This window comes from Daucus carota, chromosome 8 (assembly GCF_001625215.2).
Source record: "Daucus carota subsp. sativus chromosome 8, DH1 v3.0, whole genome shotgun sequence".
NCBI classification, from domain to species: Eukaryota; Viridiplantae; Streptophyta; class Magnoliopsida; order Apiales; family Apiaceae; genus Daucus; species Daucus carota.
In genome coordinates, this window is record NC_030388.2 from 21170793 (window position 1) to 21242881 (window position 72089).

General features: G+C 33.5%; 6 protein-coding genes across 18 annotated transcripts; 3 read left to right on the forward strand and 3 right to left on the reverse strand.

Moving 5' to 3' along the window:
• Positions 1-1532: 1532 nt before the first annotated feature.
• On the reverse strand, positions 1533-2796 carry LOC108198764 (ethylene-responsive transcription factor ERF039). Its single transcript, XM_017366534.2, has one exon. The coding sequence runs from the start codon at positions 2758-2760 to the stop codon at positions 1957-1959; it is 804 nt and encodes a 267-aa protein (XP_017222023.1). The 5' UTR covers positions 2761-2796; the 3' UTR covers positions 1533-1956.
• Positions 2797-9130: 6334 nt separating this feature from the next.
• On the forward strand, positions 9131-10986 carry LOC108198963 (berberine bridge enzyme-like D-2). The gene has a single exon (XM_017366734.2). It carries the CDS (start codon positions 9261-9263, stop codon positions 10902-10904), a length of 1644 nt encoding a protein of 547 aa, XP_017222223.1. The 5' UTR covers positions 9131-9260; the 3' UTR covers positions 10905-10986.
• Positions 10987-14525: 3539 nt separating this feature from the next.
• LOC108199991 (peroxisomal acyl-coenzyme A oxidase 1) lies at positions 14526-25012 on the reverse strand. The gene is made up of 14 exons (XM_017368027.2): positions 24624-25012; positions 23033-23141; positions 22862-22923; positions 22423-22632; positions 22071-22158; positions 21603-21765; positions 20352-20550; positions 19949-20146; positions 18517-18648; positions 18055-18175; positions 17669-17779; positions 17348-17417; positions 15106-15289; positions 14526-15014 (listed from the first exon to the last, which is right to left on the reverse strand). Exons 1-14 carry the CDS (start codon positions 24759-24761, stop codon positions 14805-14807), a joined length of 1995 nt encoding a protein of 664 aa, XP_017223516.1. The 5' UTR covers positions 24762-25012; the 3' UTR covers positions 14526-14804.
• Positions 25013-29343: 4331 nt separating this feature from the next.
• On the reverse strand, positions 29344-48069 carry LOC108197154 (SKP1-like protein 21). 13 transcript variants are annotated; one of them, XR_010286284.1, is made up of 11 exons: positions 47748-48069; positions 47401-47488; positions 46644-46835; positions 46470-46544; positions 46015-46102; positions 44695-44852; positions 44418-44584; positions 42264-42391; positions 38448-38646; positions 31029-34900; positions 29344-30939 (listed from the first exon to the last, which is right to left on the reverse strand). XR_010286284.1 is itself a non-coding variant. In XM_017364672.2 (10 exons), exons 4-9 carry the CDS (start codon positions 46719-46721, stop codon positions 42301-42303), a joined length of 657 nt encoding a protein of 218 aa, XP_017220161.1. In that variant the 5' UTR covers positions 46722-46835; positions 47157-47225; positions 47401-47488; positions 47748-48069; the 3' UTR covers positions 38274-38646; positions 42264-42300. The 13 variants fall into 13 exon arrangements, 2 of the variants coding, with proteins under 2 accessions (XP_017220161.1, XP_017220160.1); XR_001801939.2 differs by having other exon boundaries at positions 29357-30939; positions 34759-34838; XR_010286287.1 differs by having other exon boundaries at positions 29357-30939; positions 34759-34900.
• Positions 33905-36656, forward strand: LOC108198336 (homeobox-leucine zipper protein MERISTEM L1-like). Its single transcript, XM_017366093.2, has 8 exons — positions 33905-33997; positions 34108-34392; positions 34515-34616; positions 34774-34974; positions 35067-35241; positions 35391-35662; positions 36110-36205; positions 36294-36656. The coding sequence occupies exons 1-8, from the start codon at positions 33905-33907 to the stop codon at positions 36654-36656; spliced, it is 1587 nt and encodes a 528-aa protein (XP_017221582.2).
• A 17054-nt stretch (positions 48070-65123) lies between the features above and the next one.
• LOC108198338 (homeobox-leucine zipper protein MERISTEM L1) lies at positions 65124-67876 on the forward strand. Its single transcript, XM_017366095.1, has 8 exons — positions 65124-65216; positions 65328-65612; positions 65743-65844; positions 65999-66199; positions 66294-66468; positions 66618-66889; positions 67330-67425; positions 67514-67876. Exons 1-8 carry the CDS (start codon positions 65124-65126, stop codon positions 67874-67876), a joined length of 1587 nt encoding a protein of 528 aa, XP_017221584.1.
• Positions 67877-72089: the final 4213 nt, after the last annotated feature.

Here is a 72089-nt window from a genome sequence, read left to right on the forward strand (position 1 = left end):
GACCAGATCATATTGATAAATTTTTGTAAAATCTCCCATATGTTTCAATATTTTACCATACATAAAATATTGCAAATATAAATCCTTTCTCGTACAGTTAGTACGAATCATAATTAAAGCGTACCTCGTACAAATGGACAGCTATGGATCCTTACTACGTACTCCTACAAGGCTACAACCAATCATATACTCCCTCCGTTTCTTTTTTCTTTTCCTATTTGTAATGTCGGTACTGTTCATAACATGAGACAAATTACTAATTTACATCTAATCTATAAAACTAAATATAGTCATGAGTGATCTTGTTAGATTCGTATTCACGAGTACTTTAATACGGTGAAGTTTTTATATTTAATGCTACTACGAAATAAAAGATATTAACGATCAAAAATGTGTGTTGGCAAACGTGAAAAGTACAAACAGGAAAAGTATTTAGGGACGGAGGGAGTAGCAAAAAGCTGTTCCTATGAGCATTAATACGAAGCAATAAGTAGCTAGCCATTGCCCTACTGGCTCTGTTGATCCGTAAATAATTACTCTCGGATCGCCAACTTCCAATAATTGACTCGGACACCGGGACAGGAGCGTTAAGCTCATCATCTACATATCTATACGTAGTGGAAAAGACAGCCATTTTTGTGATGGAGAAAAATACACAACCATGCATGTGTCATCACTCAATTTGTTGGTGGATCTTGTATGGGGGACAAACTTTTCTTAGTATCTTTATCGTATCATATGTTGTACTAGTGTTCTTGTTTTTGTATGGCTTCCAAAAGTTAAAATTGTACTGAATTCATACTTAATATCCGCAGATTTAGTCCATGGACCGTTCTTGAATAATGAAGGTCGGAATTAGGTGAACGAGAAAACATCACACTCTTTTTGTATCATCAATTTTAATGTGTCGAGGGTAGATTATTCTATCTTTTATCAAAACCATGTCAATTTTAAAAATTTAGAGTTGGCTGTGACATTATAAAAGGTTATAATGATACCATCTCCGATGAGTAACTACATTTGATGTAGTGGTTAGCGTTAGGATCCTAAAAATTGATATCAGAGTGTTTTGTTCGAGTAATATATGATGTTTCATGTTAATATTATCTTATATTGCTTAGTGTCTTTCTTTAATTTTTATGGAACGCTGAGAGTTAAATTATTATTTGTATTATTAGCAAAAAATAAAGAGAGTTGAGCTTACTATTAGTATGCTGTCTAAACAGAGCTATAGTTTTTTTTTTTTTTGGGGACGGAAAATGGAGCTATAGTTAAAAGATACTCCCTATGTCCCCGGTAATTTACTTTAGAGCACGAGAGTTTGATACACATTTTAATACTCCTTAAAAACATAGTTTCGTAACTTATTTTCTATTCTTTTTTCTTTTGAATAAAAATTTGATGTTTCATTTTTATACACAAAAGAAAATTTCAAAAATAAGTTACTGAACTATGTTTTATAAGAGTCCTAAAATGCATATGTGAAAAAATCTGTAAAGAAATGAGAGGGACGGAGGGACTAAGAAATAGTTAAAAAAGAAGCCATGCATTGAAATATTCTAAGCACATGCCTTGTGAGCAGCATGGCAATAGTAATAGAAACATCTAATCAAGTACGCAATCGAAATGCAGTTTTTTAGTGTAAAGCAGCTGCACATGGTGCATGTTCTTTGAGTCTCGGCCAACGGATTCCAAACTTGAAGGCCACAACATCTTATATAAACTCACACAGACAGAGCTCATCAAACATCTAATTAGGTTGTCTCATGAGACGAAGAATAGTCCAATGCAACTAATCAACCATGAAAAACTAACATAATGTCTTTGCAATTTACAAACGTTTTAAAAAGGAGTTGTAACCATACGTAAGCAAGAATACCAAATCTCCACACACATTTGTTATTTCCCAACTTGTTGCTTTTCTATTTGGACTTGTCATGGTGACTCTCTAGCTAACTACCACAAAAATGGCTCGTCAAGCCAGAGCTCACTGTCGACGGTCTCGGCTCGAGCCAGGCTCCATGGGAATTCGTGGATTGAGTGACCAATTTTGTGACCCAAGTTGAGATAGAGATCTGGTAAGTCAAGAAAAGGGTCCTCAATGTGGCTTATAGGTGAAGTACTAGAGGACTCTCCAGAGGAGTCACTAGTTATTGTTGTTGTTGTCGCCTCGGCTCCGCTCAGCTCGGCTTCAGCTTCGGCTTCATGGCTAGGAACATTGTTCATGGCTGCAGCCTGGGCTGCAGCGGCTTGAATATCTTTAGGAGACTTTGAAGCTGGCTGTGGCAATTGGTGAGCCAATTCAGGGAAATTGAGAAAAGCAGAGTGACCTTTAATAGCTATTGCCGCTACATCATGGGCTCTAGCTGCCATTTCTGGCGTTGCAAATGTCCCTAGCCAGATTCTTGATTTTTTCCTCGGCTCTCGAATTTCGGACACCCATTTCCCCCAGCTCCTGATCCGGACACCCCGGTACACGGGGTGCTTCCCATCACTTGCACTACTGCACTTCTCCGATTTCTTGATCATTTCATCACTCGCATTCTGAAACGATCTTTTTCCTGACCTCCGTGTCACCAAATCTTTTTCGGAATGTTGTGAGGAGGGAATGGAGATTTTTTCCTTCATGACACAATGAGGAGGAGGCATATAAGTGAAGGAATATGATATAGGTAGCTTAAGGAAGGCAAGGTAGATATAAATTTCACATGAAGATGGAATAAAGTCAAAATAAAAGAATGAGGGATGGGACCAAAGCATAAAGGAGTACAGTTTGGAAGGCAATTTTTGTTACCCCATTATGTACTCCATGTTGAATTTTGATATATAGCCCATTAAGTGCAGGAGTATCTTCAACAGTCACAAATCATTTGGCTTCTTGCTTGGTTGCTTCTGGATTATTTTGTACACATTTCTAACTTTTTATCATTATTATTATATTTTAATGTCACACTATCCTTAGTGCTTTATGCTTTCTTTCTTTTTTTCCTTTTAGGTGTCAAATTTATAAATTTTATATAAAAATAGTTGCTCAAAATTGTGTAATTTGTACGTGATCACTACCTTTACAAATGCGATAATAATATTTATATTTTGTCATGTGAATCATATATTAGATTTTTTATTGACATCCTGGCCCACGACTCACTGAATACCATTATACCCCTGGAAAATATAGATGGGTTTTATTTTATGTGGCGTCTTTTAGAGCATCTCCAATCCAGAAACCTTTAGCTAAAATTGTATACGTGGCATCTAGGTGTCACTTATAGAGATTATCTAAAAATTGTACCACTCCAACCCTCCACCCCTTAGCAAAAAAATATAACCAACCATGTTTGGTTGGCTATATTTGTCGAACCAAGTGAGCCCTTAGGTATAATTTTACACAAGCAAAATTATATACATGTCCCCTTAGCAAAAAATTTACATAATCCATATAGCCAATTAATATAGTCAACCATTGTACATATTGCCTTTGGAGATGCTCTTATTCGGGTACAGTTTTCAATTAACTAGCACGTTAAAAGAATTTAATAATTAGATAAATAACAAACTAAAGGTTGTCTCACCTGTGTTAACTAACGCTGTTTCACTTGTATTAGGCTAGGCACAATTAGCATGCAATAATTATTATGTCTTAAAAGTAACCTAATACTCCTCGAAGCCGCCATGCATTTGTACCTAAAAATGTTTTATATTTTGAATTTAATTGATACTATTCTTATTAAATTAACAATGTGACAATATATATCTGAATGTAATGAATTACTCCCTGTCCATTTTTAGTTGTCATTTTGACCTTTTGCATCTAATTTAAAGTGATTAAAAAACATATTTTCACTTATTATTTTGAATATTTTTTTCTGAATTAAAATTTATAATTTCAATTATTATTCGTACTTTTTTTTCAAAGATACTCCCTCCGTCCCTTTTTATCTGTCCATTTTGGAAAAAAAACGCATACCAAGGAATAATCGATTGTATAAACTTTTTCATTAAATACCTCTAATTAATATCTTGAAGATGGTGGAATACCCCTACTTTATGTCTTGAAAACATGAATTCAACCAAGTTTTAAATAAGTCAAGCCTTGAAAATTGAAATTATGAAGATATATTTGAAAAACTATCATTAAGTTAGTTTTGAAAGTATAAATGGACAGATAAATAGGGACAAATTTTTACTTCCAAAGTGGACAGATAAATAGGGACGGAGGGAGTAATATCAGAAAATATATTTTTTAACTATTTTAAATTACGTGTAAAAATCAAAATAATATCTAAAAGAGACCGAGGGAGTATAATAACTCAGTGATAAGTGTTGCGTAAAATACTAATGTGCAAGTGTACACAATCGCAAACAAGTAATATAGTAATAAATACCAGATATCGTTCCTCAAAGACTATGTAAACGTATCAATCACGAATAATATCTAACAGTCTAGTTATCGAACACAATAAATTATTGATGGTTTTTATTTTAAAACTAAATTTAACCAACTAAAATTATACTAAAGAGCTTAACGAGTTTCAAATATGAGAAGATAAGTCAGGATAATTACTTCCCCCTAACACAAGAATATCGGCAAAAGAGTCACGAAATATTGTAGCAAATCACAATTTACTAGCCAGAATTCAATGGTCATAGGCTTCTCTCGAAATCGCTATGATATAATTCCTACAAATAAACTAACATATGTCTATGCCAATTTAATATTCGGAATCCAATTAAGCATCAATTCACATAGCTATGCATGGTCACAATATATGTCTATACCGCAACTATATTATAATCAAAAGATATAATCATGCACCATTCAAGTTTTGTGTCAATTAATCATAACCCTCTCAGTATTATGATTAACTCGATAACCCACTAGAGTTGATCAGACAATAGCAAGTATTAACATGAAAAACACTTGAATGAGTAAACCACAAATTTTCATACAATATTCTTAACAAAACACCGAAATACTCATGCTAGGGTTCCATAAAAATCCCAACTTTATACAATTAGTTCATACTGAAAGTATCAAAATCAACCAAAGATGAAGAGAACATGTTCATAAGAATAAGAGTTAGGGAGAGAATTCTAAACAAAGAGATGAAGAAACAAATCCACTGAATGTCTTCAATGGCTGAAATCTCTTCCTTCTCGCTTCTTCTGTCTCTCTATGCTTGTGCCTCCTCTCTCTATCTCGTACCGTGTCTCCCTCTAATTAGGTCTTAATACTAATCCCTAATATCTCTATTAACAGTATTTTTTATGAATTAATGAAAATACAAGGAGATTTCCGAATCAGAATAGAATTCCAAAAGTGGAAATTCGCAGTTGACTTTTTGACTCTGATTCTGGGCTGATTAGACTGGGATAAAAATGCAAGTCCACCTCTGAATTAAAGGCCTTGTTCTAAGCTTCGCGTGGGCTCTTGAATCGCCTGATTTAGACTTCCAGAACTCCAGATATGGCTCAAACAGTGAATGCTGCGCAGCTAGCTTCAAAATCCGAATTTTATTCGAATTAATCACCAATCCTTGCCATTTTGACTCCAATCCATATTTGATTAGAATTCCTTGCATCCTACAATAAAACATTAATATTTATTAAATAAAAATCCAATTAAGTACAAAATAATTAAAATACAGGGACAATATTAAGATAAAATGCATGCTTATCAATAAGCTTTCATTCTCCTGAGCTCAATTATGATTATTACTCCATTAAAATTGATCTACCCACTCTCTTTGTTACTTCTACTCAAATTGTATATCTGACATCACAGACTTATCTTTGCTGATGTGTCAGTCTGGCAGCAAGCGGTATTAATAACTGAGAACTAAACTAAATGTTTTTGAATAAAATATGATTTTAGACATAAAATTTTAGGATATGGTGATTGAGCTAGAAAAATTATATATATAAATATTATAATTAGTTACAATAAAAAAAATGAAAATAATATTTCAGTTAGTTATTATTATATCTAAATACGTTTATCCTTTTCTAATAGGAAAAAACGGAAAATCTTAATCTCTTTACTATTATTATCGGGAAAATGTTCTCGATTCAATGGACACTCAATCTTAGTTATGTCTTTCTTATACTGCAGACCTCAACGAAGAATAAAACAAATAAGAATGCAAAGGGAGTGGTTCAATTCGGAAGCCAGGCCGTCAGCGATTATGATTTATTCAAATCTACAAATATAAAATATGAAAGTTGTGCGGAGTGTGCGGATTGTGGAGTATAAAATGTTGTATAATTGTTACGAAAAACAAGACTGTTGTATATAATTGTTAGACCCTCTAAACGTATATATCAAATAATATAATATTTAATATTAACTAATATTATATCAATTTTACTCTCAAAAATTATTATATCAATTAATATATTTGTTTTGCTAACATAACATGTTTCCCCAATTTTTTGATGAAAATAAAAATTTATTTTGGAATCCTCTTACATTTATATTATGCTTTTTAGGTACATTTTTTACTTGTATAATACTAATTTCGAGAGGAGTATTATATATGTATTATTTGTCACACACATGTATATATTTTTATTCAAATATAAATAACTTATTTCTCAAAAATAATATAAGTCAAAATTATATTCAAAATATGGTGAGGATCGGATGCGATTCAATCATCCAAGTTGCCGGCATAACCAAACCTTAATCATGCCCAGGTGAAAATATGTATATCAGAGCCTCTTCAAACAACCTACATCATTATGCACATAGTGGATAGCCTTGAACCCTTGGCCTTGTGCTAGTGATTTCCTAGATGAGTTAGTGGCATAACGTCCCCAAGTCCCGGACAGATCTAAGAATAATTTCTTTTAAGACATCAAATAAATTTAGAAAAATACTTATAGTGAGTAGTTTTAAAATTTTGTAAGATTCAAAATGATAAAAAAAATATAAAAAACATTTAAGATGGATACCCGTTTCTCATGTCCTTTACTAGATCCGCCCCCTACAGGGTATGTAACATAATTTTGAAGTATTAGTAGAAGATAATTCTCATCCAGCTCTTTGTGCACACTCAAAAACTCCAACTATTTCCACTGCTGCTTATCTTGCGCAACAGAGTCACAGCAGTTCATCCTAAATTTGTTCTACAAAAAGTTGTATGCACCTAAATGGTGCTCATATTTTGATTCAAACAACACTGGTCTATGTAATATTATTTTACATAGCAGCAATTTGTAAATGATTCTAGTAGAATCTTATAATATAAATTATATTTTTGCCCAGCCTCCTAGCAGAGGTTGCACAGCATGTCCTGATTCCATTTCAGTAGCTTAGTACCCCGTCCCATTTATACGAACCATTTTTCTTTTTTAGATGTCAAAAAAAATGAACCTTTCATTTATAGTATATATTTGTAGTATATGAATGCGTGATTACAATCACGCATTCATATCCTACACCTTTTTAGCACCCACTCTGGTCCAAATTGAAGTCAAACATTCAACTTTTAAAACGAGTTAGTTAAACTGGCTCGTATAAAATGGGACGGTGGGAGTACTAATAGTCAGCGAAATAAACCTTCATGTTTTATTGTTCATTTCATCAAAATCAGTTACACCTTGTTGGTGGGCTGGCATGCATTGATATACCACTTGCTCCTAGATGCAAGAAACAAGCTTCCCCATCACTCAACTTCACTTGTGCTGGAGCTAAAAATTTATGTCAACACCACTATAAAGCTAGATTCTTGATGCTGCATTACATATATCAGACACCAATTTTATGCATAACAGTTGCTTCAGTCTAGAGCAACAGTAGAACTTGGTTGAATGCGCGAGTCCTTATTGGAATATTTAGTCTGAATCAATTTGTTCATGTTTATACCCCCTGCATTACCTGAGGGAACATCGAAAAAAGCCAGACAACTAGAACAATGGTGTCCTGATTCAGCAGCATGCTTTATTCGCAGCACTATACCATCTGGCATGTTCTTTTTACCAGGAAACTCCCTTACTTTACAGGAAACACGTTGAACAACATCACTACCAAGTCCGCCCTGTAAATTTTATACTGAAGGGGTATATAAGACGGGGTTTTTTTTTGAGTTTATTGCTTTAGAGATAATTTCCTACCATCTTCTTTATTTTAGGTATCTTTGTCTCTTTTTTTCGAAAACAATGTGAAAGAAAATAAAATAAAATAAAGATTCTTACAACAAAATTTAGGAATTACGTGCAAATAAAGCCTCTCTAACTCCTCACAGCAGATCAAGGCGTGTGTACTTGTACACTAACCCTCCTCGCACCCTTTGAGCATTGGACATTCAGGGATGAGCGATTTAGGGGCCATTTGAGTGAGTTTATAATAAGTGTTTCTTTCTTAAAGTAAAGAAATGAAGTAGAAGTTAGAAGCAAGTTAAGACATATAAGTGATTAAAGTGTTTGGGAAAGAAGTAGAAGCCATGAAACAAAAGCTAGAATTCTCCACTTTTTATAAGTACTTGACTTTTTACACAAATGGTACAAATAAGTGCTTCTAACTTATAAACCCAGAAGCCGGGCTTTTAAGCCCAGCCAAACACCTTATCAAATGATTTCATCTAATTGTGTTTCAGTTTTGGTATTTAGAAATGTAACTTGTCAATACATGCACGAAAGAAGTAAGGTCTTATATGGTTCCATTTAAGACAGAACTTGATAATTTATTATCCATACTAAAAGAACATCAGGTCAACACATTGGATATTATGATGTTCCTCATCATTGTTTATTATGCAGATGAGTTCTGCACAAGCATACAAGCAGGCTTATGATTTATGAATATTCTATCCAAGCTGCTTCACCTCTTGTTGTTGAGCATTAAACATTTGCACAGACCACAGTATCTATGAAATGGCACACTGGTTTTCACTCACTAGTAGATACTCATCAAAAAGAAGTATCAGCGGGCGGAGATTGTGTAAAATTTATAGTCCTGAAGTGCAAGTCCTGTCAGCTAGTTGTACATTTTATTTCTTTAGTTGGTCTCATGCATAATTTTTTTTGTTATAATTCTATGAATGCCTGTTGCTAGATATATATCTACGAAGGCCGGCTAAATTTATCTGTCTGTATATTGATCTTCCCATCTGTTTGTCCTGAACTCAAAATTTTATTCCAAACATTTGTTTGTCCACAACATACACCTTTATACCAAAATTTGTCATATATATACACACTTCTTGAATATCCTATCTTCGACATGAACTCACTAGACTCTGACAGAAATAGACTTAAAGATGTCTTCAGTTTCCAAGTTCTTGATTTTCATCTTCTTTGTATTCTTTTTTGTTCCTTGTTTATGTGATGATGGCACAAACCTCAACATTGCTTCCTGCCTAATTCAACAAAGAATTAGCAACTTCACAATATATTCGAACCCGAATAATGGTAGTTCCAATATCTACTTTGATCTCCTGAATTTCTCCATACAAAATCTTCGGTTTTCAGCTACTTCAGTGCCTAAGCCAGTGGCCATAATATTGCCAGAGACCAAAGAAGAGCTTGCCAGCAGTGTTTTCTGCTGCAGATTAAGCAATCTTGAAATCAGAATAAGGTGTGGGGGTCACAGCTACGAAGGCACTTCGTCTGTGGCCACTGATGGAAGTGCTTTTGTTATCATCGACATGATGAATTTAGACAGAGTCACAGTTGATTCTAGACCAGACTTTGCATGGGTGGAAGGTGGTGCAACACTTGGCCAGACTTACTATGCTATTGCTGAGTCGAGTGATGTTCGTGGATTTCCAGCAGGATCATGCCCAACTGTGGGGAGCGGTGGCCACATTGCTGGTGGTGGATTTGGTTTATTATCAAGAAAATATGGGCTTGCAGCTGACAATGTGGTGGATGTGCTTTTGGTAGATGCAGAAGGCCGTTTGTTGGACAGGGAGGCGCTGGGGGAAGATGTATTTTGGGCTATTAGAGGCGGAGGAGGAGGAATTTGGGGTATCGTCTATGCCTGGAAGATCAAGTTATCAAGAGTGCCTAAAACTGTTACAGCTTTCACAGTGTCTAGGCCTGGTACAGACCTTCAAGTGACCAACCTTGTGGACAAATGGCAACACGTAGCACCAAAGCTAGATGATGAATTTTATCTATCGTGTTTTGTTGGTGCTGGACTGCCACAAATGAAAGGCAAAATAGGAATATCAGCAACATTCAAAGGGTTTTATTTAGGTCCTAAGACCCGAGCTTTGTCAATCATTAGCAAGCAATTTCCAGAACTGGGAATTACAGAAGCCGATTGCAAAGAAATGAGTTGGATTGAATCAGTTGTCTATTTCTCTGGTTTGGATGATGGAAGCTCTGTTTCGGACCTAAAGAACAGGTATCTGGAAAGCAAGGGATACTTTAAGGCCAAATCAGATTACGTCCGAACTCCAATACCAACTTCTGGAATCAAAGAAGCTCTACGCATACTGGAAAAACAACCAAAAGGGTATGTCATACTAGACCCTTATGGTGGAATCATGAACAGAATAAACAGTCAATCAATTGCTTTTCCTCACAGAAAAGGTAACCTTTTTACAATTCAGTATCTTGTCGAATGGAAAGAAGCTGACAACAGTAAAAGCACAGAGTATATAGAATGGATACAAGGATTCTACGACTCCATGGAACCATACGTTTCATCAGGGCCAAGGGCTGCATATGTTAACTACATAGACCTTGATCTTGGAGCGTTTGAACTGATCAGTACTAATACTGCTACCCTCTCTGACGCTGTGGAAAGAGCTCGAGTGTGGGGAGAAAAATACTTCTTAAAGAATTACAATAGATTGGTTCAAGCCAAGACAACCATTGATCCCAACAATGTGTTCAGAAATCAACAAGGCATTCCTCCAATGTCTACTGTGGTTAAGTTTAAAGATGATGTATGAGCAAAGAACTCTGAGTTATTATTCTATGCCAATACCCTCAAAAAATCATACAAGATTTGAAAGTGATCATGCTATTGCTTTACGGGGGTGTATTCGATTGGGATTTTAATGCATTGTTTTTAGTCTATGGATTTTAATGGATTGTATGAGATTTTGATTTTGTGCGGATTCTTGATGAAATGTCGCAGAGTTGATAGGATTTATATACAATGCTTCAAAATCCCATTGAATTTGGTGGGATTTCAAAAAACTTAAAATACACTGAAGAATGCCACAAAATCCATCATTTTATGAAATGAAAAAAAATCCATCAGCATTTGAATACCATCAGATTTTAATGGATTTTAAACAATCCCAATTGAATACCATCGGATTTTAAAGCATAATTTAAAATCCCAATTGAATACCATCAGATTTTGTAGCATAATTTAAAATCCCAATTGAATACCTCAAGATTTTAATGGATTTCAAATAATCCCAATCGAATACCCTCGGATTTCATGAATGCAAAAAAATGCTTTAAAATCCAAATCCAATACACCCCTCTTAATTTATGGTTCTTGTTGATTTCATTCGGAACAATTTTATGAGAAGTTTGCAGACCTTTTATCCCTGGCTCCCTTGCAAAACTAACCAGTTTGAACGTAAAATTTTCAAAACTAACCAGCCTACGTTCAACTTTTTAAAACTAACCATCCTAATTCCAAAGAACTCGGGCGACCTCAACTGATTGGGGGAGAGAAGAGTATGTCGCCCCTAGCACAGGCGACCGGTGCTGTTTATGGCTGAGGGGCTAGGATCGCCCCTAGCATTCGCGACCCGTGTAATGATCAAACATTCTGGATAAAATTATAAAACACCACATCTTATAGATCAGCGAAGGCATAAAATCAAGTTTTATATAAATTCTTGAGCTCTTTTATTACTTTTTTCTTATTTTAAAAATATTTTCATTTCTATTTTTCATTAAATTCGACTATTTTTAGAAAATTCTGATTATTACTTATATTATTTTACAAATATTTGTAAATATTATAACAATAATATTTGTAAATTCCGATTATAACAATAATATTTGTAAATTCCGATTATAACAATATTATTTTACAAATATTTTATTCTTTTTTTTCCGATTTCGTTTATTATGTTTACCCTATTTGTAAATATAATTCGATTATTTAATATTTGTAAATATAATTCAATTATTTAATATTTGTAAAAAAGAATCCGAATATTTGTAAATTCCGATTACAACAATAATTTTTATAAATTCGGATTATAACAATAATATTTGTAAATTTCGATTATAACAATATTATTTTACAAATATTTTCTCTTTTTTTTTCCGATTTCGTTTATTATGTTAACCCTATTTGTAAATATAATTCGATTATTTAATATTTGTAAAAAAGAATTCGAATATTTGTAAATTCCGATTACAACAATAATTTTTGTAAATTCTGATTATAACAATAATATTTGTAAATTTCGATTATAATAATATTATTTTACAAATATTTTCTCTTTTTTTTTCCGATTTCGTTTATTATGTTTACCCTATTTGTAAATATAATTCGATTATTTAATATTTGTAAATATAATTCGATTATTTAATATTTGTAAAAAAAAATTCGAATATTTGTAAATTCCGATTACAACAATAATTTTTGTAAATTCTGATTATAACAATAATATTTGTAAATTCCGATTATAACAATATTATTTTACAAATATTTTCTCCTTTTTATCGATTTCGTTTATTATTATATTTACCCTATATGTAAATATAATTCGAATATTTAATATTTGTAAATATTAAATAATAATATTTGTAAAAAAAATTCGAATATTTGTAAATTCCGATTATAGCAATAATATTTGTAAATTCCGATTATAACAATAGTATTTGTATATTTTGATTATAACAATATTATTTTTCAAATATTTTCTTTTTTTACAAATATTATTTTTTCAATTTTGTTTATTATGTTTACCCTATTTGTAAATATAATTTGAATATTTAATATTTGTAAAATTCGTAAAACAAGTATATATATAAGCCAAAATGAGGAGCGTGAAACACACCCGCTGTTATAATAAAGTCAGATTGCTGCGCGGCGGTGAAAGTAGAATCAATTTTATGTGATTTAGTTGCTTGAATCGATTGTACCGGCTCCCCCCCTCCCCCACCCTGCAGCACAGGTCGCTCGGGGCCCGACTTATATTGAATTAGACTGGTTAGTTCTGAAAAGTTGAACGTAGGTTGGTTAGTTTTGAAAATTTTACGTTCAAACTGGTTAGTTTTGCAAGGGAGCCTCTAGCAAAAAAATTTATCAGATTCGAGAAATTTGTCCTTCGGCCAATAAATTTCACGTGTTGGCCTTTTTAGATAAGAGAACATTATTTTATCTAATCTTGGAAGTCTAAATTTATATAAAAAAAACACTACATCATACTTAATGCCACACGATTTAGTATTTTAATGTGGTATCAGGGTCATATTTTTCGGGACGTAATATTTAGGGCATTTCAACTCTAAATTGTAATATTTAGACCTTTTTATCTAAAAAATTTCAGATTCGAAAAAACGTCTCTAAAAATTATCTAAGAGATTATTCTCACCTAGTCTCACACACAAATAACAATCAAGTATCAATACATCAGCATGTCACAAGCCACATACTAAAGCACAACTGCCCTCAAATCATTGAATGATCAAGTAAATAGAAGCAGAACGAATGCTACTCAGTAGCATCAATGTGAAACAGTTATTAGTTGACAAAACCATTACCATCTAAATTGCGAATATTTCGCAACTTAAATTTTGATAATGACTTGCATGAAGTTAAAAAAAAAAAAGACAGTTACTTGCACCATGGGAAAAGTAATGTGCAGAAGAATTTGTAAATGACTATTATCTATTCAAATTATCCACAACAACAAAATAATATGGAATGCTAACCACATAAGCTTTTTCAATTATCCATGACTTGTAAACACATATTTTATATTTGCCTAACAAAGACATTAAGAACAATCATTTTCTTACCAAATGATGTTAATTTTTGAAGTCCAGGATTTAAGATTCCACTAATTTCCAAACTGACTAGATTAAGTTTTGAAACTCTAAGAAGTGGTTTGATTCACGGAGTGACATGGAGTTGAAATAAGAAATCAGGTAAGGTGAGATGAGTTTATAGTATCATATCTCATGTCATGTATTTGACAGAATGCTGGAATCAATATATTCATTTTTTTTTAAAAAAGGTTATTAATTTATATCAATTGAACATATTAATAAAATTATTATTATTGTATATTTTTTATCATTTATTATTCCTGTATTAAACATTAAAAATTAATTACTTAAATAGAGACAAAAATCAAAAATAAAATTGATTCTCATACCTCCATTTCATATCCATCTCTGCTATTAGGTTTCAGGAATCCATATTTTGGAAGTTTAAGGTATGTGTTTGAAATTTTATTTTTTAAAACCAAATGCCAGGTATGAGTTTGAAGTGGACTATAATTGTTATACTCCATTATATTTACCAAAAACAGAACTTATAATTAAATTACAAGAATTCAAATTTTAGTATTATATTTTGCCCTTCGAAATGAATAAAAGAGTAAAGTTATAAAACTCATAGACAAGCAACAAAAGAGTAAATTAAGCCTAGTTGACAATATGGATAATACCGAACAATCTATTCCTGAATCTCAGATGAAGAATTGGCCACTACAGTACTCACTCGTTCTTTGCCTTATTCCTTGAAGAACAAAATGCGAGGAATTCTAAATTTTTATGGAGAAGAATAGTGTTCTCTATTGCATTAGGACAAGGGAATAACTTAATGGACTAACCAAATTTGAAAAGTTTGCTTTTTGGGTCTTCTTTCAGAGCCTAGACAAGTGTAACTTCCCCTTGAGCAAAGGCTTAATGTATTCAACATAACCATCGGTCACAACAGATTCATTCAGCGGATCCTTCCATGCTGCCTCGTAAAGCTTTGGATAGACATTTCCATCATAACGGCCAAGGATTGAACCAAGGTAGTGGTCTGTGTAGTTGAATGAGTCTACTAGTGCAACAGCATTTGGCCGGACCTAATGAAAAAACATGGATACTAAGAATTCTGAACCCGAAAAAGATTGTAGAAACAAAATACAACAATATGTCTCATTATAAAATAGCAACCTGGGAATATAAATTTCTAAGTTGAGTATTTGCAAGTGAAGCCTGCTCGGCTGTGATACTGCTGGTAGCGAGAAATTCACCCTGGTGCTTGTGAAGAAGAGACAGTGCGTAGATATTACAGAGATTTTTAAGTTGCTGTTTGACCCCCTTTCCAGGAATTTCTTGTTTCAATTTATCAATGAATCTGCATAATGACAATGAAAATAGTAAAAAATATGACAATATTATACAATCAACAAAAATACAGGCGCATTAAAATAACACCTTCCACTACATCCAATTTACATCTCAGGTGAAAGTCCAAAGAGCTGATAATATTCTAATTATTAGGTAATAAATGTTTAAGCTTCTTCAGGTTGGACCTCGGGTAAATTTAAAAGTGACGTACCCCTTTTTTATTTTATACTGGCCATTGTTTACTTGTGCAGCTCCCCTTTCTGTATAACTTGCTATTGAAAATAAAAGGTTGCTATGCAAAGTTATACATACTATGAATTTATCTATGTTCATGGCATGACAATTATAATATTACTCCCTCTGTTTTTTCAAATGACGCTTTCAATTTTGGCACACATGTTTAGGTTGGTTGATCGGATAGTAAAATAAATATTCTTTTTATTTGATTTTTTTTATGAATTAAAACTTTGATTACATAATTTTATTCAGAAAAAAGAAAATTTTACAAATAAAATTTTATAATTACCCGGTCAAAGCACTTAAAGAGTGCCAAAAGTCAAAGTGTCATATAAAAAAAAAGAAGGAGTAGTATATAACTGAAGACAGTTTGCCATCTTTACCAATACCAATTATAACAAACTCCTTTTGCAACTGAGTCTCTTTTTCTGGAACACAGTAACACACGGTGAGTAATCTACACCAGGCGCACACCATTTTTTTTGTCTCGAGATGAGAATCCTACATGACTCACTTTTTATTACAATTAATTCTTTTATGTTTACAAGTATTTTGCTACACATCGGTCCACATAAGTTCCCAACATCCTATCTGATAATATCTAAAATTTGTATGTGCCTCCTGTGAACTATTTGATGTCCTTATTCATTTCACTGTGAAAACCATAGTAATTGTATGAACATTATACCAAGGCCACGCTTATTTGCAAGGATTGTTATTCCTGACATGGTTGTATTGGGACTGTCATCCCACAAACATATATAAGTAGCAAAGATAAAAATTAGAGGATAATAAAAAGTTATATTGATTGTTTAGCTTAGAAAAATACTAATGAATTTTAATAGTACTGTAATTAGTAAAACAGTACGCACTTCAATCCATTAGTTATATTTTGTTGGAGTTCTCCACATTCCCAACTATAATAGACAGGAGGCGGGTGATGCCTATGGTCAAAGCCAAACGACTTACACAAATTATTAGCTGATTACTTTAGGAAACATTTAACATTAAAGAGCAAAGTTATTGAGGAGAGTGGTTAATGGGGGACGGGAGAAAAAAATAAAGGATTTTTTTTATTTTTTATTCGCAAATAGTTTTATAGTGCTTGGAAATTAGAGTATTTATTTATTTATTTAATTATACATGTAGGGCTAGTAGATTATTATATAAATAGTTATTATTAATAAGCCTAATTGTGTATGTGCCATACTCTATCAGGTCATGATTGAGGTCTCTATTCTCTATATAAACAATTTAAAACCCCACAATATTTAGACTTGACTAATATAAGTGATTTTGATATCAATATTGGTTTGAGTCTTTTCATGGGCTCCTATCAGTGACTTTTCTGATTTCTCCCTTCTGCGGTTAAGAAACCCTTGGGCAGCGGGTGTTCTGCGGTTCATCCACCCAAGTTCTATCCTTTTCTATTCATATATAACAAATTCTGCGATCTCTCCTGCATCACTGCTTGAGAATTTTATGACTGTTTTCCATAAAACTAGTTGGGCTTATTTTCAAGGAGAGGTCTTATACATGTACTGACTACAACTCATCAGATGCAAAGACCATTCTGTGTGTTTTATATTGCATATCTTCTACTCAATAAGGTATCAGATTTTAGAAGTCAGTTGGAGAGTCAAATTGTAATTAACATTATGTTTCCATAACTGATACGTTCAAGCATATCTGGCATTTATTTTGAAAAAAGTTAAAAATAAATATTGCATTTATCTGTCAAGTAGAATATCAGAACATTTTAAATTTAAGGCAGTGTAGTTTTATTGACAATAAATCGCTTTGAAAAAAAGGGAGCAGATATGCTTACTTGGAAACTACAATCAACTGGCAGTGAGCAATTGCCACCTCGGCTAAATCTGCTGACAGCTCCGCAAATCCTAAATTTAATGGAACAAATGTATAAGCAAGCATGTTTGTAGCAATATCTTCAATACTCAGACTCTTAAAATTGGACCATAAATGCAGGCCAGATACTTCAGCAAATCAATCTAGAAGACTATGAAAGTTGCCAACTGTATCCCCACTATTCACAATTCATAAGAACTTTTCATGACCTTGCATACTGCTGTTCTATCATAAACAGAGACTAGAAACATTTAAAGCCCTAACTTCATAAACATTACGTCACCTTCTTCGGGGCTTGGGAAATTGCGCAAACTCTGAGCACAGGAAACAACCATTCTGAACGCCCTAGCCTCAAATGCCTCTAGAATTGCACTGGGATTTAGCCAATCTTCAGCTGCATATAATGCAAACTTAGACGATTGGTGTATACTATTATAAACTGCAGACTGACATTATTGGGTTGATTACCATGCTAGTATCATAACACTTGAAATCACAAAAAAGTCTGACATACATTCTCCTCGTTCAAAAGCATGGACAGTAGATTACTAACATTCGTATATATAAACATTATCATTTCATTTAAACAATATTTAACAAGCTTCCAGTTTGCAATGCACGGCAACTAGAGAGCATCAAACTGCACTTAGTAAATAAAAGGCCTCCTACCTCTTTCAACGTTAGAACGACATTGCATCAAATGTTCTGCTCGCCCCATATAAGCAGTTGTTCCCACTGGCTGTTTTCCAGATCCCAACTGAGATACAGTCTTCACAAGAAACCTCGCAACCTACAAAAGGAGATTTGTCAGTACATGATACTTCCCAATAGGCCCAATAGATAGTAGATACAGTCAAGCAGATGACTGTTAGTAGTATGCTCGAATTCGTCTACCAATTAAAGTGATACAATAATGAGAAACAAGTGAACAACCTAAAAGACAAGGACGTTAGGTACTATATGTACTGATTACTGAACCAAGGAAACAAGAAGCAATACAATTTACATATTGCTTAAGAGAATATAAGATGCAATTAGTATACGATGGTTAAATTAAATGTAATATAGCGGTCTCTTACAACAAAATTATGCAAGCAGAATATAATATAATTTATAAATTTATATAAGTACCTGTAAAAGCAGCACCACATTGTCTCCTTCATATGTACATGCAGGTACATACATCGCGAACAATTCAGGAAGGCCACTACTACATAGGTAGCCATGGCCCCCACACAATTTTCGACATTCTTCAATAGCATCCTGAACAAAATTAAATAATGATTATAAAACAAAGGTGATGTAGCTTTTATCCAACTTTAGACAACCAGAGGTAAACATTCAAATGAGGTAATAAAGTTGCAGAAATTTAAATGTTGAGCCTCTGGTATAAAAGTTGCATCCAGTTATCCAACAACATTGTCGTACACGCGATACTCAATACGCAAAACTAAAGGGGTTCTTAATTATGCAACATTGGACACACAAACATATAGTAAGTCAGTTCTAAAACATAAGAACCTTTCTCTCTGTGAGTATAATTTAATATATAGCCAACCGCTAAATTAATCCTTTCCCATAGTTACACGTTTTTTTTTCTATGTCAAGTATGTCTGCATGAATGTTCTAAATTTAGGGGAACTTTACTTCCTAGGTCGAGACGTAAAATGAAATACTTTTGCATTTTTTTGGTATACAAAATCTAAAATAAGCATAACTGTCGAGAAGCAAAACAATGTATTCACACATCCCAAACTTAGGCAAATCTATACAAGGCTGTAGGCAAAAAAAATGAAAAATATCTATAGAAAATTACTAATAGGAAACCTTGTCCACTAACAATAATCAGATCCAGCTGTGACAGAGGCAGGACATAACTCCAGCTCACTACTATAAAAAAGTCTAATGACATGTTTAGTTGTTCTTGATAGTTCTGGACAAATTTAATATAAAATGAAAACTCTAAATTTCGTTTTCCATACGGATCTTTTGTTCTACAAAAGACGTATCAAGTATAAGAAGTAAATATAATCATTAAAGTTTTTAATTTTAGTAAAACTCAGTTGTTTTATAAGAAAAAAAAATGATGCTTAGGAATTTGTTCTACATTTTCCATTCATTCTGAAATCAAAGATGGTCAGGATACCTGTCAACAGAATCCCATGTATGGGTGATTGTTATTAATGCAACAAAAATTTGAATATATAAATGGACTTTGTATATTTTACAGAGTCAAGAAGCTGCGTATGATATGTACAATTGGTACAATTCTTTTCCCACTATATCTCAAAATGAACTAACACAGCACCCAGGGAAAAGAGTCATAAAGAACACAAAATATCGACTCTCAAATGACAAGCTAATTAGCACATTCGACAGTGACACTTTAAACTGATAACTACAATTTGACATGTAAATACTGGCAGCTGATCAACACAATAGACTTTTATTCAGAATGATATGACAAGCCTTTCAAGGTCCATGCCACCATAAACACACTTGGCAAAGAATAAAAATTGTTTGACAAGGAAGATGGCGGTAGAAAGTGGAAGTAGTGACTTACGGCAGTGGCAGATGTGGTCAAAGACTTGAGCCCGGCAGTACATGCATGTGCCTCTGGCAACATTGAGAAGTCATTGGCATTCAATCTGGCTGTCACATCACCATACAACCATTTTAACCATTCAGAAACAAATCTGAATGCATAAGCCGAAGCCAGCAAAGGGAAAAGCCTGTTCTGCTGTGTTTTGTAATCAATGACCTAGTAAAGGAACAATGGAAAAGCATTTAGATAATTGAAGAAAATGCTTTTGAGCATCTCCAGGAATCAAATTACATGCCTTTTAATCATTTCATGGCAACACCAACCACAAAAGAAAAATAATGAATATTCAACATTATTAAACAGTGGACAGTTTGAAAAGAACAGTGGGAATTCTTTAAGGCTTAATTCAGATTTTAATTACCTGAGTCTCCATCCCACCATTCTGTGAACCAAATTGTCTGCGAACACAACTGTATCTTGTAGCAACAGTAACTGCCCTAGATAAAGCAATTGAAGCATCTGTTACAATATTTTGCCGGACATATACCATAGTCCCATATATAAGCTGGCGAGGAACATCAGAATATGTACATTTTCCTTCTCTTGAAACCTGCAAGACTCTGAATAATTCAAATAATATTAGAATAACGATCATATTTATGTGTGTGTGTGTATAACTATAGTGCCATAGCTCAAGAATAGAATCCAGCAGAACACACACTACAAAAACACCGCTTTGTAATTTATAGTTTAGACATATGCGGTATACAATTGTGGTTGAGATCTTACGTGCATGACAATATGCAGACAAATAACATATACAGTATACAATTGTGGTCGACAACTTAGTTGCATGACAATATGCAGATAAATAACAATATATTCTTGTATAGCAGGAATGTAAGAACTTGACCAAAACATAATGGAATAGAAAGAGTAAAATTAGGCCCCCATCTTGCATGTGTTCCTCTTCCACCCAAAATACTTCTTGTATCAATTAAAAAAGTTTCCCTGTTATATCCAGTTGATCAGATAGTGTTCAAGAATAGACTCTAGAGACTCTAATTGTTATGTCTTTGCTCTAGAGATTGTTATATGGCTAGACACAGGGAACCAGACATGTGAAATTGCTTGTGCCTGCCAAGGGAAACACTTTGGTAGAACCTATGTCAGCTTTCTAAATAGCAGGCCATGTTTTCCTTTGTCCGATTAAGCACAGAACTGACGCAATGAATATGGTCTCGTCAGAGCACTATAGGATATTGCCTGAAGGCTGTAACAAAAAAAAATCAACCCCAAAGCTGACAAGTTTTAGCAGCTTCTCAGATTCAAACCCATGAATTCGATTTGTCAACTAGTATTTCTTTTAAGTTTACCTGACCACTTGCTGAAAAATATGAAGATCATAGTCTTTCTTTCAAGTTTCCTGATCACTTCCTCAGAAAATAAGAACGCAATAGTAACTAGTGTTCCGACAAGTACTCAAGCAACCACGAATTTAAGTTTAAGCCAGATAGAGTTCAATAAATTTATTGTCTACACATGCTTGGGGAACAACAATAATGGGGCTGAATTTCATATAACTTAAAAAAAGACAATGGCATAACATTAAAACAACTACACAAGAAAGAAAATAGATTCGAAGTGGTGTTGCATAGATTTTTTAACATACCGCATCAACATTTGGTTTCTAGGTATACGCACGTGATCAAATCTTAACACACCATTGTCCATTGTGTTGTATCCTCCATTGCCAAATTTCGTACCAATATCACCAACAGTTATGCCCGGAAGAGGTAAGTGGTCCTCTAAGCTCCGCAGTTGGACAATAAAACCTTCAGAGTATTTGCGGATGCAATGTCATACTAGTTTTGCTAATTTATAAACTAAAACATTACTAGTGTTGTTAAAATATTAATCTTATAGCCTTGTAGTTGATTAAACAGGAAGAAAGTAGTATATGTATATGTGTGTCCACACACACACACAGATAATCAAAATAGGGACATTCAGTGTAAAGTAAAACAACTTCTATTATGGAATCAAAACAAAAGCCTACAAGGACTGATAAAAGGTAATGGAGAGTGTATTTGCTTGAACAATATCCAGAAAAAGATGAGAAAGAGTTGATTGTGATTACCATGTACCCCATGGTCTTGACCCTCAATTATAAGACGAGCATAAACAACAGCATGTGTCGATACTTTACCCAAACCTCCAGGCCACCACTGTTAAAATAAATTAAATTAGGGACATAAGTGAAAGTTTAAGATATATTAATAGAGCAAAATTGAAAGTTTACCAAGTTTCACATTTAGAAAGTTTAAATACCAAATAGTATTATTCTTTCTTTCTTTCTGAAAAAGTATCAGTAGTATTTTTAAAATAGGCTCTAGTTTTTTTCCTATGAACTAGGACTACAAGTGATGGACAAGCTTTGCTATCTGAGAAGTGTCCAGAAAGGAGATACTATCAGAAAACATAATACTCACTTTGCTTGATGTAAGTGTTGGACTGTGAATTACAAACTCATCCGTTGTGGAATCAAATGTGGCAGTGGTTTCAAGACCTTGTACATTGGATCCATGACCAAGTTCAGTTTGTGCATAGCAACCGATAATTTGCATTTTCTCGGCAAGCTTTAACCACTTTTCTTGTTGTTCCTCAGTACCTTGTCCTCTTATAGCAGGAACAAACATTCCCTGCCAGGATAGAGAAAAAAGCGTTTGAATGAGCCACAGTCAGAGACTTAATGGAGTGGGTTCTGTTCTCTCTTTATATGAATTGAAACAATTCAGAAACAATGATAGTTGCCAGTCCAGAGTGAAACAAACCAGCTCCTTGTGCCAATTAACAGACACAAATTAATTTTTACAGTTAATCTATACATTACCATAAGCAGAACCAGTTAAAACAGAGAATAGAATTTACCCAATGAAGATCTGTGTAAGTGGGCTCGTCGATGAAAAATCTTAGCTTAGTTGCCTCTTCATCTACAATATAACAATTATAACCGCGTAAGAAATAAAAACCGCAACTGCAAATCATAAGTCAACTCTTCTGGGATTATTACATAATTAAGAACCTTGATCAAAGACCTACAAGTTAGATTAAGTTCATCGACCCTCTTGAATGCATGAGCTGATTTTTCAAGGGTGCTCTTGAACAAGGCCTTTCTGTCAAGCATAGTCCTATTATCCTTCCGAAAAACCTAAATCCATTACAAGAGATATCAAGCAGTAGACAAAAAAATAATTAGAAAAAACACAAAATGTGTTTGGCAGTTAAAGTGACCTTACAATTTGATAAGATTTATTTGAAGCGACATTCTACAAGTTGCTTTAAAATTGCTATATCAAATCCTAAGACCTATCTGATGTAGTGGTCTCCTATAGTACCAACTAACAACTGATAGTCCTATACGATAGCAAGCCAAGAAAAATATGTTTTTTAAATTTTAAGAGTATATTTATTCTTAAAGTGCCTAGTACTGGATAAATATTGATTGCTGAGGTCAGATATAGCAATTTAGCACTATACCGGGCTATCTAGAGTAGTCATGTTAATGAAAAAAAACCAAAGGCACCTGTAATTATTCTAAATAGTTTCACTGTTTGACATAGTCTTGGGGGATTAAGTTGATCATTTTAAGACCATTTGCTAAATAATAATGGTGTGAATTGAATGAGTAAGATATTGAAATGGTATATCACAGAATTAAAATTGAACTATCCACGTATTTTGGGATTTAAGAAGGATAGTAGCTTTTCAAAATATTCTGAAAAAAGATGATAGTAGAATGATGACACAATCAGATAATTTAATGTTTTTGATATTTATGCTTTTTTTTCAAAATAAGCGCTGTTTTGTTTACTACACAATACTAGTCATATTACTAGACATTGTTTGTCTTAGACTAGAATTATCTAACAAAATGTTTTAATATCTACTATATTGTTATTGGACATACATGTGTCAAAGAGTCGGATATTTATTATATACCACGCTTCTAATTTGACAATAATTTCCTAAATATAGAAGAATAAATTAATCAAATTAAATATAAAACATATTAAGTTTACATTGGCTAATAAATATATATATCATACTTATATAGAGAAAATTTCTACGAAGACCACAGTCAGAACGATATATGTTTTGCAATATTCTACCCGAACATATCTCATCTCCCATATCTCCAAATAAATATTGGTCTTCATACAATGAGCTCGTTTGGCTTATCTTAAATTTTCAATAAGTCACTTATTTCCGATAAAAGTACGTAATGTATACATTTTTCTCATAATAAGTGACTTATTTCTGCAGGAATGTCAAACACTTGTTAAATACTCGATACTTAAAAGTACTATGTAAATGTGGAATTTTTTGCCAAAATAAATCAGAAATAAGGGGGTCAAACATGCCCCGTATCCTATTAGTATTCAGCCTAATTTCCACTTATCCAATTAATCACACAAAGGTCATATGACAATTTTTACAACATTTTTCGATCATGTCACAACATAGCAACAAAAGATTATCTAATTCCCGACAAAACTTCACCACTCAAATAACACTACCAAGTCAACCCAAAAAATTTCAAAAGCATATAAATCAAGTAAATCACAATCACAAACAAACACATTCAACAATTACGAAACAAAGAAGATTGAGATATATAGAGATATATTACAGGATCACTGGCCACCATCTTGGACATACGATCAGTGAGATCGAAAGCGTGCTTGGAACCAGCCCAAACAATCTTCATTTCATCCACATCAAACTCAGCTTTCCTCCTCTCATCACCCAAGTAATCAACTCCTTCCATTTCTTACTTGAATTACAAACTCAAACTAGCTCAAACTTAACTACAATTGTTTGAATATTATATAGACACGACTTATGTATGTAACAGAATGTGTATGTATGTAACAGAATGTGGGTCTCTCCGTGTGGTAGTTTTGAGTTGGGGTAGTTTTAAATGTGTTAGAAATGAGTTGTTCTAGTCGCAGTAGTTTTGATGAATAAAATAATGGTTAATACTAATTTAAGTTTCGGACAGGGTTGTTGAATTGTATGTATCGCCGGCTGGGCCCAAAAAGAGGATGTACGGGTATCAGAGGATCTAGGCCCGGACGGTTAAATGTCCTTTTTTATATTTATCACGAGTTTGTCAATCTCCAACTACATGTGTCTACGTGTCTCCACAAACGGAGATGGTGATTTATTTAAACATGAGAGATGTCGGGTAGTTTGAACAATTTCGGAATAGATTTCAGTATGCTAATTCGGGAAAAGTCAATTAGATTTAAAATTGGAAGAAACTGAATCAATTAGAATTAAATTAAAATTGAAATTGATTTTCCGACCAGGTTGGAATCGAACTGAAAAAATAAAATATATCTGATTATTAATAATATATTTATATAAAATTTTATATCTCATGATAGAAATTAATAAAATAGAAATGAATCAGAAACAAATGCAACGAGAAGTCCATGGGGGATTGAGTGGTAGCTTTGTTGAAAGTCAAGTGGGGCTGATGAGTGGTAGCTTTGTTGAAAGTCAAGTGGGGCTGAGTAGGATCTGAGGATTTTACCCGTTGGTTTCAAATTACATGTCCACTTTCAAAATATCACATAGTTTAAGAAAAGTGGATGTTCACAAATTCATTGTATTAAATGACCATAACACGTGGTATGAGGTTGATCTAAGAAATATAAATAAGGAGTAATGTGGAGTAGAATTGACTTTGGAAATATAATTTTGCATTGAAAGTTGAAGTGGACAACTAATTTTAAACAATTTTATTTTTATAAGTGGACATGTAAATTGAAACGGAGGGAATAATAGGCTCGTAATTGATTAAGTGAGACCGAGGATATTTGTATTAGGACAAATATTAATTTATAAGGCATATAAGCCTGCATTGTCAAAAAAATATATATACACACAAGCATACATATATATATATATATATATATATATATATATATATATATATATACATTAGGGCTGAGCAAAAAACCGATTTAAAATCGAAACCGAACCGAAACCGAGAAAAACCGGAGAAAACCGATCCGAAAATAACCGAACCGAAACCGAAACCGAAAAACTAAAAACCGATCCGATTGAAATGGTTCGGTTCCGGTTATACCTTCCAACCGAACCGATAAAAACCGAACCGAACCGATTATTAAAATAATAATTAAATAATAAATATTATATATAATATGTTAATAAATATATAATGTATATCATATTTAAAAATTTAAAAATCTATTCGAATATTTCTATCAAAACAAGTCTGTAACTTTTAGTTTATATACCAAGCAGGCTAGCACTTATGTTTTTAGTTCCATTTATGTATATGCACTTATGCAGTGTGATTAAATGGTCTAGATAAATATCAGTTGAATTAATGGTCATTCAGTATGTTCATTTGGCAAGCTTCTGTTTTTTTTTTGTCTTTGATTCTGTCTGCTGATTCTCATTTGTAGAAGTTTAAACAGAGAATGTGCTCTTGTTATTTGGTGTTGAAACTTCAAATTCGCCACTGTATTAATTTTTATCTATGGATTATGCACATAAATTTGTCTCGTTTGTATATTATTTTTTAATTTTATAGTTGTCGGTTTTGTAACCGAAACCGAGCCGCTTATAACCGAACCGGGATTTTTAAAACCGAAACCGAAACAGAATCCGAACCGGCGGTTGCGGTTTTCGATTTTAAAAACCGAGGATATATGGTTGCGGTTCCGGTTTTATCCCGGAACCGAGCCGAACCGGCCCATGCTCTACCCTAATATACATATATATATATATACATATATATATATATACATAGATATATATATATACATATATATATACATAGATATATACATACATATATATATATATATATATATATATATATATATATATATATATAGGGTTGCACTCCACACAGAACACTTTAAAAAAAGAACAACACAGAACACTATCATAACACTTTTTCTTTCATAAAAAATGATTTGTTATGATTATAATTACATAGTTAAGCACTAACTAAACTTAATATATGAAATCTAACATCCAAATTTATCCAAATTATTAATATGAAATATTATAGAATCCAGAATAGAATCATGTATATATTCTTTACATGATTAATATCACATAGAATCATGTTATTTTTAATCCATAATTGTTGTTAAACATGCTAGATACTATTATTATTCATAATAAATGGTTAATTAGCTTAAAATTAGAATTTAATTCAAGTTTTAGATGAGATTCTATGTTCGATTCCAAAGTGTTCTTCTTTGTTCTTCTTTTAAGGGTGTTCTGTTATGAGCAATGCCATATATATATATATATATATATAGGGATAGGATCAAATAAAAACTTTTTTAAGTTACAAACTTACAAACTTTTTTTTATTCTTCCATGGTGTTAATCCTTAGTTATTAAAAGTATCCATGTTGAAAATTCTTGAAAAAACATCACAATTTTTAAAAATAACGCATAAATAAATCGTACATTCAACACATTAATTACTGGGGTTCAACATCGGGTGTAGAACACTAATTATCATTGTGTTGAATATATCTAAAAAGATGTTTAAACTATACCTCTAGGGTTTGGATAGGGTCTAGAAACATAAATATTAGTTATATAACACATTTACCTTAATTCTTACATTTAAAAATTAGTTTATGTACTTCTCCACCACTATTTTAATCGATATTCAACAAAATATGTTAAAAAAATGTTGAACTCAAATTATATATGTGTTGAACACAGAAAATTTGTAAGTTTGTAAATTTGTACCAGAACCCACCCCTATATATATGTATATAGAGTCCTACTCCAATAGAAACCAAATTAGCCTAAAAACTAAAAACCAGTTTCTGGACAGATTTTTATCACCATCTTTAACTACAGAAATCACTAATTTGTATATAACATATCACTAATTTACATATAGCATATCCCGCGAATATAAATATATATATATATATATACACACACACACACACACACACACACACACACACACACACACATATGCAACGTATATGACCATCATCTTCACTCAAATCGTAATAACGGACCTCTTACCACCATTACCAGACGTTTCTATGACTTGCCACCATTGTCTAACATCACCAATAGTCACATACACTCAGGCCCGATCCTGAACTTTCGGGGGCCTTAGGCCAAAAAAAAATTGGGGCCCTTGTTAAAAGAATTGAAAATATTCAAATCATCACATTTTTACAAAAATATATTACAAAATAAGTTCCAAACAATTTATAAGTAATGACAAAATACACAATCCAACATTTCATAAAAAATGAGTTTTGTGAGCTTTCCGAGATGCAAAATCATCGATGATCAAGAAACCCTAGATTTATCAATTGCAGAATCTCTGAATAACTTCAATTCATACATGATAAAACTCACAAGTGATGCACCTTCCAACTGCAACTTATCTCTATTTAAATTATAGAAAGAAATAGTTGTCATAGTTAAGAACAAATGGAGATTCCAAGAGATTTAAAGGTTACAACGGCTTGTTTTTCTTGGGAAGTATTCATATTTAATGGAGACAGAAGGAATGGAGATGAGGGGAGAAAGAGAGACGAGAGCTGAAATAAAACTGGGTTGGGTATTTGGGTGTGTCATGTGTTATGGATCTGTTGTATTATTTCTTGTGTATAGCTTTTAATTTTTCTTATCGACAAATTCTCTTGCCTTTCAATTTTTTCTTTCATTTTTCTTATTTATTAATTTAATTATTTTGTCAATCGATTTTAATATTTTCAATGTAAAAAAATAACTTTAAAATAATAATTTTTTTGACAAAAATAATTTTAATATTTCCTACCTTAATAATAATATAAATGAAAATAATAATTTTTTTGACAAAAAAAAGTAAAATAATTAGATAACTTAAAAATTTTGGGGCCCCTCCTGATCTTGGGCCCTAGGCCCATGCCCCTCTGGCCTACCCTCAGGACCGGGCCTGCATACACTTTCCATCATAACTTACAAAACTAAAGACTACTTCTCATCATCATACAACTTCTCTTGCTGCTTCCTACCGCCAAGATTCTTCTTACGGATGAAATTGATCATCTATAATCGATTATCAATAGTTTAGATAAGTAGATTTTCTCAATTTTGATAATAAAAATCGCTGTTTACGTACTGTATAAAAATAGTGATCAGTGCAGTATAAATTAGTGATACCCGTAGTTATAAACAGTTGTAGGGAAACTGGTTTATAATTTTTATTTTAAGAGTGGTTTCTATTTGATCATGAGCCTATGTATATATATTAAGAGTTTTTTCAAGAGTATTGTTAAAAACTGCTTTGCTCTTAGAATAAATGCTAGTAAATTTTAAAATTTTTTTCAGGAATAGTATGTATTTTATGGACGGTGCCAATGCTGTTGGAATGAACTCAACGTGCTCTTTTTAAGCTTGAGCAAAGGACAAACTCGATGGATTTCTATTTTCACAAAATAAGGGTTTTTGGGATGACCTAGAAGCTTTGGAACATCCTATTAAGTGCACATGTGCTGCTTGTAGAGGCCGAGCTTTGCAACTTGAGAAGACTCGTTTAATTCAATTCTTCATGCTTCTTCACTCAAGCTATATTGCAGCCTGCGGTCAACTTCTTATGATGAACCCCTGACCATCTGTTAATCACGCCTTCATGTTACTCAAACACGAAGAGAAACAACATTAATCTCATGATTCTGCTTCTACACCTCCTTTGACAATGATAGTAAATTTGCCAAAACAATCAGCTGCACCTACAGGTTAGACACCAAATAGATTTAGTGACACGCCTCATACCCATCCAAGAGTTTTCTCATTGTCATATCAAAGGTCATACGAAAGACAAGTATAATAAATTTGTTGGCTATCCTCTTGATCATCATCCCTGCCATCCCAATAATAAGGGCAAGAAGAAATCCACTTCTAACAGATCTACTACTTCTCCTGGCAAATCACATGCTCTGCAGGTTGCATCCACAGATTTTCAGCAATTTCCTCCAAAATTGAGGTCTTACAAAGTCAATTAACTCAAACTCACTTCTGCAGACTATTCAACAAAGGACCTAATATTACAACTTCTACTGTCCCATCTGTCTTTGTTGCTTCTCATCAGCCTTCTCAATCTCTTTGGCACAAACAGCTCCGCCATGTGCCTTCTACAGTCCAAAGGGCGTGGCATAAAAGCACACTGGCATTTGCTGGGCTATTGCTCTGCTCATATTAGTCAGCTTATCATATCATAACCGCATATCGTAACAAACTAAATGCTGCATATATACAACATTCAGATTGTAGATATTTGACTTTTGATCAATAAGATTTTACTAGTTCTCCTTATGTTAGTCTCTATGTAGATCAGTTGTGTGTATATTGTGCTCTCTCGAGCTGCAGTTCCATGGAGGATATGATCTTTTACCAATTTTAAGATAAATACCTTGGGAGGCCTTATCCAAGGAAATGAAGAAGCTGAAAGAGACAACAAAACTATTCGCGTACTGGAAGTTCCAGGAGGGCGAGATGTTATACTCTGAGCCTGTCGAATTACATGAAAGGTGACTGTTACAGCTACTTTCGGCTGGCATATGGACCTAGTACATGGCATATAGGCATATACTACAGTCTACAACACATTTCCATCATATGGTTGAATGCATCTACAAGTGCAACGGCATTGGGCCGGACCTGATCATAAACCATGGATATTTAGAACCCTGGCCTAATATATGATTAATAAAAAAATTAATAAATATTTGCTAGCAATCATCATAAAAAGCCTGTGAATATAAGTTTCTAAGTTGTGTAGTTGCAACCGAAGCTTGCTCGGCTGTGATACAGCTAGTAGCGAGAAATTCACCCTGGTGCTTGTAGAGAAGAGAAAGTGCAATTACAGATATTTAAGTTGTTGTGTAACCCCCCTTCCAGGAACTTCCTGTTTCAATTTATCAATCAACCTGCAGAAAGAGAATAACATAACACGATTACGTTTCTAATATGCAAAAGAATCTAATATCAGCAAACTACATACTGCATTATGTCTGACCTTTTTCCCAGCCTGTAGAACCACTTTCAGCAGTTATCTCAGTTTTACACTCAAGTATCAGGTATTCCATTTAGTCTTTCAAGAAAAACTTGATCAGTTGGCGAGGGGGTCATACTATTAACTAGTTCTCTGAGGCTACTCAAGTATATGCGTGCAACAAAAACAGACTTAAGTTCAACTCCAACGGAAAGTTGATAATTTTACGCGAATTAATGGTGCTGAAGCTCATGGAGCATTTTTTGAGATGCATATTACTCTCCGGGGAATAACTTTTGGTGATATTGGTCCAAAATTTGGAAATGGAGCATACAACTCAATGGACAATAAAACCTTAGGAACGTGTGTATAAAGAGCACACTAGTTTAGCTTAGTTATCGCACACAGATTACTTATGTCTATTGATTTTCCACAAGATGATGGGAAAAGTTAATTTATACAGCTTGCCATGTATTTCATGGTCTTGACCCTCCACAATAAGACGAGCATAAACAACAACATGTGTTGATACTTTTCCTAAGCCTCCAGGCCACCATTATTGGAGATATAGCAAATCAAGGACATGAGTGAAGGTTAAGAGATTCTATTGAATTGAAAGTTAATCAAGTCGGACAATCAGCAAGTTTGTTATTACTCTTATTTATCAGATTAAATTACACTTTGCAACCAATAAGTTTGAGCGCTTTTTTGAATTGGTCTTAAACAATTTTTCTTGGCAGAACACACCCTACTGTTTAATTCTCGCTTCACTTTGCACCCTTTTGACCATCTAACGGTTAGAGTGGACCGTTAACGCTAACAAATTCAAGGGTATAGTAGTAATTTCCCTCTCTCTTAACTCACCTCTTTTCTCCCTCTATCGGTCATCATCATCACCTTAATACTTCATCTTCCTTTCTCTTGAAATTCCTCCTGCAACGAACCTCCTTCCGCCAGTCATGTACCCACCACCGAAATCCTACCCGCCAAGCCGCCACCACATAAATATTCATTTATAAACACACACACAATGCTGTCAGCGAAAATCAAAAACTGAAACCCATCCTCCAAGTCACTCCTAATCAAGCCCATCATCATTTTCCTCTTCGTCCTCTCTCTCTTCCTCTTCGTGAGTCTCGCCGCTCTCTTTCTCTTCTTCCTCCTCCCATAGTCCTTTACGGTCCTTTCTGTTGTATCTTGGAGAGAGTGTTCCATACGCACATATAAATACTCTTATATAGTACAGTTTTATAAATTTAATGTTCAAATTTTTATTCAGAAAAAGAAAATTTCAAAAAAAAGTTAAGGAATACATTTTATGCATGTCTTAAAATGCGTGTCAGATAATGGAAAAAACTGTTAACAGATGTAAGGAACGGAGGGAGTATATTTTATAGATATATATTTATAAATTATTCAAGAAAGATATTATATATGTATATATATACTATAATATTTTTACATTGTTATTCTTTTTTATTAATAAATTGTTTCATAGTACAAAATCATTTAAGATGGTAATTATTTTATATCTTTTTTGCAAGGAATTTTTTAATGTCTTTTACTTATACAAGAAATATATATTCGTGCATGTTTTAATATTTAAAATCTGATATTAAATTTTAAAAAAAAATACATTATGATTTTTGAGATTTTTTTGAACATATATTTCTATGTGAAATTTCTAGAATCTTGCACGTGTTTCTCATTTAAGATGTGGATTGTGGAGAAAATTAATCTCCACTCTGTATGACAGAAATATGAGTTTGAGTTCAGGGATCGGGATAAAGACATTACCTCCCAAAAGTGACACGATGGTCATTATTAAGTGAAATATGAGGGGAAAGTATTAAATTAATGGGTTTAAGTTTGGGTATCGTGATAGGGACATCACTTCCCAAAAGTGATCGGATGGTCATTATTAAGTCAAACATGAGTGGAAAGAAAAGGTTGATAAATGGACAAAAATCTTAGTATATAATGTTGAGCGTCTAGGGACCGCTTCTCTTAATATAAAAAAGTTACATACATTTAAAAGTAAAGAAATGGATTATAAGTGATAAGTATTATATATGAGTTATAAGTTATTAAATAATTTAGATAATGTGAGTTATAAGTTATTTAAGTCTCTAAATAATTTTGGTAAGAATGTTTGATGATTTAAAAAAGTGAATATTTATTATGAAAGAAGAAAAGAAAGAAGTAGAAGTTATAAGGAAAAAAATCTGAACCTAACATTAGTGAGTAAAATAAAAAAAATTTATAGTTGGGTGGTAAATTTCTAAAAACACAATAAGTTGAGTGACAAAAAAAATCTATTTTCCCATTTATAAATAAGTTATTGTATATTTTTATATTCTACCACCCGGTTGATCCGTTTTGTACTATTTATGCGCGTTCCAACTCTCACCGACTATAATAGATATAATCATATGCTCCCCATTATTTTATTAAATTCAATGACTGTATTGATCGAATCCCGAACCACCCACTAATTAAAATAGATATGATCTAATGGATTCGAAGATTGTATTTATTGAATCCCCAACCTCCACTATCATATACGCTCCTCAATATAACCTCCCTTTATTATATTGAATAATTTTGCTGATCAAATCCCCGACCCCCAACTCCCACCAACCCATAACAAATATGATCCAACGCTTCTCAATATAATCTTCAAATTTTATATATAATCCAACGGTTCTCAATATAGCCATCCATTTATTGCATTCAGTAAGTGAGTTGTAGATGTGCAACGGTTCTCAATATAGCCATCCATTTATTGTATTCAGCATGTGAGTTGTAGATGTGCAACTCATTTATAAACATATGAGTCATCTGAAAAATAAGCTAAGGAAGATTTTAGAAAATAAGGCAAACCAAACGCAACAATTGAAATGGCCAAGAATGAACATTTCCCTGCTACTATAGACGAGATGTCATCTAAAGAAAAACATTCGGAGGTTGAAACTAGTCATTCAAGAGAAAAGGTACTTTGATTTTGCAGTTACTTGTAAACTATAGTGTTTAATTTGAATAATCATTTGTTCAATTTATGACACTAGTATGATTATTTATTGATGAATATGCATATGTATAGGCACTACTTGAGTCAGTTGTTGGGCCTATTGAGCCTGACAATCCCTTCATAGTTGAGCAAGCATCTGCAGCAATGGAGGAACTCCTTAGGATGGCTCAAGCTGGAGAACCCCTATGGATTCCAAACACAGACAATGGTATTGAACGTTTGAGTAAAAATGAGTACTTAAGTATTTTCCCCAAAGGGATCGAATTGGAACCTATGGAAATGAAATCTGAGGCATCGAGACAGTCTGCTATTATTTTCATCAATCATACCAAACTCGTGGAAATTTTGATGGATGTGGTATGGTCTCCCTCCCCCTCTCTCTCCCCCCTGTATATGTGTGTGTCCATTGATGCATTTGGATTGTATGTTTATACGAAATTAGCCTTCAGATCATTGACTAATCTGCTTTATATCATCAGAAACAATGGTCAACTGTTTTTTCTGGCATAGTTTCACGAGCATCGACCATTGACGTTGTTTCAAATGGCATGGATGGAAATTATAACGGAGCCTTACAAGTGGTATGGATTAGCTGCTTTTTTTTTTTTATATCAGAAATAGTGTTTTGAAGATTGAGTATGAGATATAGGCGACAATAAAACCTGTGTATTTGATTTATACTTATAAATTTGCTTATAAAAGTTTTGAAACTAAAATACTAACTTGTATGATATCCAGATGACAGCTGACTTTCACGTCTTATCACCACTTGTTCCAACTCGAGAATACTCCTTTGCGAGATACTGCAAACAAATTGATAATGAGACATGGGCAGTTGCTGATGTTTCCCTGGAAAATTTGGGTCCTGCATCCATAACTCAAAGTCGAAGAAGGCCATCAGGCTGTATGATTCAGGAATTGCCTAATGGTTTCTCGAAAGTACAAGTTTTTCTTTTAGTATACTTCATTGTATCATAATACAATAACACACTCTCTTCCCTTTTTCTAAGAATATACAAATATTTTTCCAGGTTACATGGGTTGAACATGTGGAAGTTGATGATAGAAATGTTCATCAATTATACAAATCACTAGTTAACTCAGGTCTTGCATTTGGCGCAAAACGCTGGATAATAACACTATATAGGCAATGTGCACGCCTTTTAAGTTTCCAGTCAAACAATATTCATGCAGAATATGTGAGAGGTACATAAGTCAATCCACAAGTCTCAATTATATTGGAGTCCTTGGAGTCTAATATGTTATGCAACATATTAACCAAGACTCCGTAGAACTTTTCCAGTATATATGTCTATATGCGTGAATAATGTTTTATATTAAACTACTTGAAACAGTGATGTTAACTCCTGAAGGGAGAAAGAGTATGCTTAAGCTAGCAGAGAGAATGGTGTTAGGCTATTGCAATGGTGTTGGAGTTTCTACTGAACATATGTGGACCATGTTTTGTGGTGAAGGTGCTACAGATGCTAAAATCATGACCAGAAAGAATACAGATGATCCACGCACACCAGCTGGTACTGTGATCAGCGCTGCATCTTCTTTCTGGATTCCAGTTCCTCCCAAAAGGGTTTTTGACTTCCTTATCGATGTGAGGTCAAGAAGCAAGGTAAGGAATATTTAGTTTACTATCATGTTCAACTATAGAATAAGACAAAACAAGTTTAATATATTATATATCAAGAGTAACAAGCTATATCATGTAGTATCAGACAAGGTTGATTATATCCCAATTATTGAAATACTCGTATTCGAGAATTCTTATTGCTATGCTACATGTAAGGGCTTATAATATATAATGTCTCATGCATATCTGTTCGACTATGAAAAACATCACTTAGACACCTAGACAATCATATTGCACAAATTTCATACTGAAAAGGTAAATGACATTAGATGCAACATTACAGAAATGATTTAATTCTTTATGATTTATATCTCCAAAATTACCTTTATGAAAATGATTCCGTGAAAATTATGATTGCAATACTTTGTGATGCTTATTCTAGAATGAAAGAAAATATCTAGTACTTGACTGATTATCATGTATCTACAGTGGGACCTCTTAACCAAGGTTGGACAAGTACAACCAATTGTGCACATTGCTAATGGTCGTGATCCTAGTAGCCGAATATCCTTGTTGTGTTTACATGTAAGTTGTAATTTGTTATCTTCATCAACTGTGCTTATGTTTCTTTTATTTTGAATTAACATATATAACATAATAAAATTGCATGTAGAACCCAGGAAAAAGCAACAAATATATCCTACAAGAGAGCTGTGCGGATTCTACTGCATCATATGTCATATATGCTCCAGTTGACCGAATTTCTATGAATGTGGTCCTAAGTGGAGGTGATCCTAATTATGTTGATGTTCTCCCATGGGGATTTGCTATACTTCCTGATGGTCCTGGAAAGAATTTAGGAGGAATTCTAGAGGTCGGTTCTGGTGGATCCCTGCTAACTGTTGCATTTCAGATTAAAATTAGATCAGTTCCACCAGAAAATCTCACAAGTGGACAGGTGGCGACTATAAACAAGCTTATCCAATGCACAACAAAAAGGATAAAAAATGCACTAGTGTCTGATTCGAACGTCTGACAGGAGGGTCGTAAATTATAAGGTACAATTTATAAATATTTCTGAGATTATGACATATATAACTGGTAGTTTAAATAGAATGGGCATCTATGTCTCGGTCTACTATGATGTAACATCTTTCTAAAATTAGAGCATCTACTTTTAGTGTCATTTTTCATTCAAGAACTAATATATATGCATAGTGTTGGAGTATCTACTTAATAACACATAACACATTAGCATTATAAGCTGCTAGAAATTTAAAATTAACAGGTGATGGCCTTTTTTCAGCATAATATATATAATAGATAATCTCATTTTATTTTATTTTGATTCCAGTAGTACAAGGACAAGAAGAAGAAAGGCTATGCAAGCTTTGTTTATTGCTTGGATATACAACCAAGCAAGGAATTCAAGAATGCAGCTTCACGACTCTTGCCTTATGGGGTTTGTTGAAATATTAATGCAGAAAATAAGATCACTAGTAAAGGGTGATATTCAGATATTGACTTTGCCCATGATCATTGTAAACTTAACTTATTTGTTAACTATGTTTCCTTCTATAATTGGTATGACTGTTTTTCCTTTTATATTTGATGCAACTGATTTTAAAAATTTTGTGCTTTTAATGGAGACTTTGGAGCCCGAACTCTTTGTTGAGCCACTAATTCCTTATTGCTGCTGAAATGAGCTAGGAAGGCTAGTTTTTGTCTTGTCTAGTCGTTGCTCCAAACTGATGTGTTATATGAAGTGAGACCTTAGAAGAAATATAGTTGGAACTACGGCCTAGTATTCAGTTATTTGGTAATAAAATCGAATTATAATTTAATTCTTTTCCCAAATACCCAAAAAACTCAGACCGAATACTATATAACCGGAAATTAATCCGGGTCAGTTAGATTTAAAAACCAAGATTAATAACTGAATTAGTGTTGGTTAGGAGGGAATATAAAAATTGAAAATCTGAAAAGATGATGAATATAAATAAAAAAGCCTCTTGTATGCATTAATAATGTTGCCAAGTGGGCTTGAGCATGATTATATAAGTTACTTGTTTGTTGTTAAGGCGTTAGCTCAGTTGCCGAATTTTAAAATTTGTTTGCGTGTACATTATAGTATTATGAAAACTCGATTTTTTTATTACAGTTTTGTTGGTAATTCTTTGAAACATATGTATGATTCTTGTGGGAAAGTGTTATGTACTTGGAAGGGGTTCGATGAATTGATTAGTAAAAACCGGGTTTCATGGAATTGTATGTTATTAAAGTCTTGGGGGATATTTTTGTATGGGGAGCTCATTGATCGATGGGTATGTTAAGGCCAAGAGTATGGCGAGGCTTTGGTAGTGGTTATAATGGTTAGTGAACAAGTCCAATACTAAATGTAAAACTACTATAGTCATTTATAGTTATTGTTTATTCAAATTAGACTTAGTTGATTCCATTTCTAGTTAATTTGTGATGTGGCAATTAGCTTTAGCTATCATTGATCTTAAAATATAAGATTAAACTTATGTTAAGACTAACTATAGCTACACATTGGAGTTGAGTTTTATGATTTTGGTCCTATATTATAGTTAGAGGAATAATTATAGCTATGCTCTTAGAGCAACATGAATGCTAATCTTTAGTGTCAATATTATCAAAACATCAAATATTAATATTTTATTTTCTCTCTCTTCAATAGTACTTTTGTTACCTTTCCTCCGAAAATTATTCCATGATAAAACTGGCAGTATATTTATGAAAGTAAAATTGTCAATGGAATTGTTGACAAGGAAGATGGCAGTAGAAATTGGATGTGGTGACTCACTGCAGTGACAGATGTGGTCGAAGACTTAAGCCCGACAATACATGCATGTGCCTCCGGCAACATTGAGAAGTCATTGGCATTCAATCTTGGCTGTCACATGCCCATACAACCATTTTATCCATTTAGAAACAAATCTGAATGCATAAGCAGAAGCCAGCAAAGGGAAAGGCCTGTTCTGCTGTGTTTTGTAATCAATGACCTAGTAAAGGAACAAAGGAAAAGCATTTAGATAATTACAAGGCATCTTAATCATCAAATTATGGGTATTTTAAATATTTTGTAGCAACAATAACTGCCTTGGATAAAGCAGTTGAAGCATCGGTTACAGTATTTTGCCGGACATATACCATAGTTCCATGTATAAGCTAGAAGCTAGAAGAACATCAGAATATGTACATTTCCCTTGAAACCTCCAAAACTATAAAGAATTCAAATAATATTCAGAAAAATGATTTTATATAGTTTAAGCGCTTATAAAAGGTTTATAAGACTCTTATAAAAGGTTTATAAGAGTTTTGAAACTAAAATAGTAACTTATTTGATATCCAGATGACATGTGACTTTCACGTCTTATCACCACCACTAGTTCCAACTCGAGAAAACTACTTTGTAAGATAATGCATCGAGAAAACTACTTTGTAAGATAATGCAAGCAACATGATAATGGGACATGGGCAGTCGCTGATGTTTCTTGGGAGAGTTTAGGCCCTGCATCCATATCTCAATGTCGAAGAAGGGCTGTTAAATCCATGAATTGCCTAATGGTTTCTCCAAAGTACTTCATTGTATCATAATACCATAACACGCTCTCTTCCCCCTTTTTCTAAGAATATACAAATACTTACCAGGTTACATGGGTTGAACATGTGGAAGTTGACGATAGAGATGATCATAATTTATACAAATCACTAGTTAAGTCAGGTCTTGCATTTGGTTCTTTTCCATTAATTTCTTTATAATATGACTCGTTAATGCCTATCTTACATTACTCTCAAGAATTAAAGTAGTAAATAGCACATGCTAGCTTATAGTAGTATGTTAGCAAATAAAAAGAGTATGTTGTAAATTCTAATGATAATTCATATATTATATGCTAATTTTAAAAGAAACAAAATCCAAGAATGGTCGTGAAAATAAAAGGAGAATTATGTGATAAGTTTGTAAAATTACTCTTTATCTAATATATATAAGGAGTAATGGATGCAACTTCAATTTTCAAATCCCGGAAGGAAAACTCTGAAATTTTGGAGTGTATAATGATATTATTAATGTGTTTTAAGTAGTAGGAAACTGTTATAATTAAATTATCAATTGGACCGCAAAGCATTGATTGGTGTTGTAATTTTAATTTACTTGTACAAGTATTAACAAAAGAAGTAAATTAATATATATATTTATAAATCGATTTTCTTTCATAAGTTCAACATTGTATTTATTTAATATAAATATCATTCATATGACAAAAGTAGCTATATACCACAAATGAGAATGACAATAGGCATCAATAACATAATCATTAGTCATAAGTAATAAAATTATGGTAATTAAAATATACTAGTCTATTATACACATGAAAATAAGTATGTTTATTGTCAAGATAAGATTCATGTGTATCTTTAATCAAGGAATTGCCTACTGGTTTCTCCAAAGTGCAACATTTTCTTTTAGTACTTCATTGTATCATAATACCATAACACGCTCTCTTCCCCCTTTTTCTAAGAATATACAAATACTTTACCAGGTTACATGGGTTGAACATGTGGAAGTTGACGATAGAGATGATCATAATTTATACAAATCACTAGTTAAGTCAGGTCTTGCATTTGGTGCTTTTCTATTAATTTCTTTATAATATGACTCATTAATGGCTACCTTACATTACTCTCAAGAATTAAAGTAGTAAATAGCACATGCTAACTTCTAGTAGTATGTTGGCAAAGAAAAAGTGTATCTTGTAAATTCTAATGATAATTCATATATTATATGCTAATCTTTTCAGAAAAAATCCAAGAATGGTTGAGAAAATAAAGGGAGAATTATGTGATAAGATTGTAAAATTACTCTTTATCTAATATATGGAGTAATGGATGCAACTTCAATTTTCAAATCCAGGAAGGAAAACTCTGAAATTTTGGAGTGTGAAATGACATTATTAATGTTTTTTAAGTAGTAGGACACTCTTATAATTAAATTATCAAGTGGACCGCAAAGCATTGATTGGTGTTTTAATTTTAATTTACTTGTAGAAGTATTAACAGACGAAGTAAATTAATAAATATATTTATAAATTACTTTTCTTTCATAAATTCAACATTGTATTTGATATAAATATCATTCTTATGAAAAAAGTAGTTATATGCTACAAATGAGGATGACAATAGGCATCAATAACATAATCATTAGCCATAAGTTATAAAATTATGGTAACTAAAATATAATAGTCTATTATACACATGAAAATAAGTATGTTTATTCTCAAGATAATTAAGATACATGTGTACCTGAGTTAAGTGATTTGTATAAATTATGAACATCTCTATCGTCAACTTCCACAAGTTCAACCCATGTAACCTGGAAAAGTATTTGTATATTCTTAGAAAAAGGGGAAAAGAGTGTGTTATTGTATTATGATACAATGAAGTACTAAAAGAAAAAGTTGTACATTGAAGAAACCATTAGGCAATTCATGGATCAAACAGCCTGATGGCCTTCTTCGACATTGAGATATGGATGCACGACCCAAATTCTCCGAGGAAACATCAGCAACTGCCCATGTCCCATTATCATGTTGGATGCACTATCTTACCAAGTAGTATTCTCGAGTTGGAACTAGTGGTCATAAGACGTGAAAGTCAGCTGTCATGCGGATATCAAACAAGCTACTATTTTATTTCCAAAACTCTTATAAACCTTTTACATGTTTTGAAACTAAAATAGTAACTTGTTTGATATCCAGATGATAGATGACTTTCACATCTTATCACCACTAGTTCCAACTCGAGAATACTACTTTGTAAGATACTGCAAACAACATAATAATGGGACATGGGCATTTGCTGATGTTTCCTTGGGGAATTTGGGTCCTGCATCGATATCTCAATGTCGAAGAAGGCCATCAGGCTGTTTGATTCAGGAATTGCCTAATGGTTTCTCCAAAGTACAACTTTTCCTTTTAGTACATCATTGTATCATAATACAATAACACGCTCTCTTCCCCTTTTTCTAAGAACATACAAATATTTTTCCAGGTTACATGGGTTGAACATGTGGAAGTTGACGACAGAGATGTTCATAGTTTATACAAATCACTAGTTAACTCACGTCTCGCATTTGATGCTTTTCCATTAATTTCTTTATTGCAAATATGACTCATTAATGCCTACCTTACATTACTCTCAAGAATTGAAGTAGTAAATAGCACATGATTCTAGTAGTATGTTGGCAAAAAAAGGAGTATCTTGTAAATAGTAATGATAATTCATATATGATATCCTAATTTTACAAGAAACAAAATCCAAGAATGGTCGAGAAAATAATGAGGGAGAATTATGTGATAAAATTGTAGAATTACACTTACACAAAATTCATCAACTTTTCCACTTACAATTGTATGGACAAAAATAACAAATATGATGTGATAGTATTATATAATTTTCAATCTATGCCTCTGAATATAAGTACATAAATTTAATGTTAAGAGTCTTAACTTAGCATTATAATATATTTTAGGACAATATTGCATATTTAGAATAATAATAAAGTTTAAAACGGAAATAATTAAGGTTCAACACATAAAAGGATAAGGGAAAATTTAACCTTTCATCATCTCTGATCCCTTTTCACCGTCGGAAACTTAATGACTTCCTAACTCTTCGTGACTAGAAGAGTCAAAATATATAACAGGCCCTTTTGATATTAATCTTCGAGCAAAGTCTTCCAATGCCCTGCATAATTAGAGTAAAATAAGAAATGCCAAGTCCAGGACAAAGAAGTCAAGGAAAGAAGTCAAAAAATGTACTCAATAGTGAAGTATTACACCTAATACGAATATAGTATTTCGTACATGCTTAATTAAGAATATGCAAATGATTATAAAAATAAAAATGAATTTACAACAATAATGACGACGAGAATTATGACACAGCACCACATATTTTTGTGAGATAGGCCATGGTTGGCAACATTTAAGAAAATTATATATAATGTCATGTGTAAATTAAGAGTTACAATTGTAAGACTCGAGAATGATTGTTGGTGTGTCTAATTCAATGTTAACTCTTTATAAAGTATGTAAACATTCGTCAATAAAATAACTTATGAGTTATAGACCGTCATTTGCGCATTGCGCGTGGAAGAAAATGAAGTAGTTTGTCCAATATTAGTGTCCGTAAATAATGAGTTCCTCGACATGGTAGAATATTTTATGCGAAATTTTGAATCACAATTGCATTACATGAATATTCGTGGTGAAACTATGATCATGTTTACTTGCAATTATAAGAATGAATGGTAGTTTTCCCAAAAAAATATTCAAATAACGACATGTCAAATGCGTAATCTTTAACTTTATTAATAATATTAGACCTTGAGCGGGTAAATACGAATCACCAATAGATACTCTGACTTATGTCTTACCATTATTTTGGGAAAAAACTAAAAAAAAGTTCAGTACCTAACACTACTCTTTCACATTTCTCTTTAATATCTATTAGTTGAACTAGGTTTTACCTCACATGCAATGAGAGAATATTTTAGCTACAAAATCCTATGTTGTAGAATATCTAAAATATTTTACTTGTAACACTCCAACCATCTAAAACAATTGCCTCTTTTTTTTTTCCTGTCTATATAGCTCTTCATATCGGCCAAATTTGTAGAATGTCTCAAGACTTGGTAAAGAACTATGACCAAACCCATCAGAGCCTAAAATATTATAGGTTTACTAATTAGTGTTTAGTCACTTCTTCTGTTATCTAATAATATGGAACATCAATCAACCACAGTTTAGATGCTCATAATTGAGATAAATGGAACTGATATTTGTTTAGGTGATGAACACTTATCATCCCTTATTTATAAATTAAATTTTTCTTGATAATACATTTTTTCTATTTATGTATTACGAACACAAAGTCAAAAAATAATTAAGTATGGATTCTATTAAACTATATTACCAATTACTACCATTCATAAAATGAGAGAATTAGCATCATGATAATCCATAGTTCTACCTTTAGAGTATATGCGAGAAATATGGGACATATTAATGATATCACTCTTTTAACGGGAATGAGACTGAAATTATGATAGAATGATGTATTAGGAAGTTCATCTCCATTCCGGCTAAACGAGTCGAAATCTCATTATTCAAGGGGCTATTATGTAAGTTATAAATGTGTACGAATGGATCTAATACTAGTTAGTAACCAATCATATAACTAAGAAAAGGCGTGACAAGTAAGCTAATTATATATCAATCCTAAAAGACTTAAAACTAATAGATACTAATAATACATATATAGTACACCAACACATGTGCATACATAAAATTGGTGTTAGAAAAAAAATAACACACCTAATTGGCAATTATTAAGAAAAACTTAACGTTCATATCTCCTAATCTTAAAATTATAAAGCTCGATAATGATAATAATTAAGAATGTATAGAGATATAATTATATATATAACTATGTCTTCAAAATCATGATTAATCATGCTAAATGAGTAGAATGAACACCCCACATTGCTAAAAAAAGGTTTAAACATTCTCTCTCAAAATTTATCATACATGTGTTCAAAAAATATAATTGAACAAAATAATGTCCACAGGAATGGTAAACTAGTTAACAACTGCAAAGATGTATATAATACTGAAGTTAGCTACAAGAAAAAAGTAACTGAATTTCAAGTATTTAAGAAGGCTAGAGCCAACTGTTTCTTTGCATAACCTAAAATATTAATAGGGCTCACCTATCAAACCCTGGGCTGGGAGTAAGGTCACAGTCACCCCTGTTAATGTCATCCTCAACAGTGACATTCTTATCAGGAGTGTTGGACAGCTTTAACTTATCAGCGACCATGTTTGCCATAGAACTACTCTGGACGCCATGGATTGTAGCTTCAAAAGCATTTGAATCCTGGAAAATGTCAAATTTGAATGTTAACCCCAAAGGATACACTAAGCAGTTATGCAATATTCTTTTTTAAAGAAGTCTATGAAGTAACCAAAAAGGTCAAAGTGGGCAACCTGGGTGCTGATTTCATAAGGACCCTCAACCCCTTCTCTCAGAATTCCGGAATTAGTTGATGAGGAAGCAGCACATGGGGAAGAATCATTATTTTGTCTTTCCTTCTTTTTACTGTTTTTCTTCTTCTTCTTCTTATGAGTTTGGGCACCCTTATAATCTGGAAAGATAATAGAACTCACCTGTAATGTTTACATCACTCTCAATGAAAAAAAAAACTTCAATGATTACATAATGGGAACCAATTCCTGCTACAATTTCTGTAAAACAAACTCAATAAAAGAATGGCTTTTCTAAATGACTATGATGCACAAGTACTATCTTGATTCGCTGAATCATTTGCAAACAAATGACCACTACAATACAAAATGCCCCACTAAATTGATAGATAACCAGACAACAGAACACAAATGATTCACCTCTATTAACAAACATTGCGGACCCAAAAGTGCACTGAAAAAAAAGAGAGCATGTTCTCACCTTGTCTAAAAGACTTATAAGAACCCCTACTGTGCATGACGCAAATAGTCTGGCACCGATATGATTAAGCTGTCTTACAGTGTAAACAACAGTGTCTGCAGCTCCGCCGATTTTGTTTTGGAATTTCTTAAGCTTGCAGGAAATCACATTCACTCAGTAATTAGTTTATTGTTAAATTTACACAATGCATGAAAATATGAAGTCATCCAAAGGTAACTCTCCACGACTGACGGGTTCCCTTTTTCAAATTTTTAAAAATCACCTAGAATGCACAGAAGAAGTAGAAGTCCTCAGAGGTGACTTAACCCCCACCCAGTTAAAAGAAAGAGGGGCAGAAGCATATGTTGGAATTTAATCTTAAACTTAAATTTAAGTATTGTCTTAATTTAGTTGTTTGAGTTGGTAATTAATCATAATTTAATATTTGTGTTTAATAAATGAACATTGCATATGTAAAAGCAGTTTTTGAATTAGTCGTGACTCGTGAGGTAGTTTCAGCATTTGTAGGAATGTGGAGTTATTCTAGGAATGTAGTTGCTGGTTTTCAGTTGTTTTGTTTTAATCCTATATTAGTAGGACTTGTACTCATTTTAACGTTTAAGGCAATCCATTTTCTTTTCCCAGTTTACAAGCTCATAAGCTCATATCTATCCAGTCTGTTTGTTTCATATAATAGAGTCCAGCTTATATATATTCTACAGCATATGTTTGTAGGTCTGAGTATATGAATATGATGTTGAAAAGTGAATCATTATGGTTGGATTATTGAAGGAGTTTCAGAATTTATGTTTAAGAAAACAGACAACCAATTGATTTAGAAAAAAACAGATGAGTGAAAATACCTCCATCCACTCCATTAATGAAGGCAAGGAGGTCATCAATCGAGCGCGTATCTTCATAGGGCCTTGGCTTTGATACAATCTCAAACTTCTGAAGTTGAAAAAAAACAGTAATCAGTACTACTCCCTCCGCCCCCCTCAATTGTTTACATTGGGAGACGGGGCTCGGCACCCATTCTAATTCTATCATAATATATAATTTCATAAATTATTTCGAAACTTTTTTCTTCTGAATAAATATTTTCTATCTAAATTTTTATACAAAAAAGAAAAATTTTAAGAAAAAGTTATGATACTATGTTTTATATGCGCCTTAAAATGCGTGTGGAGCAATGCAAAAAAAAGTGTAAAGAATTGAGAGGGACATATATGGAGTAATATTTATTGTACAATTTTCGAGAGCTTATTATAACACCAGGAAAAGAACAGGGATGATGGCTAATTTATCAAGATTTCACCTCTGAACTCTCCTTTTCCTTGTTTTCTTTCTGTGAAAATCTTCTGAAAATCTCTATCCACGAGTAGTGTTCTTCCTGCATCAGTTGATTTAGTCAAATTAACAAAGTACGAATACATAGTGGTTATAAATGGACTATAAAGTAAGTACTAATTACAAAAAAAAAAAAAAAAACCTCTGTAACATTATCTGGACAATGCAACATGTGATATAGTTCCTCAAATGATGATAAATTATCCATCTTCTTGACCATGGCTTCATAAGTGCGATCAATCAGCTATTTGAGTTGCAGGTAGTGTGCAACATATATCAACTCATTTAGAAAATGTGCATCCATTTGAAGTAAGATATCATCAAAAGTAGTGCCCTGATATACAAAAAAATAATTATCAGTTTCATATTTTGTGATGTTCTAATTAGAAACCATAAAAAACTAGTCTTCATACCAGAGAGGGGACTAAAGTTCACTTTCTAGCTCGATAATATAAGGTAATCATATTTATTTTTACTTAATTACCAATTTATTAGGAAGCTTAATTTAATTTACCTAAATCTTTGCTAACAAATTTCTGCAGTTGAGCTTCTGCCGTAAACTTATTTATGTTTCTAGTAGTTACATTATTACTTGATGATGCACCATTTATCTTAAACATCTTTCTCATGGATGAGAAATGTAGTTTAAACAAACCTTGTCAAGAGGACATACAAACAATGAGGAGGTAAAACGAAGCACAACCTCATAAACGCTGCCGGGCACCTGATGATATCGACAATAATTTATCACTAAGTTCAAAAAGTTTTTCTTGATTACTGGAGGTAGTAATATAGGGTTGTTCATACAATAGCCTACAAGGACTGATAAAGGGTATTGGAGTGTGTATTTGCTTGAACAATATCCAGAAAAAGATGAGAAAGAGTTGATTTGTGATTACCATGTACCCCGTGGTCTTGACCCTCAATTATAAGACGAGCATAAACAACAGCATGTGTCGATACTTTACCCAAACCTCCAGGCCACCACTGTTAACATAAAGTAAATCAGAGACATAAGTGAAAGTTTGAGATATATTATTAGAGCAAAATTGAAAGTTTACCAAGTTGCACATTTAGAAAGTTTAAATACCAAATAGTATTATTCTTTCTTTCTGAAAAAGTTATCAGTAGTATTCTTAAAATAGGCTTTAGTTTTTTCTTTGAACTAGGACTACAAGTGATGGACAAGCTTTGCTATCTGAGAAGTGCCCAGAAAGGAGATACTATCAAAAAACATAATACTCACTTTGCTTGATGTAAGTGTTGGACTGTGAATTACAAACTCATCCGTGGTTTTGCCCCCCCCCCCCCCCCCTCCCTCCCTCCTCCACCATGGTCGGTGGTTTTTCCGTCCCTCGACACCATTACACAATCACAACACACAACTCATCTCCCTCGCCTGCTGTATTCCCCCCTCCTTCGGCACTTTCTTCCTCCGCGGGAACCCTGTTGTCGCAATCGACGGTGGCTCCCTCGCCTCCCTGCACCTTTCTCCTTTCTTTTCTCTACCCCTCACTGTTTCTTCCCTCTCTGACCTTCTTCCTCCCTTAATTGTCAGATTCAATTTAGGAGCGTATTAATTGGGATTTTAAAGATTTTTTTCATTTATAAAATTCGAGGATATTCGATTGAGATGGTTTAAAATCCATTAAAATCTTAAGATATTTGTGATTTTAAATTATGCTACAAAATTTGGTGGTATTCAATTGAAATTTTTAAATTAGAGTTTAAAATCCGATGGTATTCAATTGGGATTGTTTAAAATTCATTAAAATCTGATGGTATTCAAATCTATTTTAAGTTTTCAGAAATCCCACTAAAATCAATGAGATTTTGAAGCATTGTACCTAAATCCTATCAACTCTGCGACATTTTATAAAAAATCTGCACACTAATCATGCGTTGTGTGAAACCGCGCGTTGCAGCGGCCTATAAAAATTATATTGATAATTTAAAATTAATATTTGTAGAATGAAAAAGAAAATAACTATGTGATTAATCCGAACACTGATCATGTGTTGTGTGAATAATACTTTCATGTATACAAATTGAACCATATAAAAATTAACAACAAACATGTTCGATAAATAAAACAAATATTATAAAAAATAACCAACAAACGTGTATCAATAACAGTTACTTTATTGACTTTTTCATCAATCAATATCATATACAGACTATATTGTTTTCCGGTGTTTTGATTTAACGACTCCCACATCCGACAAACTTTTAGGGGTCATTTGTTAAATCTGAATCAAATTTCTGGATGAGTAAAAAATCTGAAGGAGAAGAAAATCTGGACGAATTAATTTCTTTGTCATTTGTTAAATTTAAATCAAATTTTTGGATGAGTAAAAAATATGGGAAATAAAATTTTCAAATAAACAAATAATATAATCAAAACAATTTGTAAGTATGCAAATAAAGACTATAAACTATATTAATATTAAATATTATAAATTGTAAAATTTAAAATTCATAAGAGCCAACAAAAAGCAAAGTTAGAAAATGGTACACATTAGGGATGGGCATTGGGCCCCTTCGGGTCGGGGATTGCTATACCCGGCCCCGATCCCCGAATCCAAACTCAATCCCCATCCCCGGCCCGATCCCCATCGGGGATTATTTTTCGATCCCCATCCCCGGCCCGATCGGGATTCGGGGATACCCGCGGTGATTCGGGGATTTTTAATTTAAGCTAAAATTTTTATTTAAATACTTAAATTCATAATTACGATTAGTTTCTAATATGTCTAATTAATATCTAATCATTTTAATAAACAGATCTTCAATGATTTAATTATGACCTTTTTAGTTTTAAGACTTATATTAATAGAAATAAATATTAAAATTTATTTCAATAAATTTAATTATATTAAAGAGGTATATAAATATGTTAATAAATGATTATACTATATATGTATATATTTATATAATATATAATATATAATATAATAATCGGGTCGGGGGTCGGGGATCGGGTCGACAATCGGGGGAAATCGGGTCGGGGTTCGGGGATCGGGCCGGGGGAATGTGAAAAACCGTACCCGACCCGATCCCCGATTTTTTTTAAAAGTCATCCCCGTTCCCCGGCCCGTACCCGAAAAAATCCCCGAATCCCCGCACCATTCGGTGCGGGGATCGGGTCGGGATCGGGCGGGTCGAGATTAATGCCCATCCCTAGTACACATGTTGCGTGCGTCGTTCTGAACCATCCAGCTACAATATCAAGGCCAGGTCGTCCAGAAGATTTATAGACGTCGTCAAGCAACTTACAAACTTAAACAAATGACATGAATGCTGAATGTTGCCTCATCCAGCTAATCTAGTCCCGTCCAGGGGTTAACAAATGACCGCTTAGTCTTGTTAGCCAATCATCTCTATCATCCTTCAAAACATCTAGTAAAATTAACTCATTATTGTATTAGAAGAAGAAGATAAATAAGCTCAAAAAAAAGCGTGTGTATTAAATTTTATGATGTCTAACCTGAATTTATAGGGGTTGATTTGAGAAAAATACCGGCTTATCAATAAATTCTTTTGGTTATTGATATACATTTTTTCCAAAAATATGATGATAGTTTCAAATTCTAATTTGATTTTGATATTTTGAAACTTTCTGATTTGATTTTGATATTTTGAAAAAGGTAGTTTTGAAACTAAAAAAGGTAATTTTTAATTTTGATACTTTTTGTAATCCAAAAATTCAAAAAATTAGAAAATATCAAAAATCCTTTTGGTTTTTGATATACACTTTTTCCAAAAATATGATGATAGTTCCAAATCTGATTTGATTTTGATATTTTGAAAAAGGTAGTTCTGAAACTTTCTTCCAATATATCTGAAACTAAAAAAAGGTAATTTTTATTTTTGATAATTTTTCATCAAAAAATTCTTGAAAATTGGAAAAATAGAACAGAGCACTCTGAGAGTCGCCACCCAAACGCTCCATGCTTCTCCTTTATATAAGTATATTGATTGATGATTGATTGATTGATGATTGATGGTTTCTTCGGGAGTGTTGTTAAAAATTGCTTCTATTTTTAGAACAAATATTAGTAAAAATTTGTAAAACATAATAGTATTATGTATTTTATGGATAGTGTCCATGCTGTTGGGATGTACTCGGTGAACGGTTTTCTACCGTTAGCGGTCATAAATTTTATAAAACTTAGCGTGATCTTTTCGAACTTAAGCAAAGGACAAACTCGATTGAGTTCTACTTTAAAAAAATAAGGGTTTTAGAGGATGAACTACAAGCTTTGGAATATCCTGTTAAGTACTGCACATGTTCTTTGTAGAGACCGAGCTTTGCAACTTGAGAAGACTCGTTTAATTCAATTCTTCATGCGTCTTCACTCGAGCTATATTGCAGCCTGCGGTCAACTTCTTATGATGAACCCCTGACCAATCAGGCCTTCATGTTACTCAAACACGAAGAGAAACAACATCAATCTCATGATTCTGCTTCTACACCTCCTTTGACAATGATAGTAAATTTGCCAAAACAATCAGCTGCACGTACAGGTTGGATACCAAATAGATTTAGTGACAGGCCTCCTACCCATCCAAGAGTGTTCTCATTGTCATATCAAAGGTCATACGAAAGACAAGTATTATAAACTTGTTGACTATCCTCTTGATCATCCTGCCATTCCAATAATAAGGGCAAGAAGGAATTCACTTCTAATAGATCTACTAATTTCCTGTAGGGCTGTTATTCAGTCCAAGCGAGCCGAATTTCGAGCCGGGTATAATTCGAGCCGAGTTTTATTTAGTCGAGCCGAGCCGGCTCGTTTAAGAAAACGAGCCTCAATCATTGCCCGAACTCGACTCGTTTATTTTCACGAGTCGAGACGAGCTGGCCCGTTTAGCTAAACGAGCCGATTTTAACGAGTCGGGCGAGCCGACTCGTTTAATTTAACACTAAATCGAGCCTAAAATGCTACCTGAATCTGACTCGTTAATTTTCACGAGTCAAAACCTCTGCCCGGACTCGAGCTTGTTTAACTAAACGAGCCGAGCTGAGCCCATCAAAGCGAGTTCGAGCCGGGCGAGCTCGCGAGCTGCCCGGATCGAATTACAGCACTACTTTCCTGGCAATCACATGCTCTGCAGGTTGCGTCCACAGATTTTCAGCAACTGTCCACCGAAATCGAGCTCTTACAAAGTCAATTAACTCACTTCTGCAGACTATTCAACAAGAATCTACTAATATTACAACTTCTACTGTCCCATCGATCTATATCTTCTACTCAATCCAGTCTTGCAACCCACATTACAGAAACAATCTACTCCTTAGCCTCAACTACTCGATACCGTTGATACAAACCATATGTGTTGTAGCCTCACAAATAATATGAATGATGTTCAGCTTTGGTCACACACATAGGATCTGTCTACCTTCACTTATTATCAATTCTTGTCACTAACGTCCTACACATGCCGACTTTCACTTTCATTCCTTTTTCAATTAGTCAGCTTTCCACTCAGCTACATAATTCCATTTCTTTTAGCTCTTCTACTTGTTATCTGCAGGTTCAATCCCAGACGAAGACATTGGTTCTTGGTAGCAAGATTGACGACCTATACCAGCTTATCAACAACACTCCACATTCTGTCTTTGTTCTTCTCATAAGCCTTCTCAATCTCTTTGGCACAAACGGCTCGGCCATGTGCCTTCTACAGTTCAAAGGGCATGGAAGAAAAGTACACTGGCATTTGCTTTCCAGATTGACTGTCAAGCAACCACAATCAATCTGAGGGAGGGCTATTGCTCTGCTCATATCAGTTAGCTTATCTTAGTTAGCTTATCATATCATAACCGCTTATTGTCATGGCGGATATGATCTTTTAACAATCTTGAGATATATTACCTTGGGAGGCCTTATCCAAGGAAATGAAGAAGCTGAAAGAGACAGCAAAACTATTCGCGTGCTGAAAGTTCCAGGAGGGCGAGATTTTATAGATACTCTGAGCCTGTCAAATTACATGAAAGGTGTTAGGAATTATATGCCTTTCTGTGAAAAATCTTCTAAAAAACTTCATCCAAGATGAGTGTTCTTCCTGCATCATTTAATCAAATTAACAAAGTACCATGCATAAACAATGGTTAAAAAAAATATTGTATAAAGTAAGCTCCAATCACGAACAAGACAACCTCTGAAACATTCTCTGGACGATGCAACATGTGATATAATTCCTTAATTGATGACAAATTCTCAATCTTCTTCACCATAGCTTCATGAGTGAGATCAATCAACGATTTCAGTTGCAGATAGTGTGCAACACATATCAACTCATATAGAAAATTTGCATCCATATCATGTAAGATTTCATCAAAAGTAGTGCCCTGCCGCATTATGACGCACCATTAATATTAAATATCTTCCACATGGAAGAGAAAGGTAGTTTTGACAAACATTGTTCAAGAGGACATAAAATTACAATGAGAAGGCAAAAACGATCACTACAACAAACTGAGCTATTTATGACGGAATCGACAATAATTTATCACTGCCAAACATTGTTATAGATATCCATATCTAACCTCATAAACGCTGCCAGACACCTGATGATATCGACAATAATTTATCACGAAGCTCAAAAAGTTTTTCCTGATTAGTGGAGGTAGTGATATGGGGTTGTCCATAGAATATCCACGCCCTGATTGCATTTCATTACATATCCTTGTGCATAATGTGGCAACCTCAAAATCAACTTGTATTGCATGACCATCAGCAGTTTTTATGCATACACTCGACTTCATAGTCTGGAATTTAAGGGGTAATACAAATTAATATTAATAAATATAAGAATGCAAGAAAAAAATATTGCATAAAAATTATAAGTTGGCTGTACGTCTTGTTTCTTCACTGTCACTTCATCTTCTGTCATGCTGCTGTCACCAACAAGATTGGCCGACATATCAAAGTCAGATATATTCCCTTGGCAGTCCAAGCCTGACCTGCATACATATAGTTCAGATTAAACCACACAAAAGGATCTATAAAAATAAGAAAGTAATTAAGTCTATAAGCAATATCATAAACATTATTTAAGTGATTAAGTTGAATTTACACAAACAATCCCCAATACATTTCACACAAAAAGTATCTTACAATATTGAGATATTTGGTCTCACTGAATGCCTAAATCTTTGCTATTAAAGTGAATGATTGAGTATGAGTGCAATTGAAAGGAGAAAGACAAACTAATATATAAAATTATATATCTATTTTCTTAAAAGAAAAATTAAAAATATATAAAACTAATATACATCACAAGTCTACCACCTTCACCATCTATAAGAATGAACTATATATATATTAAAAATGAGATTTCACAAATCCTATATATACAAGCATACTCAAATGAGAAAAATCAAAACAAACAAACCAAAAAAGATAAGAAGGTATATGCATATAAAATTGAATCACCCAAAAACACAAACCAAAAAGGATAAGAAGGTATATGCATATAAAATTGAATCACCCAAAAACATGTGATTACCTTAAACTTTTCCCATTCAATCACAGATTTATCAAATCAAAAACAATATCAGGGAACATATACACATAAGAAATCTTAAAATTCACCCATTTCAGTCATCAATATATCAAAAAACCATGTGAGATAAGTAAAATATATACACATATAAAAATTAAGATTTCATATAGATATATGAGTCAAAAGACATTGACTTGGTGCTTTGTAACATACCCAAAAAAATAGTTAATAGAAGATGTGTGAGAGGCGAATTCACTTGCTCCAAATCTTGACTTATGATGTTACAAATAATATTCATATATGTTTAGATATTCTAACATAGAGTTAAGTTCTATGGAGTACAAAAAAAATTGGAGTATTGGAGTACAAAGTTTGATAAAATGTAATCTAGTCATCTAAATTTCAATTTTTTTTGTCCAATAATATTTGTAAATATTTGACAACCTGCACATTATGTTCTGCAACATAAACATCGTGATCAAATGGTAGAATAATTACTTTTATATATCATAGGACTCTATGTTCTGCAATATAACTAATAAGCAGAACAATAATCTTAAAACTTGTTAAAATTGAAAGGATATTAATGATTAATTGACAATTATGTGCAAGACAACTTATAAATAATAGATTATATCAAAATTTGGATAATCAAAGATATTATATAAGATCAAACTAAAAAATTATGATTTGTACTCCAATACTCCAATATTTTTATGTACTCCATAGAACTTAACTCTTACGGTTATATTATTCCACTGTCAGGAATTTTTTGATTGGTGGGCCGGTGGCAAAAGGAATATAATATTATCTTTAAGTTTTTGGCCCACAACTTTTTTTTTCAAAAATATGGGCCCACAACTTAAAATAAGATACAAAGAAATCATAAGTGGAATGTTGGAAATTTGAATATTATTTTCTAACGCGCGTCCTGTATTCAAAAGTAATCATACAAAAAGGAGCCAACATTTTCTTTAGAAAATAAAAAATGTGATAATACATAACTAATAAAACTAATATGTTTTTCACTATACAATGATGAGCAAAAGAGAAATACATAAATTTAATATAAAAAAGTATACAAATAGAGTATATCATGCCTTAGGATATTAGAAAGAAAATAAAATTTATATATCACAAATATTCAAATAACACCATGAACAAGAATGCACCATAACACATGAGATTCATCAAATTCTATATACAAGCTGAATTAGTATGAAGAATAATCAGCTAAAGGAAAATGATAACGACTCCTAACTAATAGAAAACTAAATTTATATAAAAGTAATGTCATCGATATATCAAATTTAATAAATATTTGCTAGCAATCATGGATATTTAGAACCCTGGCCTAATATATGATTAATAAAAAAATTTAATAAATATTTGCTAGCAATCATCATAAAAAGAACCTGTGAATATAAGTTTCTAAGTTGTGTAGTTGCAGCTGAAGCTTGCTCGGCTGTGATACAGCCAGTAGCGAGAAATTCACCCTGGTGCTTGTGAAGAAGAGAAAGTGCATAGATATTACAGAGATATTTAAGTTGTGTTTAACCCCCCTTCCAGGAACTTCCTGTTTCAATTTATCAATGAACCTGCAGAAAGAGAATAACATAACACGATTACGTTTATAATATGCAAAAGAATCTAATATCAGCAAACTACATACTGCATTATGTCTGACCTTTTTCCCAGCCTGTAGAACCAGTTTCAGCAGCTATCTCGGTTTTACACTCAAGTATCAGGTATTCCATTTAGTCTTTCAAGAAAAACTTGATCAGTTGGCGAGGGGGTCATACTATTAACTAGTTCTCTGAGGCTACTCAAGTATATGCGTGCAACAAAAACAGACTTATGTTCAACTCCAACGAAAAGTTGATAATTTTACGCGAATTAATGGTGCTGAAGCTCATGGAGCATTTTTTAAGATGCATATAACTCTCCCGGGCATAACTGTTGGTGATATTGGTACAAAATTCGGAAATGGAGCATACAACTCAATGGACAATAAAACCTTAGGAACGTGTGTAAAGAGCACACTAGTTTAGCTTAGTTATCGCACACAGATTACTTATGTCTATTGATTTTCCACAAGATGATGGGAAAAGTTAATTTATGCTTGCCATGTATTTTATGGTCTTGACCCTCCACCATAAGACGAGCATAAACAACAACATGTGTTGATACTTTTACTAAGCCTCCAGGCCACCATTATTGGAGATATAGCAAATCAAGGACATGAATGAAGGTTAAGAGATTCTATTGAATTGAAAGTTAATCAAGTCGGACAATCAGCAAGTTAATTTGTTAGTAAATTGCACTTTGCACCCACTATGTTATAGCGCATTTTCGTTTTGGTCTTAAAGTATTTTTTTTTGCAGAACACAACCCTATAGTTTTAATATCGCTTCGGTTTGCACCCTTTGACCGCCTCCCGTTAGCTTTGACCGTTAACTCTAACGTTGGTGGGGTTATTGCAGTCATTTACTAACTCTAAATCTATTTTAATCTAAATAAACACAGTAATATACCCCTTCTCGTTTTATCAGAGTATTATCACCGCCTAACCATTTTCCCGCCCCCCAAATCAGACGAAGCGACATAGCAAAACCCTAGCAAAATCGCACGATGAGAGGTCGATTACGGCTTGTCAGTGATGATAACTTGAAGAGTGTAACATGGGCTGAAGTTCCTGATTGGTATTGGCTTATGACGCTTGAAGGAGATGCTGTTGTGCCCAAAATCGATGTCCCTGCTATAGCCGATGGATATGAAGCACCTGATTACGGGGGTAAGTATCCCAAATCAAGTCTTGTAATGTTGATTTCATATGTGCGTTCATAGTGTACTGTGAATCTTGTATGCATGCATGATGGATTAGGGTTGGATTTGTTTATTGCAGTGGTCCCTGAGAATATTGTGTATTGTCATGTAGTGCCCTTTTTATATTCAATTGACTGTATCTTGTGCTGATTAAAGTTGTGTCTTTTTTGTGTTGTGGCTTTTTTGTGTTGTGCCCTTTACTGTTTCGGTTTTTGGACTGTAAATAACTGTAACTTAATTTATTTGAACAGCTAACTCTCCAAATTTTACCATAAAACTTTTCCATGGTGGAGAATTTGATGAAAAATTTGAAAACTATACTGATGGGGATGTCAAGTTCTTTGACATGTGCTCAGCACATACTTTTAAACTGTTTGATCTTCAATCAATGTGTGAGGAAATTGGGATGGGTGATGGCTCATATGATCTGTGGTTCTCAATTCCTCACCAACCATTAAGTGCTGAAATGTTGCTTCCGATAGATAGTGAAAAGGATGTGGGCACAATGTTGGACTTGCTAGTTTATACCAATTGTATGATAGTCTACACATCTGCAAAAGATCAAGGTGAAGTGGATTTGTTAGATTTCTCAATGACACAATTTGAACTAGATGAAACAGAGAGAAGAGTGAGTGAGATGTATGATGAGACTGAAGCACCTGAGAAAAAGAGTGAGATGTCTGAAAATGCTGAATTGGAGGAGAAAGTTAGTTTTCATGGGGATAGCTCGAATTTAGATTCAACTGAGAGTGAGGTTGAAACAGCCCCAAAGAAGAAAAAGAGAAGAATTCCCCCTCCAAATCCACCCTTCAGGCTAAGGAAAAGAGGGAGATACTCAATGTTGAGGGTATGACTGTATAAATTTCTTCCTTTGTTATAATCTTTCTTCCATTTGCTGTCTTTGTTAATGTATGTGTGCTATATTGCAGGGGCTGTTCAAGAATACTGAGGATAATCCAGTTATATTGGATGATGATAATGGTCCTCCATTGACCCAAACAAGCCAAGCAAGCCAACCAACTGAAGAGAAAGTGCAGATGAAGAGTAAATCCAAGAAAAAAAGTGTTGGCAAGAGGAGACATGGAAGCATTAAAGGCAGCAAAAAGAGACTAAAAGTCATCCCAGTGCCATTTGAGGATAACAGTGAAAGAGAGCCAATTCATGACAATGCAGCTGCTAATGAAGAGGAGAATGCAGCTGCTAATGAAGAGGAGAATGCAGCTGAGGATGGAGATGAGAATGCAGCTGAGGATGGAGATGACAATAAAGCTGAGAATGAAGATGACAATAAAGCTGAGAATCAAGATAAGATGGCTGATGACCTGTTTGATGAGGCTGAGATTGATGATGACAGCTCAGTTGGTGAATATAATAGTGCAGATGAGAGGATGGCAGAGGACTCATGTGATGAGGATGGCGATGAGTACCCTGAATTCAATGAGTTGACAGACATGGAAAATCCAGAATTCAGGGCGGGCATGCTATTCACTAGTGGAAAAGTATTTAGATCTGCAGTTAGGAAATATGCAATTGTGAACCAAAGGGCAATCAGGCTGAGGAAAAATCTTTCAGATCAGATCAAATGGGTGTGCACTAAGGGCTGCCCATGGAAGTGTTATGGCAAGAAGCAACAAAGGACTAATACAATACAAATCAAAGCATATTGCAAGTTACACACTTGCAATCCAACTTGGGTGCAAAAATGTGTTAATTCTACGTGGATTGCTGAAGAATATGAGGATGAAATTAGGCTTAATCCTAATTGGGGTGCAAGTGCCTTTCATGCTCGGGTTGTGAATGATTTAAAATGCAAGATCACTAAGTCTATGATCTACAGAGCTCTGAAGAAAGCTAAAGAGAACATAGCAGGCAAGCATGAAGCTGAGTATGCAAAAGTGTTTGCATATGGTAATGAACTAAAAAAGCAGATGCCTGGCTCCACTGTCAAGATCATGTCTGAAGAAGAGGTTGCTGGAATGAGATTTTTAAGGATGTACATCTGTCTTGCACCACTAAAAGAGGGTTTTTTGGATGGTTGTAGACCAATAATTGGTTTAGACGGCTGCCATTTGAAGGGACCACTTGGTGGTATATTATTGACTGCAGTTGGGACAGATCCCAACGATGGGATGTACCCAATTGCATGGGCGGTAGTCGAAGCGGAGAATAATTCAAGTTGGGACTGGTTCATTGGTCTGCTTAAGGATGATTTGAACATAACAAATGATGCAAATTACACTTTCATTTCAGACCGGCAGAAAGGACTGGTACATGCCCTGGAAAACCAAGTTCCCAGTGCTGAGCATCGCTTCTGTGTTATGCACCTCTACAGGAATTTATGGAAGGAGCATAAAGGGATCGGTGTCCGAAGGCTGCTATGGTCAGCTGCCAGGGCAACTACTGAATATTTTTTCAACAAGCACATGGATGAACTAAAAAAGGTAATTTCTTATATTTCACCTAATTTCTATGTATTTCACCTAATTTCTATGTAAATCTGTACTGTTGTCTAAATTAATATCTAAATTCACCTAAATTACTATGTATATCTGTACCAAATTGGTAGGTTGCACCTAGGGCATATGAATGGCTGGCTGCAAAGCCAAGGTCCCAATGGAGTAGGTCTGCTTTCAGGGAGGTCAGCAAAACAGACACATTTGTGAATAATAACTGCGAGGTTTTTAATCATGCCATAAACAGCTTCAGAGACATGGGAATTGTTACCATGTTCAGTGCAATTCACAAAACTTGTATGGAAAGAATTAGTAAAAGAAAGTCCAAAATGGAGAGGAGGAGTACAAGGTTTTGCACAAAACCACTCAAAAAGCTGCACAAGTCAGTACACAAACTTCTCTAAATTGTCTAAAATTTCTAATTTGTCTAAATTGTGTTAACTATTTGAATATTGTGTCTTGCAGATCAATGGAAAAGGCTGGAAGTGCAAGACCAGTATGGAATGGGGGTAGTAAATTTCAAGTCACAATGACTGAAGGTGGGCACCAGATTGTGGTTGACTTGAAAGAGAGAACTTGTGCATGTAGAAAATGGCAACTAACAGGTATTCCCTGCTTCCATGCATGTTCTTGCATTTTGTTTCAAAAGGAAAGTCCATTGGACTACATGCATGAGTGCCACAACAGAGAGTGGTATTTGAGGGTGTATGGCCATGTCCTGGAACCAATAAATGGGGAGCAATATTGGGAGGAAACACATGAAACACCTCTACTGCCTCCCAATATTAAAGTGGCTCCAGGAAGGCCTAAGAAAAACAGAGAAAAAAAGGGAGATGTTGTTCAAACAAGGCCAAATGACCCAACCATGTTGAAGAGGACTGGCACTTCAGGTAGATGTGGGTGGTGTAAGGAGTGGGGACACAACACTAGGACTTGCACTTCTAAGGTATTACTAAACTGTTCATTTTATGATTTTAATGCAATTATAAGGTCCTCTAACTATGCTTAATTGGTAGAAACTTGATGAGGAGAAAAAACTACAAGAGGAGGGAGCAACTGCTAGCTCTAAGGAACCCACTGCTGCTGGCAAACAGGTATAATTCTAACCACTCTTAATATTGATGTAAATGATAGAACTCTTAAAACTTGTAAATTTCATGTAGAAAAAGAAGGTGCAATTCAAAGACACACCTGCCAATGAACAAAGCAATTCAATAAGGACTTCACCAAGAACAAAGCAATTGGCCAAAAAAAATGTTAGGACTTCACCAATGAAAAGTGGCGGCAAGATCATACCATCTACCACAACCACAAGTGTTGCTTCTCATGGAGGTATAATCAGGCCCTTCAAAGCTCCAGCAAAAGTCCTTCACAAAACTCCATTGGATGTCCAGCCAGTACATGGCCAGAAGTTTACATCACTTAAAAATTTGCAAGCTGCAGTACAGGAGAGGAAAAATAGCAAGGGAAAGAGCAAAATTTCAGAAGTTTGAAGCATTGCAGAAGTTTCTTTTTGTCAAAGTTACCACCCACTAAAACTTTAGTTCTTGGCCAACTGTTTTTGTAGACATTTATGTTTTTGCCGGATTTGAAGCCTTTACTTTATTCAGTTGGTGGTAGCTTTGTAGTAAATGTGGCTTTTAAGTGTTGCAACTGTTGTTTGGTGGATTTGTGTATCTCTTTATGAAACTTTCGAACATATTTATCTACCTATGCTTTTTTTTACATGTGTTTCTTTTTTCCATTCTTCATATTTATTCATGTTCAACAATATCACAACAATACCATTACAAATAAGGGATCAACTACAAGAAAATAAAATTCATTGCATTCAGTCACAAAGAGGTTACAGATTCGTCTACAATCTATGATGAAAGACAATACAACACAATTATAAACCAAGTACAGAGCAGTAGCAACAGTGCCTTGCTACAACCAGATTTTTTTTCTACTTCACCAACAGCAAGCCTCTCCATTTCTTCTCCATCTCTTTTTTCACCCTCAAGAATGTTAATCCTTCTTATAAGACCAGGAATGATTGCTTGAGCACGTGCACACAAAGGGGGATCTATCCACTGGAAATAGTTACAACATCGATCTGGACATGTCCAGAATCTTCGCCCAGCATTTGCAGTGGTCCAAGCCGTTTGTTGAGCCGCCCATTTCCTACAGAAGCACTTGCTAGCCATGGATTTTTCAACAAGAAAGATGTAAGATAGATGGGTGTTAGATGGGTGTGTGTATAAGTTTAGGGTTCTTATGTTTAAAATGGGGGTAAACTTCGAGCAGAGCCGTTAGAGTTAGTAAATGACTGCAATAACCCGCCCACTGTTAAAGTTAACGGTCAAATCTAACGGGAGGCGGTCAAAGGGTGCAAACCGAAGCGATATTAAAACTATAGGGTTGTGTTCTGCAAAAAAAAATACTTTAAGACCAAAACGAAAATGCGCTATAACATAGTGGGTGCAAAGTGCAATTTACTCTTATTATTATTAGATTAAATTACACTTTGCACCCCATAAGTTTGAGCGCTTTTTTGAATTGGTCTTAAACAATTTTTCTTGGCAAAACACACCCTATTGTTTAATTCTCGCTTCACTTTGCACCCTTTTAACCATCTAACGGTTAGAGTGGACCGTTAACGCTAACAAATTCAAGGGTATAGTAGTAATTTCCCTCTCTCTTAACTCACCTCTCTCTTAACTCTCTTCTCCCTCTATCGGTCATCATCATCACCTTAATACTTCATCTTCCTTTCTCTTAAAATTCCCTTGCAACGAACCTCCTTCCGCTAATCATGTACCCACCACCGAATCCTACCCGCCAGGCCACCACCAATATAAATATCCATTTATAAACACACACACAATGCCGAGAATCAAAAATTGAACCCCATCCTCCAAGTCACTCCTAATCAAGCCCATCATCATTTTCCTCTTCGTCCTCTCTCTCTTCCTCTTCCCGAGTCTCGCCGCTCTCTTTCTCTTCTTCCTTCTCCCATAGTCCTTTATAGTCCTTTCGGTTGTATCTTGGAGAGAGTGTTCCATACACACATTTAAATACTCTTATATAGTATAGTTTTATAAATTTAATGTTCAAATTTTTATTCAGATCAAAAGAAAATTTCAAAAAAAAGTTTAGGAATACATTTTATGCACGTCTTAAAATGCGTGTCAAATAATGGAAAAAACTGTAAACAAATATAAGGAACGGATGGAGTATATTTTATATATATATATTTATAAATTATTCAAGAAAGATATTATATTATATATACTATAATATTTTTTCATTATTATTGTTTTTTATTAATAATTTGTTTCATAGTACAAAATCATTTAAGATGGTAATTATTTTATATCTTTTTTGCAAGGAATTTTTTAATGTCTTTTACTTATACAAGAAATATATATATTCGTTCAAGTTTTAATATTTAAAATCTGATATTAAATTAAAAAAAGTAATATACATTATGATTTTTGAGATTTTTTTGAACATATATATATATATATATATATATATATATATATTTCTATGTGAAATTTCTAGAATCTTGCGCATGTTTCTCATTTAAGATGTGGATTTTGGAGAAAATTAATCTCCACTGTGTATGATAGAGTTATGGGTTTGAGTGTGGGGATTGGGATAAAGACATTAATTACCTCCCAAAAGTGACACGATGGTCATTATTAAGTGAAATATATGATGGGAAAGTGTTAAATTAATGGGTTTAAGTTTGGGTGTCATGATATGGACATCACTTCCCACAAGTGATCGGATGGTCATTATTAAGTCAAACATGAGTGGAAAGTGTTATATTATATATATTGATAATATAAATGAAGATTTTAGAGTAAAAGGTTGGGAATTGGACAAAAATCTTAGTATATAATGTTGAGCGTCTAGGGATCGCTTCTCTTAATAGAAGTTACATACATTTTAAAGTAAAGAAATGTATTATAAGTGATAAGTATTATATATGAGTTATAAGTTATTAAATAATTTGGATAATGTGAGTTATAAGTTATTTAAGTCTCTAAATAATTTTGGTAAGAATGTTTGATGATTTAAAAAAGTGAATTGTTATTATGAAAGAAGAAAAGAAAGAAGTAGAAGTTATAAGGAAAAAAAATCTGAACCTAACATCAGTGAGTAAAATAAAAAAAAATTATAGTTAGGTGGTAAATTTCTAAAAACACAATAAGTTGAGTGACAAAAAAAAAATTCTATTTTTCCATTTATAAATAAGTTATTGTTTATTTTTATATTGACTTAATTACCGGAAAAACTATTATACTTTTATGATTTTTTCATTTTAACCATAACACTAATTTTGTTGCAGAAAAATGCAACTAACTAATAGAAAACATATTTAAGAGAACCCAATTTTAACCATGGTTAAATGGATGTCCTATGCAACATTACTAAAATATCATTTTTTTTTATAATTTTAGTTTAAATATTTGCATAATTGACCAAACAAGCAGTTTTTATTTGAATTATTAGGGTTCGTCATAATATAATTTTAAATTATTGTCGGCTAAATAATTAGTTTAGTTTAGCTTACATTTTTTTTTGGTAAGAATTTACACTTATTTTAAAAATTATATATATATATATATATTAATATTGTTGAAGAATTATATATATTGTCGAAAATTATAGCATTCGAATTGTTTGTTTTTTTAGATGAATTCTAGTTCAATAAAATTTTATTGTCCAAACAATTACTAACAAAATGCATAAAAAATATATAATATTTATTAAAAATCATGTAAAAATCTCAAAATATCATATATATTATATGTGCTTGTGTAAGTTTACCCGAACAAAACACATTTATCATATCCATGTTGCAGTAATATGTCGACAAAATTAGTAACCGATTCATAGAGCGATCAAGAATTTGAATAAATTTATAAATTCGATACAGTTATTTAAATCACATGAAAAATTATCAATACACAGGTATCTAGTAGGCTGATTGTGTTAAATTATGATTCGCTCTATATTTGTGTAAAATATGAATTAGGGTTTTGACCTTTTAATTGGATAGTAAAAAAATTAATAAAATTTGTATACTAATTAATTTAATAATTAATAACTTGACAATATATGTGACATCTCAATTTTAACTTAACTGTGGTTATGGATTAGTGAGGGTGGGTATTCTGAATATAATTTTTTAAAGTTATTTGCATTATCCTGCAATAAATATACTATTAAGGTCAAATTGAAAAAAATATGATAGTTGTATAGTTATTTTGGTAATTTAGTCTTTTATATTCTACCACCCCGTTGATCCGTTTTGTACTATTCATGCGCATTCCAACTCTCACTGACTATAATAGATATAATCATATGCTCCCCATCATTTTATTAAATTCAATGACTGTATTGATCGAATCCCGAACCACCCACTAATTAAAATAGATATGATCTAAGATTCGAAGATTGTATTTACTGAATCCCCAACCTCCACTATCATATACGCTCCTCAATATAACCTCCCTTTATTATATTGAATAATTTTGCTGATCAAATCCCCGAACCCCAACTCCCACCGACCCGTAACAAATATGATCCAACGCTTCTCAATATAATCTTCCAATTTTATATATTATCCAACAGTTCTCAATATAGCCATCCATTTATTGCATTTAGTAAGTGAGTTGTAGATGTGCAACGGTTCTCAATATAGCCATCCATTTATTGTATTCACTACGTGAGTTGTAGATGTGTAACTCATTTATAAATATATGAGTCATAGACTCATACGAAAATAAGCTGAGGAAGATTTTGGAAAATAAGGCAAACCAAACGCAACAATTGAAATGGCCAAGAATGAACATTTCCCTGCTACTATAGACGAGATGTCATCTAAAGAAAAACATTCAGAGGTTGAAACTAGTCATTCAGGAGAAAAGGTACTTTGAATTTTGCAGTTACTTGTAAATTATAGTGTTTAATTTGAATAATCATTTGTGCAATTTATGACACTAGTATGATTATTTATTAATGAATATGCATATGTATAGGCACTACTTCAGTCAGTTGTTGGGCCAATTGAGCCTGACAATCCCTTCATAGTTGAGCAAGCATCTGCAGCAATGGAGGAACTCCTTAGGATGGCTCAAGCTGGAGAACCCCTATGGATTCCAAACACAGACAATGGTATTGAACGTTTGAGTAAAAATGAGTACTTAAGTAGTTTCCCCAAAGGGATCGAATTGGAACCTATGGAAATGAAATCTGAGGCATCGAGACAGTCTGCTGTTATTTTCATCAATCATACCAAACTCGTGGAAATCTTGATGGATGTGGTATGGTCTCCCTCCCCCCCTCTCTCACTCTCTCTCCCCTGTATATGTGTGTGTCCATTAATGCATTTGAATTGTATGTTTATATGAAATTAGCCTTCAGATCATTGACTAATCTGCTTTATATCATCAGAAACAATGGTCAACTGTTTTTTCTGGCATTGTTTCACGAGCATCGACCATTGACGTTGTTTCAAATGGCATGGATGGAAATTATAACGGAGCCTTACAAGTGGTATGGATTAGTTGTTTTTTTATATCAGAAATAGTGTTTTGAAGATTGAGTATGAGATATAGGCAACACTAAAACCTGTGTATTTGATTTATACTTATAGATTTGCTTATAAAAGTTTTGAAACTAATTAAATACTAACTTGTATGATATCCAGATGACAGCTGACTTTCACGTCTTATCACCACTTGTTGCAACTCGAGAATACTGCTTTGTGAGATACTGCAAACAAATTGATAATGAGACATGGGCAGTTGCTGATGTTTCTTTGGAAAATTTGGGTCCTGCATCCATATCTCAAAGTCGAAGAAGGCCATCAGGCTGTATGATTCAGGACTTGCCTAATGGTTTCTCGAAAGTACAACCTTTTCTTTTAGTACTTCATTGTTTCATCATAATACAATAACACATTCTTTTCCCCTTTTTCTAAGAATATACAAATACTTTTCCAGGTTACATGGGTTGAACATGTGGAAGTTGATGATAGAAATGTTCATCATTTATACAAATCACTAGTTAACTCAGGTCTTGCATTTGGCGCAAAACGCTGGGTAATAACACTATATAGGCAATGTGCACGCCTTTTAAGTTTCCAGTCAAACAATATTCATGCAGAATATGTGAGAGGTACATAAGTCAATCCACAAGTCCCAATTATATTGGAGTCCTTGGAGTCTAATATGTTATGCAACATATTAAACGAGACTCCATAGAACTTTTTCCAGTATATATGTCTATATGCGTGAATAATATTTATATTAATCTACTTGAAACAGTGATGTTAACTCCTGAAGGGAGAAAGAGTATGCTTAAGCTAGCAGAGAGAATGGTGTTGGGCTATTGCAATGGTGTTGGAGTTTCTACTGAACATATGTGGACCATGTTTTGTGGTGACGGTGCTACAGATGCTAAAATCATGACCAGAAAGAATACAGATGATCCACGCACACCTGATGGTACTGTGATCAGCGCTGCATCTTCTTTCTGGATTCCAGTTCCTCCCAAAAGGGTTTTTGACTTCCTCATCGATGTGAGGTCAAGAAGCAAGGTAAGGAATATTTAGTTTACTATCATGTTCAACTATAGAATAAGACAAAACAAGTTTAATAAATTATATATCAAGAGTAACGAGCTATATCATGTAGTATCAGACAAAATTGATTATATCCCAATTATTGAAATACTCGTATTCGAGAATTCTTATTGCTATGCTACATGTAAGGGCTTATAATATATAATGTCTCATGCATATCTGTTCGACTATGAAAAACATCACCTAGACAATCATATTGCACAAATTTCATAAAGAAAAGGTAAATGACATTAGATGCAACATTACAGAAATGATTTAATTCTTTATGATTTATATCTCCAAAATTACCTTTATATGAAAATGATTACGTGAAAATTATGATTGCAATACTTTGTGATGCTTATTCTAGAATGAAAGAAAATATCTAGTACTTACTGATTATCATGTATCTACAGTGGGACCTCTTAACCAAGGTTGGACAAGTACAACCAATTGTGCACATTGCTAATGGTCGTGATCCTTGTAGCCGAATATCCTTGTTGTGTTTACATGTAAGTTGTAATTTGTTATCTTCATCAACTGTGCTTATGTTTCTTTTATTTTGAATTAACATATATAACATAATAAAATTGCATGTAGAACCCAGGAAAAAGCAACAAATATATCCTACAAGAGAGCTGTGCGGATCCTACTGCATCATATGTCATATATGCTCCAGTTGACCGAATTTCTATGAATGTGGTCCTAAGTGGAGGTGATCCTAATTATGTTGATGTTCTCCCATGGGGATTTGCTATACTTCCTGATGGTCCTGGAAAGAATTTAGGAGGAATTCTAGACGTCGGTTCTGGTGGATCCCTGCTAACTGTTGCTTTTCAGATTAAAATTAGATCGGTTCCACCAGAAAATCTCACAAGTGGACAGGTGGCGACTATAAACAAGCTTATCCAATGCACAACAAAAAGGATCAAAAATGCACTAGTGTCTGATTCGAATGTCTGACAGGAGGGTCATAAATTATAAGGTACAATTTATAAATATTTCTGAGATTATGACATATATATATAACGGGTAGTTTAAACAGATAGGGCATCTATGTCTCGGTCTACTATGATGTAACATCTTTCTAAAATTAGAGCATCTACTTTTAGTGTCATGTTTCATTCAAGAACTAATATGCATAGTGTTGGAGTATCTACTTAATAACACATTAGCATTATAAGCTGCTAGAAATTTAAAATTAACAGGTGATGGTCTTTTTTCAGCATGATATATTCTAATATATATAATAGATAATCTCATTTTATTTTATTTTGATTCCAGTAGTACAAGGACAAGAAGAAGGAAGGCTATGCAAGCTTTGTTTATTGCTGAATATACAACCAAGCAAGGAATTCAAGAATGCAGCTTCACGACTCTTGCCTTAATTATGGGGTTTGTTGAAATATTAATGCAGAAAATAAGATCACTAGTAAAGGGTGATATTCAGATATTGACTTTGCCCATGATCATTGTAAACTTAACTTATTTTGTTAACTATGTTTCCTTCTATAATTGGTATAACTGTTTTTCCTTTTATATTTGATGCAACTGATTTTGAAAATTTTGTGCTTTTAATGGAAACTTTGGAGCCTGAACTCTTTGTCGAGCCACTAATTCCTTATTGCTGTTGAAATGAGCTAGGAAGGGTAGTTTTTGTCTTGTCTAGTCGTTGCTCCAAACTGATGTGTTATATGAAGTGAGACCTCAGAAGAAATAGAGTTGGAACTACGGCCTAGTATTCAGTTATTTGGTAATAAAATCGAATAATAATTTAATTCTTTTCCCAAATACCCAAAAAAACCCAGACCGAATACTATATAACCGGAAATTAATCCGGGTCCAAGTGGGCTTGAGCATGATTATATAACTTACTTGTTTGTTGTTAAGGCGTTAGCTCAGTTGCCGAATTTTAAAATTTGTTTGCGTGTACATTATAGTATTATGAAAACTCGATTTTTTTATTACAGTTTTGTTGGTAATTCTTTGAAACATATGTATGATTCTTGTGGGAAAGTGTTATGTACTTGGAAGGGGTTCGATGAATTGATTAGTAAAAACCGGGTTTCATGGAATTGTATGTTATTAATGTCTTGGGGGATATTTGTATGGGGAATTCATTGATCGATGGGTATGTTCAGGCCAATAGTATGGCGAGGCTTTGGTAGTGGTTATGATGGTTAGTGAACAAGTCCAATACTAAATGTAAAATTACTATAGTCATTGTTTATTCAAATTAGACTTCATTGATTCCATTTCTAGTTAATTTATGATGTGGCAAGGATAGCTTTAGCTATCATTGATCGTAAATATAAGATTAAACTTATGTTAGGACTAATTATAGCTATACATTGGAGTTGAGTTTTATGATTTTGGTCCTATATTATACTTAGAGGTAACTATGTTCTTAGAGCAACATGAATGCTAATCTTTAGTGTCAATATTATCAGAATATCAAATATTAATATTTTTTCTCCCTCTCTCTTCAATAGTACTTTTGTTACCTTTCCTCCGAAAATTATTCCATGATAAAACTGGCAGTATAGTTATGAAAGTAAAATTGTCAATGGAATTGTTGACAAGGAAGATGGCAGTAGAAATTGGATGTACTGACTGACTGCAGTGACAGATGTGGTCGAAGACTTAAGCCCGACAATACATGCATGTTCCTCCTTTTGGAATAATCTTAAATTTAATTATTATTATTATTTGTTTAGTTATTTATTTGGAGGATTAATTTAAGATTGAAGTAGTTGGATGTTTGTTGGAGTTCTAGAGAGTTTGTAGGAGATATTGAGTCTATCTTGTTTTAGGAGATTTATTAGAATAGTAGTAGAATATTATTAGGAGTCAAGTACGTTTGTTTTAAATATAGCATGTAATCTCTTTTTAGAGGTACAAGGAGGAATATAACAAGAAGAAGTACAATGTAGTTCTTGAGAGAGTTCCGCTCTTGTACATATCAATTGCTATTTTGTTCTATAGTTATAATTCTAGTTTTTATTTTCAAATTGGTATCAGAGCGAGGTTCTTTGTGGCATAATAATATGATTTTCAAGAAGCAATTCAAGCTGAGAATGTGGTTACAACAGAAGGGCTGCCGAGAAAGATTTGATGCGGTATGGGCAAGTGGGAGGTATCATCATGTGCAGTATGGGATGCATATGGGGCTACTTTCTACTCTGTTTGCACTAGCCAGTAGAAGTTAAAATTAGAGAAAAAAGCTGAAGCCTTGGTGCTCAGGATGATGGAGAGAAATGCTCCAGTGAATATGGTTTTGATGAGAAGTGCATCAACAAATTGGGTGTTGATGAGAAGTGCATCAACAAATTGGTGTTGATGAAAAGTGCATCAACAAATTAGTGGTGGTGAGAAGTGCATCACAGATGAAGAGAAGTGCTTCATAAATTATGTTAAGTAAATTTAAGATTATGGGGGTGATTGTTGGAATAATCTTAAATTTAATTATTATTATTATTTGTTTAGTTATTTATTTGGAGGATTAATTTAAGATTGAAGTAGTTGGATGTTTGTTGGAGTTCTAGAGAGTTTGTAGGAGATATTGAGTCTATCTTGTTTTAGGAGATTTATTAGAATAATAGTAGAATATTATTAGGAGTCAAGTACGTTTGTTTTAAATATAGCATGTAATCTCTTTTTAGAGGTGCAAGGAGGAATATAACAAGAAGAAGTACAATGTAGTTCTTGAGAGAGTTATGCTCTTGTACATATCAATTGCTATTTTGTTCTATAGTTATAATTCTAGTTTTTATTTTCAACATGGTCCGGCAACATTGAGAAGTCATTTGGCATTCAATCTGGCTGTCACATCACCATACAACCATTTTATCCATTCAGAAACAAATCTGAATGCATAAGCAGAAGCCAACAAAGGGAAAGGCCTGTTCTGCTGTGTTTTGTAATCAATGACCTAGTAAAGGAACAGAGGAAAAACATTTAGGTAATTAAATAAAATACTATTGAGCATCTTAATGATCAAATTATGGGTCTTTTGAATATTTTGTAGCAACAGTAACTTCCTTGGATAAATAATTGAAGCATAGTGCGGTTACAGTATTTTGCCGGACATATACCATAGTTCCATGTATAAGCTAGCTAGAAGAACATCAGAATATGTACATTTCCCTTGAAACCTACAAAACTATAAAGAATTCAAATAATATTTAGAAAAATGATTTTACATAGTTTAAGCGCTTTTTCACGAATATTTCCAAACTCTACTAGTCTTGTGAGGTGATAGGCTATGCGAAATCATCATATACCACTACAACAAAAACAGCATCAGACAACAGGCAAACCATTGTCTAATACCCAAGAAAACCGTGGTCTATTGCGATCCCGTCTGATAAGCGCCTCCGACAACGGTACGCACCGTTGTGTGAGATGAAGAAACACATCGGTTTTTCGAGGACGACAATAAAGTGTTGTGTCTTTGTTTTGGCCAACACTTTTTTCAGCGTCCGTTGTCTTGTCTGATGCTGTTTTTGTTGTGGTGTACCAATGGAGTCAAATCAGAACTTACACTTTCTTGCCATCCTTCCAATCCAGAATCATGCAGCTCTAGTTGTTTTTGGATCCATGGAGAGGATCATTGTGCTTCAGCCATAAAACTTCACCAATATCCCTGTGTTTGAAATCTGGATGGTGAGGACTGTTCTTACTATTTCTATTTGTTATACAATCTGTGCAAAAAACCAACAAAACAGTACGTGCGTTTGTGTGTGTGTGACAAAACAGTAGGCGTAAGGAGACAAAACAGAACGAAGGATATATGAACGGAAATCCGAGTCCAGTGCGTAACTGTCTCCTTAAAGCGTATTTCGCCCTCACCGTGTGTGATGAACGATCGCCTCCCAGGATAAAACGGATTGAACGATGCAACAAGCACCTTCGACGAACAAGAACAAGACTGAGAACTATCACCGACGCGGCTAGGGTTTTGGGATGCGAGAGGCTGTGTTTTCGTATATCTAAAACCCTAAGCTATAATGAATATATATAGGCGATGCAAGGCTTGTGCGCTACGCTTCTCAATTAATTAAAACGCGTTTAATTAATTTACGCGGTTATAAATTAAATCCGAAATCAAATCGAAATCAAATCGAATTAATTTGAAACCAAACAATTAATCCGAAATCAAATCGGAATTAATTTC

Coding starts and splice junctions, on each gene's coding strand:
- LOC108198764 (XM_017366534.2), bottom strand. CDS start 2,760: ATGCTTTGGTCCCATCCCTCATTCTTTTATTTTGACTTTATTCCATCT.
- LOC108198963 (XM_017366734.2), top strand. CDS start 9,261: ATGTCTTCAGTTTCCAAGTTCTTGATTTTCATCTTCTTTGTATTCTTT.
- LOC108199991 (XM_017368027.2), bottom strand. CDS start 24,761: ATGGAAGGAGTTGATTACTTGGGTGATGAGAGGAGGAAAGCTGAGTTT. Junction 20,551..21,602: donor AGAAACCAAATGTTGATGCG/GTATGTTAAAAA, acceptor TGAATTATTCAG/AGTCTTGCAGGTTTCAAGAG. Junction 15,015..15,105: donor TTAGAAATTTATATTCCCAG/GTTGCTATTTTA, acceptor TTTTTTCATTAG/GTCCGGCCAAATGCTGTTGC.
- LOC108198336 (XM_017366093.2), top strand. CDS start 33,905: ATGGCCAAGAATGAACATTTCCCTGCTACTATAGACGAGATGTCATCT. Junction 33,998..34,107: donor CTAGTCATTCAAGAGAAAAG/GTACTTTGATTT, acceptor GCATATGTATAG/GCACTACTTGAGTCAGTTGT. Junction 34,975..35,066: donor TGCCTAATGGTTTCTCGAAA/GTACAAGTTTTT, acceptor ATATTTTTCCAG/GTTACATGGGTTGAACATGT.
- LOC108197154 (XM_017364671.2), bottom strand. CDS start 46,721: ATGGTCAAGAAGATGGATAATTTATCATCATTTGAGGAACTATATCAC. Junction 46,103..46,469: donor AGGAAAAGGAGAGTTCAGAG/GTGAAATCTTGA, acceptor TTTCAACTTCAG/AAGTTTGAGATTGTATCAAA. Junction 42,392..44,417: donor CCCAGCCCAGGGTTTGATAG/GTGAGCCCTATT, acceptor CTAATTATGCAG/GGCATTGGAAGACTTTGCTC.
- LOC108198338 (XM_017366095.1), top strand. CDS start 65,124: ATGGCCAAGAATGAACATTTCCCTGCTACTATAGACGAGATGTCATCT. Junction 65,613..65,742: donor TGGAAATCTTGATGGATGTG/GTATGGTCTCCC, acceptor TTATATCATCAG/AAACAATGGTCAACTGTTTT. Junction 66,890..67,329: donor ATGTGAGGTCAAGAAGCAAG/GTAAGGAATATT, acceptor ATGTATCTACAG/TGGGACCTCTTAACCAAGGT.